General features: G+C 39.9%; 5 long non-coding RNA genes and 1 pseudogene across 5 annotated transcripts in view; 4 read left to right on the top strand and 2 right to left on the bottom strand.

Moving 5' to 3' along the window:
- Positions 1-27,490: 27,490 nt before the first annotated feature.
- Positions 27,491-28,718, top strand: LOC147376542 (uncharacterized). Its single transcript, XR_015161038.1, has 2 exons — positions 27,491-27,528; positions 28,212-28,718. It is a non-coding gene; the product is annotated as an uncharacterized LOC147376542 (long non-coding RNA).
- A 3,753-nt stretch (positions 28,719-32,471) lies between these two features.
- Positions 32,472-33,684, bottom strand: LOC147376541 (uncharacterized). Its single transcript, XR_015161030.1, has 2 exons — positions 33,472-33,684; positions 32,472-32,921 (listed from the first exon to the last, which is right to left on the bottom strand). It is a non-coding gene; the product is annotated as an uncharacterized LOC147376541 (long non-coding RNA).
- A 2,991-nt stretch (positions 33,685-36,675) lies between these two features.
- Positions 36,676-40,749, top strand: LOC147376540 (ATP synthase F(0) complex subunit C2, mitochondrial pseudogene; annotated as a pseudogene).
- Positions 40,750-52,707: 11,958 nt separating this feature from the next.
- Positions 52,708-56,496, top strand: LOC147376539 (uncharacterized). The gene is made up of 2 exons (XR_015161034.1): positions 52,708-52,921; positions 55,976-56,496. It is a non-coding gene; the product is annotated as an uncharacterized LOC147376539 (long non-coding RNA).
- A 10,023-nt stretch (positions 56,497-66,519) lies between these two features.
- On the bottom strand, positions 66,520-67,817 carry LOC147376538 (uncharacterized). Its single transcript, XR_015161032.1, has 2 exons — positions 67,606-67,817; positions 66,520-67,044 (listed from the first exon to the last, which is right to left on the bottom strand). It is a non-coding gene; the product is annotated as an uncharacterized LOC147376538 (long non-coding RNA).
- Positions 67,818-71,502: 3,685 nt separating this feature from the next.
- The window catches only part of LOC147376537 (uncharacterized), a 1,557-nt gene continuing 970 nt past the window's right edge, over positions 71,503-72,089 (top strand). The window contains exon 1 of the long non-coding RNA XR_015161033.1: positions 71,503-71,879. This is a non-coding gene — a long non-coding RNA (uncharacterized LOC147376537). The remainder of the gene's footprint in view (positions 71,880-72,089) is intronic.

The following is a 72,089-nucleotide window of genomic DNA, read 5'->3' as shown; positions in this document are numbered from 1 at the left end:
ACAAGAGACTGACCCAGACTTGCCTGTGATTTTCCAGAAGTCTCCAGCAGAGGCATGGGTCAGCAGTGGCCTGCTGCAGGGCTGGAGGCACTGAGTGTGGCAGTGTGTACATGGGACCTTTAAAGGAGGTCGTCATTATCTTCATTACCTCCACCATAGTTTGGCCTCAGGTCCAACAATAGGGAGGGAACACAGCCCTGTGCATCAACAGAAAATTAGATTAAAGATTTATTGATCATGGTCCCACCCATCAGAACAAGACCCAGTTTCCCCCTCAGTCAGTCTCTCCCACCAGGAAGCTTCCATATGCCTCTTACCCTTATCCATTAGAGGGTAGACAGAATGAAAACCACAATCACAGAAAACTAACCAAACAGATCACATGGACCACAGTCTTGTCTAACTTCAGCCATACAACACCAGAATTGGAAATTTTACAGATTACACTAGTAATAGAAATTTTATAAGCTACACTCTATACTAAGTTATTATAAAATATTGATTATATTCCCTGTGGCTAGTATTTATTGGAGATCTAGTGAAAGTCACTCAGTCATGTCTGATTCTTTGTAATCCCATGGACTATATGGTCCATTGAATTATCCATGCCAGAATACTGGAATGGGTAGCCTTTCCCTTCTCCAGGAGATCTTCCCAACCCAAGGATCGAATCCAGGTCTCCTGCATTGCAGGTGGATTTTTTCCCAGCTGAGCCACCAGGGAAGCCCAAGAATACTTGCGTGGGTAGCCTATCCCTTCTCTAGATCTTCCTAACCCAGGAATTGAACCGGGATCTCCTTCATTGTAGGCAGATCCTTTACCAGCTGAGCTACAAGGGAAGCCCTATATTCCTTGTGTTGTCCACGTACAAATGTAAAGAGCAAATTCTGTATATCTTCACTTGTGAGTGGAATCTAACAAATAAAACATTATTAAGAGGTATAAACTACTAGTTATAAAATTGTAACTTATTCAGTAGTTTGTATCTCTTAATCCTCTTCACATATTTTGCCCCTCCATCCACACCCCACTCCTCTCTGATAACCACAAGTTTGTTCTCTATATTTCTGTTTCTATTCTATTTGTTTGTTTGTGTTGTTTGTTAGATTCCAAGTACAAATAAAGACATACAGTATTTGTTCTTCTCTAAGTCACTTTGGAGAAGGCAATGGCACTCCACTCCAGTAATCCCATGGACGGAGGAGCCTGGTGGGCTGCAGTCCATGGGGTCGCTGGGAGTCGGACTCGACTGAGCGACTTCACTTTGACTTTTCACTTTCATGCATTGGAGAAGGAAATGGCAACCCACTCCGGTGTTCTTGCCTGGAGAACCCCAGGGACGGGGGAGCCTGGTGGGCTGCCATCTATGGGGTTGCAGGAGTCCGACACGACTGAAGCGACTTAGCAGCAGCAGCAAGTCACTTTAAAATAACAGAGACTCAGTCTTTAATTCCCTCCCCTCTTCAGATTGCTCTCAGAGTTTCTGTCCATCCAGCAGCAATAGATCAGGACTTCCAGACTCACTGATTGCCCTCAGGGATGTAGTCACTGGTTGGGCAAAATTTCCAGGTGTACTCACCTTTGGCCACCTCTTTTCCTCTCCTCATGATACAGTGATTCATTGCTGAGGTCAACCTGTCAGACAGGGGCTTCTGCTTCTTCATTCCTGAGGATGCTTAAATAATCTTTATCACTGTCCTTTGGACTGTGAATGATTTTGTTTATCAAATAGTATTTTACATGATTTTTAAATGTTACTTGAAATGTTACAAGTAATTGCTACTTAAAAACTGCAGTTGATAACTAAAATATTTCATAACCAAGAGTGTTGGATAAACAAAGAGGGGTTGAATTAACTCTCTTAGTGAGGTTAGAAAATTTCCTCAAAAAACTAAAAATGAGATACCGTATGATCCAACAATCCCACTCCTGGACATATCTCCTATCTCCAGATAGGAAAAAACGATAATGAGAAAAGATACATATACCCCTTTCTAATAGCTTTGATATTATCGGTACTATTTGACATTAGTATGAAATGCTATATACAGATACAATCTGGTGAGGACAGGGAACTATGGAAGTATTTCAGTGACTCCACATTTTGGACCCTGAGAGACAGAATAGATGATGTTGACATAGAATTTTGGTCTCTCAGAAAAGTACAGGTTATGAAGGAAGAAAATGGGTTTCATTTTGGGTACACTGTGTTAAAGCACATGAGAATTCCAGGTGGAGATGTTAACTGAGTATTTAGAAATGCTACATGGTTCTCTGGCCCCTCCTCAGGGCTGAGACACAAATACAGTGAGATGGGGTGAAAACTTAAGAAAGGAGAACAGCAAAGGGTTAAGGTGAGTAGAAAATTCTGAGGACAGAATGGCAACGTTCGAGGGATTTGAGGGCTTCATTTTAGGTTCTAAAAGAAGGTGGGTCACTCCTTTCCATTTTTTTGTTTTGGAATTGATATACACTGTTACCCAATTATGATTTTGGACATCTATTGCTCTTTTCCTGTGTGGCCCTTCTAGTATGAACATTTTAGAGAGTCTTCTCACTTATGTTTTGTGTATACAAGACATGAACCAAAGAAATCCTGCTCTGTCAGTGCCTTTAAAACTTCAGACTGTGTTTCTTTATCCATTGGCAAGATACATCGAATTAACAAAATTATTCAGCAATCACATATATGGGGAAATTTTTCCATGGAGAATTAAATACATGAGCCTCAGACATAGTCAAGGCTCTGTCCCTTGTAATTCCAGTTGCTATAGGTCGGTGTATTTTTGAGGAAGGCTAAGGTAGTGGAAAAGACCCTGATGCTGGGAGGGATTGGGGGCAGGAGGAGAAGTGGACGACAAAGATGAGATGGCTGGATAGCATCATCGACTCGATGCACATGAGTTTGGGTAAACTCCGGGAGTTGGTGATGGACAAGGAGGCCTGGTGTGCTGTGATTCATGGGGTCGCCAAGAGTCAGACACGACTGAGCGACTGAACTGAACTGAAGGTATTGGAAAGACTATTTGCCTTAGAAATCACATGCCTTTGGCACAGATAGTCTCCTTTTTGGAGTGTATAGCCAATTACATTCTCATTTCTGAATATAACCTCATCCATGAGAAAGACAGTTTGTCCACTAGTCCTTCAGTTACTTTTTCTTCAAATCACATGTGAGCAAAGCTGCACTCAACTCTGTGCATTGTTCTTTCCGTGCTTCCATGCCCCTATGTTCTGATTTTGCAGGCAAGTCTGTTCCCCCACTAGATAACATTCTCAAGATCAGGGGTATGATTTTTTTTTCATCTTTGCATCCTGAACATTATACAGTATTTATTACAGTAATTGTTGATTATAATAATCAATAATTATTGATTGAATGGATAATTAAAATCCAGTTCTGACTCCCACCAATGTTTATTTACTTTTTAAAAATATTTCTTTGATCCTTATTATGTTCCAAGCTCTGTGGTAGATATTGGCAGTACAAGGTTGAAATAAGACACAATCCTTGCACTAAAGAGTTCATAGTTTTTAAGGAATCTCCACACTGTTCTCCATAGTGGCTGTACTAGTTTGCATTCCCACCAACAGTGTAGGAGGGTTCCCTTTTCTCCACACCCTCTCCAGCATTTATTATTTGTAGACTTTTGGATCGCAGCCATTCTGACTGGTGTGAAATGGTACCTCATAGTGGTTTTGATTTGCATTTCTCTGATAATGAGTGATGTTGAGCATCTTTTCATGTGTTTGTTAGCCATCTGTATGTCTTTTTTGGAGAAATGTCTATTTAGTTCTTTGGCCCATTTTTTGATTGGGTCGTTTATTTTTCTGGAGTTGAGCTGTAGGAGTTGCTTGTATATTTTTGAGATTAGTTGTTTGTCAGTTGCTTCATTTGCTATTATTTTCTCCCATTCTGAAGGCTGTCTTTTCACCTTGCTAATAGTTTCCTTTGATGTGCAGAAGCTTTTAAGGTTAATTAGGTCCCATTTGTTTATTTTTGCTTTTATTTCCAATATTCTGGGAGGTGGGTCATAGAGGATCCTGCTGTGATGTATGTCGGAGAGTGTTTTGCCTATGTTCTCCTCTAGGAGTTTTATAGTTTCTGGTCTTACATTTAGATCTTTAATCCATTTTGAGTTTATTTTTGTGTATGGTGTTAGAAAGTGGTCCAGTTTCATTCTTTTACAAGTGGTTGACCAGATTTCCCAGCACCACTTGTTAAAGAGATTGTCTTTAATCCATTGTATACTCTTGCCTCCTTTGTCGAAGATAAGGTGTCTATATGTGTGTGGATTTATCTCTGGGCTTTCTATTTTATTCCATTGATCAATATTTCTGTCTTTGTGCCAGTACCATACTGTCTTGATAACTGTGGCTTTGTAGTAGAGCCTGAAGTCAGGTAGGTTGATTCCTCCAGTTCCATTCTTCTTTCTCAAGATCGCTTTGGCTATTCGAGGTTTTTTGTATTTCCATACAAATTGTGAAATTATTTGTTCTAGCTCTGTGAAGAATACTGTTGGTAGCTTGATAGGGATTGCGTTGAATCTATAAATTGCTTTGGGTAGTATACTCATTTTCACTATATTGATTCTTCCAATCCATGAACATGGTATATTTCTCCATCTATTAGTGTCCTCTTTGATTTCTTTCACCAGTGTTTTATAGTTTTCTATATATAGGTCTTTAGTTTCTTTAGGTAGATATATTCCTAAGTATTTTATTCTTTCCGTTGCAATGGTGAATGGAATTGTTTCCTTAATTTCTCTTTCTGTTTTCTCATTATTAGTGTATAGGAATGCAAGGGATTTCTGTGTGACCCAGAGGGATGGTATGGGGAGGGAGGAGGGAGGAGGGTTCAGGATGGGGAACACATGTATAATTTTTTTTTAATTAAAATTGAAAAAAAAATGTATTAACATCAGAAAAAAAAAAGTTCATAGTATTTTATGTCAAAGACACATAGAAAATTAACATGTAAGGTTGGTAAGTACAAGGATACAGTCATCAGGACAGTATGGTGCTGGCACAAAGACAGAAATACAGTTCAATGGAACAAAATAGAAAGGCCAGAGATAAATCCATGCATCTATAGACACCTTATCTTTGGCAGAGGAGGCAAAAATTTACAATGGAAAAAAGACAATCTCTTTAACAACTTGTGCTGGGAAAACTGGTCAACCATTTGTAAGAAATGAAAGTGGAACATTTTTCTGCCACCATACACAAAAATAAACTCAAAATGGATTAAAGATCTAAATGTAAGACCAGGAACTATAAGTCTCTTAGAAGAAAATATAGGCAGAACACTCTCTGAAGTAAATCACAGCAAGATCCTTTATGACTGCACCTCCCAGATATATAGAAATAAAAACAAAAATAAACAAATGGGACCTAATTGAACTTAGAAGCTTTTGCACAATGAAAGATACTATAAGCAGGTAAAAAGGCAGCTTTCAGAATAGGAGAAAATAATAGCAAATAAAACAACTGACAAAGAATTAATCTCCAAAATATACAAACAGCTCATGCAGCTCAATACCAGAAAAACAAAAAAAAACCCATTCAAAAAGTGGGGAAAAAGACTAAACAGACATTTCCTCAAGGAAGACATGCAGATGGCTAACAAACACATGAAGATACTCAGCATCACTCATTACTCAGATCAGATCAGATCAGTCGCTCAGTCGTGTCCATCTCTTTGTGACCCCATGAATCGCAGCACGCCAGGCCTCCCTGTCCAACACCAACTCCCGGAGTTCACTCAAACTCATGTCCATCGAGTCAGTGATGCCATCCAGCCATCTCATCCTCTGTCGTCCCCTTCTCCTCCTGCCCCCAATCCCTCCCAGCATCAGTCTTTTCCAATGAGTCAACTCTTCGCATGAGGTGGCCAAAGTACTGGAGTTTCAGCTTTAGCATCATTCCTTCCAAAGAAATCCCAGGGCTGATCTCCTTTAGAATGGACTGGTTGGATCTCCTTGCAGTCCAAGGGACTCTCAAGAGTCTTCTCCAACACCACATGTTCAAAAGCATCAATTCTTCGGTGCTCAGCCTTCTTCACAGTCCAACTCTCACATCCATACATGACCACAGGAAAAACCATAGCCTTGACTGGACGAACCTTTGTTGGCAATGTAATGTCTCTGCTTTTGAATATGCTATCTAGGTTGGTCATAACTTTCCTTCCAAGGAGTAAGCGTCTTTTAATTTCATGGCTGCAGTCACCATCTGTAGTGATTTTGGAGCCCAGAAAAGTAAAGCCTGACACTGTTTCCACTGTTTCCCCATCTATTTCCCATTAAGTGGTGGGACTGGATGCCATGATCTTCGTTTTCTGAATGTTGAGTTTTAAGCCAACTTTCTTACTCTCCTCTTTCACTTTCATCAAGAGGCTTTTTAGTTCCTCTTCACTTTCTGCCATAAGGGTGGTGTCATCTGCATATCTGAGGTTATTGATATTTCCCCTGGGACTCGATTCCAGCTTGTGTTTCTTCCAGTCCAGCGTTTCTCATGATGTACTCTACATAGAAGTTAAATAAACAGGGTGACAATATACAGCCTTGACAAACTCCTTTTCCTATTTGGAACCAGTCTGTTGTTCCATGTCCAGTTCTAACTGTTGCTTCCTGACCTGCATACAAATTTCTCAAGAGGCAGGTCAGGTGCTCTGGTATTCCCATCTCTTTCAGAATTTCCCACAGTTTATTGTGATCCACACAGTCAAAGGCTTTGGCATAGTCAATAAAGCAGAAATAGATGTGTTTCTGGAACTCTCTTGCTTTTTCTATGATCCAGCAGATGTTGGCAATTTGATCTCTGGTTCCTGTGCCTTTTCTAAAACCAGCTTGAACATCAGGAAGTTCACGGTTCACATATTGCTGAAGCCTGGCTTGGAGAATTTTGAGCATTACTTTACTAGTGTGTGAGGTGAGTGCAATTGTGCGGTAGTTTGAGCATTCTTTGGCATTGCCTTTCTTTGGGATTGGAATGAAAACTGACCTATTCAAACTTACTGTGGCCACTGCTGAGTTTTCCAAATGTGCTGACATATTGAGTGCAGCACTTTCACCGCATCATCTTTCAGGATTTGAAATAGCTCAACTGGAATTCCATCACCTCCACTAGCTTTGTTCGTAGTGATGCTTTCTAAGGCCCACTTGACTTCACATTCCAGGATGTCTGGCTCTAGGTCAGTGATCACACCATCGTGATTATCTGGGTCATGAAGATCTTTTTTGTACAGTTCTTCTGTGTATTCTTGCCATCTCTTCTTAATATCTTCTGCTTCTGTTAGGTCCATACCATTTCTGTCCTTTATCGAGCTCATCTTTGCATGAAATGTTCCTTTGGTATCTCTGATTTTCTTGAAGAGATCCCTAGTCTTTCCCATTCTGTTGTTTTCCTCTATTTCTTTGCGTTGATCACTGAAGAAGACTTTCTTATCTCTTCTTGCTATTCTTTGGAACTCTGCATTCAGATGTTTATATCTTTCCTTTTCTCCTTTGCTTTTCACTTCTCTTCTTTTCACAGCTATTTGTAAGCCCTCCCCAGACAACCATTTTGATTTTTTGCATTTCTTTTCTATGGGAATGGTCTTGATCCCTGTCTCCTGTCCAATGTCACGAACCTCATTCCATAGTTCATCAGGCACTCTATCTATCAGATCTAGGCCCTTAAATCTATTTCTCACTTCCATTGTATAATCATAAGGGATTGATTTAGGTCATACCTGAATGGTCTAGTGGTTTTGCCTACTTAGGTCATACATACCTGAATGGTCTAGTGGTTTTCCCTACTTTCTTCAATTTAAGTCTGAAGAGAAACACAAATCAAAACCACAATGAGGTATCATCTCATGTGAGTCAGAATGGCCATCATCATAAAGTCTATAAACAATAAATGCTGAAGAGGGTGTGGAGAAAAGGGAACCCTCTTACACTATTGATGGGAATGCAAACTGGTACTGCTACTATGAAGAACAATGTGGAGATGCCTTCAAAAACTGGAAATAGAACTGCCCTATGACCGAGCAATCCCACTGTTGGGCATACACACTGAGGAAACTAGAATCAAAAGAGACACGTGTACCCCAATGTTCATGGCAGCACTGTTTACAATAGGTAGGTATGAAGCAACCTAGATGTCTATCAGCAGACAAATGGATAATGAAGTTGTGTTACACATATACAATGGAATATTACTCAGCTTTAAAAAAGAACACATTTGAGTCAGTTCTAATGAGGTGGATGAAACTGGAGTCTATTATGCAGAATGAAATAAGTCAGAAAAACACCAATACAGTATATTCACACATGTATATGGAATTTAGAAAGACAATAATGATGATCCCATATGCAAGGCAGCAAAAGAAACACAGATTTAAAGAATAGATTTTGGACTATGTGGGAGAAGGCAAGGGTGGGAGGTTTTGAGAGGATAGCATTGAAACATGTATACTACCATATGTAAAATAGATGACCAGAGCAAGTTCAATGCATGAAGCAGGGCACTCAAGGCCGTTGCTTTGGGACAACCCAGCAGGATGGGGTAGGGAGGGAGGTGGAAGGAGAGTTGAGGATAGGTGGGCACATGTGCATGCTGGCTGATTCATGCCAACTCAGTGTACGGCAAAAATCACCACAATGTTGTAAAGTTACATCCAATTAAAATAAAGAAATTAATTTAAAAAAAGAAATGAAAAGGCAGAGGAACCAGAGATCAAATTACCATCTGTTGGATCATATAAAGGCCAAGAGAATTCCAAAAATATCTACTTTTGCTTCATTGACTATGCTAAAGCTTTTGACTGTGTAAATCAGAACAAACTGTGGAATATTCTTAAAGAGATGGGAATACCAGACCACCTTACCTGCTTCCTGAGAAACCTGTGTGCAGGAAAAGAAGCAACAGTTAGAACCAGACATAGAACAATGGACTGGTTCAAGATTGGGAAAGCAGTGCATCAAGCCTGTATATTGTCACACTGATTATTTAACGTATATGCAGAGTACATCATGAGAAATGCTGGGCTGGATGAAGCACAAGCTGGACTCAGGATTCCCAGAAGAAATATCAATAACTTCAGATATGCAGATGACACCACCCTTACAGCAGAAAGTGAAGAAGAACTAAAGAGCCTCTTGATGAAAGTGAAAGAGGAGAGTGAAAAAGTTGGCTTAAAACTCAGCATTCAGAAAACTAAGATCATGGCATCTGGTCCAATCACTTCATGGCAAAAAGATGGAGAAACAATGGAAAAAGTAAGAGACTTTATTTTCTTGGTCTCCAAATCACTGCAGATGGTGACTACAGCCATGAAATTAAAAGACACTTGCTCCTCGGAAGAAAAGCTATGACCAACCTAGACAGCATATTAAAAAGACTTTACTTTGCAGACAATGGTCCATCTAGTCGAAGCTATGGTTTTTCCAGTAGTCATTCATGTATGGGTGTGAGAGTTGGACCATAAAGAAATCTGAGTGCCAGATAATTGATGCTTTTGAACTGTGGTGTTGGAGAAGACTCTTGAGAGTCCCTTGGATTGCAAGGAGATCCAACCAGTCAATAGTAAAGATAATCAGTCTTGAATATTCATTGGAAGGACTGATGCTGAAGGTGAAGCGATAATAATTTGGCTACTTAATGTGAAGAACTGACTCATTGGAAAAGATCTTGATGCTGGGAAAGATTGAAGCAGGAGGAAAGGGAATGATAGAAGATGAGATGTTTGGATGGCATCACCAACTCGATGGACATGAGTTTGAGCAAGTTCTTGGAGGTGGTGATGGACAGGGAAGTCTGGAGTACTGCAGTTTCATGGGGTCGCAAAGAGTCAGACATGACTGAGTGACTGGACGGAACTAACTGAACTGATAGCCAAGGTACTCAAGTTTCCCCCTGAAAGGCATAGTAAATATTATTAGCTGAAGTGTTACTGTCGGTCACCAAATTACACTAATAAATTAGAATGGGTTCTATGTCACCCTTCTTTTATTCATTTAAGGAAAAATAACCATGGATTGAATGGCTGAATCAATGATTCATGGAGGTTCATCCCCTGAGTGTATTAAGAATGTTTGAAAACACACTGTGTCATTTAAAATAAAGGACCTGATCGAGTCAATTGAATTAACTATTGTAGGGGAAAGAAGTGCAAGATATTTAGGGAGTATTAGTGGGAAAGCTTCTAAATGCATATAGCCCAGACACTGAGTTCATCTTGAAGATAATGAGAGGAGAGGAATTTGGGTTTCTAGTAGACCACAAATGACTCAGATCATGGGTCTACAGAGTTCAGATCTGTGTATAACCTGCAAAAGTAGAGCTTCAGGAAGGGACCAGCGCTTGTGATTTATTGCCTAAAAAAGTGAGGGATCATGTTGTCCTGTTCAAGTCTGTGTATGTAGCCATGTGAAAGCACATCTGACTCAAGACTGCTTGCACTAAAAATTCAAGGTAGACTTTGTGGCCAGGTTTAAGTCACTTAATGTCAAGAAGTAGTATATGGTACAAGGTGAGCAAAGAAGACATACAGATGGCTAACAAACACATGAAAAGATGCCCAACATCACTCATTATCAGAGAAATGCAAATCAAAACCACAGTGAGGTACCATTTCATGCCAGTCAGAATGGCTGCGATCCAAAAGTCTACAAGCAGTAAATGCTGGAGAGGATGTGTAAAAAAGGGAACCCTCTTACACTGTTGGTGGGAATGCAAACTAATACAGCCACTATGGAGAACAGTGTGGAGATTCCTTTAAAAAGCTGGAAATAGAACTGCCATACGACCCAGCAATCCCACTGTTGGGCATACACACTGAGGAAACCAGAATTGAAAGAGACATGTGTACCCCAATGTTCATCACAGCACTGTTTATAATAGCCAGGTCATGGAAGCAACCTAGATGTCCATCAGCAAAAGAATGGATAAGAAAGCGGCGGTACATGTACACAATGGAGTATTACTCAGCCATTAAAAAGAATACATTTGAATCAGTTCTAATCAGGTGGATGAAACTGGAGCCAATTATACACAGTGAAGTAAGCCAGAAAGAAAAACACCAATACAGTATACTAACGCATATATATGGAATTTAGAAAGATGGTAACGATAACCCTGTATGTGAGACAGCAAAAGAGACACAGATGTAAAGAACAGTCTTTTGGACTCTGTGAGGGGGGGATGATTTGGGAGAATGGCATTGAAACATGTATAATATCATATAAGAAATGAATTGCCAGTCCAGGTTTGATGCAGGATACAGCATGCTTGGGGCTGGTGCACTGGGGTGACCCAGAGGGATGGTATGGGGAGGGAGGTGGGAGGGGGTTCAGGATTGGGAACACATGTACAATTGTGGCAGATTCATGTTGATGTATGGCAAACCAATACAATATTTTAAAGTAATTAGCCTCTAATTAAAATAAATAAATTTAAATTAAAATAAAAAAGAAAAACTGCAGGTAGGAGTTAAAATATGTGCAGTTAGGAAAACTCTAGTCTCTGTCATTAATGGAAAAAAAGCCGGGTAATGACAGATGAAATGGAATGGGGTAGTAAGTTTTATGTACCAGATGCTTGGGGAGCTGGCAAGAGGGGAAAGCAACATCTCTAACTATGGAAGAATAGCACCATTCTCAGGCATTCCTCATATTTCCTATGGTGCATGACACTGGTAGAGGAAGTATGAGACAAAGTCTCAAATGAATCACTCTGTAATTCCTCACTTAAGGATGAGCAAATCCAAGGACAAGGAAAGTGTGTGATATCAGTATAACTGGGGCATTGATTTTTGAGATTGCAAGCACGTGGAATTTGGGGTGGGAAACAAGTGCATCGTGCCAGTCCTGGGATGTTCCCCCTGGGTGGAGCTGCCTGGTCCTTATCAAAGGAGTCTCCATCACTAAAAAAGTGAGGGATCATGTTGTCCTTTTCAAGTCCGTGTATGTAGCCATGTGAAAGCACATCTGACATGAGACTGCTTGCACTAAAAATTCAAGGTAGACTTTGTGGCAAGGTTTAAGTCACTTAAATGTCAAGAAGTAGTATATGGTACAAGGTGAGCAAAGAAGACATACAGATGGCTAACAACACATGAAAAGATGCCCAACATCACTCATTATCAGAGAAATGCAAATCAAAACCACAGTGAGGTACCATTTCATGCCAGTCAGAATGGCTGCGATCCAAAAGTCTACAAGCAGTAGTCTACAAGCTGTCATTGTTGTGACGGTCATAGTTGTTCTTGGAGCCTCTGGTGAGCACAACTCTTAGAGATCTTTTTGGAACTTGGGTGTTGGGTTTAATATGGGGGTAGAAATGGCTTTAGTTGAAGCAATTAGTGCTCTTAATGGGAAAAAGAAGATAATGAGGATTTAGGGGAAAATTTTTGGTATTTGGTCATGTATGTGATCTTAAAAGTGAGGAGAAAATGGAGTCAGAGGCACAGTCTTAACCTGAGAGAAAGTAAGGGGGATGAGATACTGTGTCACAGCACAGCACACATTAGTTCCAATTACACCCTTCTCAGGATTCAATGCCATTGAGTGCCTAGTTTGAGCCATTGCATTTCTCCTCAGAAGCCCACAGTCAGGTCAGCTTGGCCAGCAACCAAGACCTCATGGGAGAAATAAATAGAGATTTGTTTGGGGACTGGCTACAAGTTTTTTATCCAGATTCTTATTCAGGGTATGTTTGTATTTGTACAACACCTGTGTAGATAATTTTGTTTTAGAAAGTTGTGAAGGAGAGACTAACCAAAAAGACTGAAGATCTGAGGGCAAGAGATACTTAAAAAGAAGGGCAAGGAAGCTCTAGAAAAACGTAAAGTCTGTATTAGGAATCAAGAAGAGTCTTTAGTGATGGGAGGGTTGTTGTCACAGCTAAATGTTCTACCAATCGGACTCTCCATTATGAAGAATACTGTTTGTATTTCAGATTCCTTGAGATTCAGAAGGGATGTCTCACCATCAGCATCCACATCTGCATCAGCATCAACATCACCATCAGTGCAAGGAGCCCTGCCATCCACCTCCAATAGTGTGCCCACCCAAGTGCCATGAGCCTTGCCCACCTCATTCATGCCCACCTTCACTGAGCCAGCAGAAATGCCCTCCTGGGCCACCATACCCACCATGCAAGCAGAAGTGTCCACCCAAGTCTAAGTAATGCACTAGATTTCATCTGGACGAAGAAACAAGATCCGGGCTCTTCCATCGTCCTCCCTTTGGCCAGGATGATGGACTGCATCTTCCTTAATCTCCCTCCTCAAAAACAGCTGACAGAGAAAAGGCTTGCTTCCTGAAGCTGACACCATGTTGTTGGAAGAAGAGCAGCAGGATCATCGCTTGATCTCTTTGCCATTTGCCCGTCTGTAATCCGCATTGTGATCTCTACCCCGTGTGCAATTAGTGTGTCTATTCTTTTGATTCTCCAATAAAGCATATTCATAGCCCATTATATAGTTCTTTCTTTCGTTTTTCTGTGTTTTTTTTTTTTTTTGTTTGTTTGTTTTGCATTTAGTGCAAAAAAAAAGTTTTTTTTCATCTCTTCTGTTAACTGCAAGATTTCTTCTGAGTGTTCCTTTTCATTCCCATTGGATTATCAGAATTAGACTTTTCCATCATTGAGTTCAGCTTTGTCTGAAATATGCCTTTTGGACTGGATCCACTAAAGAATTCCTTCATTAGTTTCAGACTTGTTTCTTTGTCTACCTTGAAGACCCTGAAAAGAATTGAAACCTCTCAGTCTCAGGTTCATTATTTGTAAAATCAGTAGGCAGACTCTATTCAACTCAGTGTACTCATAGAAACTAATTTATTCAAAAATGTTTCCCAATTATTAACACATACCAGGCAGTCTCTTATGTGCCTGGGACATGAGGATGGTGACTAAAGTCCTTTTTCCATTTAAACTCTTGAAGGGATTTTGCACAAACATACACACACACACGTGCACATACAAGGCAAATAATAGTGATGCAGGGGGAATGTTAGAGACACTGTGTAGAAAAGCTCTTCCAAAGTGACTTTTAGGGCAAAGACTTGAGTGAAGAGAAGAATGAGCCTTGAGTATCTGGGGTACACTGTACCAGTGAGAGGGGATGGTGAGTGCTGAGGCAGGGCAGAGTAACTGCAGGGAGAACAGTCATCAAAGAGACAATGTCTCCAAATGTGGCTGAAGACACTGGATCTGAAAGATGTATCAAAGATTTTGATAATTTATTCACAGTTTTCCATCCGTACTATGCTGTTCAGAGTCTCAACTTTCCATGTAATTCTCTACTATCACATCTATTTTCTTTAAACTGAAAGTACATATGATCTTTTAAAGACATTTTTTTTGGTAAATGTTTAAAAGGGCCGAGGAATAAATTAATTCTTTTGCAAAACAAAAATTTATTTATGAGAGTGACTATATGAAAAGTAGGTCTATTATTAACAATGCTCCCATATTATAGGGAAGTTGACTCCATTAATTTCCATCACCATATAGGTAACAAAATGCACAGAGAATTTTACTCTTGTTGTGCTTCCAACACTAAGAAGAAGTGATTTTATTTTTAGGAGGGTTGACTTTGTACTCTTGGACAGGGTTCTGGCCTAATATTATTGACACGATTCCTATCCAATTTTGTCTTGAAGAGAAACAAGAAAAAGGAAAACAAAAAATAAAATTTTGTTTGATTTTAGGAGAACATGATCAAGACATTCAGGAAGTTCATAAAACTTAGCTTTATGAAGTGGACAATTATAGATTGATATCTTTTTTGTCAAGAAACATTAAGATAAGAAAAACAACATTACCAACACTTTATTTTTTTATTTTATTTTTAAACTTTACATAATTGTATTAGTTTTGCCAAATATCAAAATGAATCCGCCACAGGTACACATGTCTTCCCCATCCTGAACCCTCCTCCCACCTCCCTCCCCATACCATCCCTCTGGGTCGTCCCAGTGCACTAGCCCCAAGCATCCAGTATCGTACATCGAACCTGGACTGGCATCTCGTTTCATACATGATATTTTACATGTACCAACACTTTAAAAGACCCAAGTTTCTGTGACCTTAATTGCTGCCATCGTTGTTACTTTTCTAGTATTCCAACGTAAAAGTCTGAAAGCAGCTCTGAAGTCAGGAATGTGTACCTGACACCTGGATAACTACAGGGCACCTAGGTAATAACAACTGTCAGATTCAGGGACGAACGTTTGAATTCCACAGTAAGATAGAATTCACGTGAAGCTCAGAATCATGTTTCAGACCATTTAAGTTACTGAATTAAAATACAAATAGCTGAAGACATGATGTAAAAGATTAAGTACTCGGTTCTGTTAACATATTTACCAATTAAAGTCACAAAATATTCCTCATCATTATTCATGCAGATAACTGAGAAAAAAGATAGTGCAGAAATTAACTTTAAATAAAAAGTTATTCCTTCCCCGCCTCCCACTCCCTATACTCTACAAAATGTTTTCCCTGGGACTAGGCCTTGAAAAGGCCACTACATATTAGTTTAACATGCATTACTGTCTGCAATTAAAAAAGCTAATTTTTGTGGTGGTTGTAATTACGTTATAAAAATGTCCACATGCATAAATCTAAAAAAGGTTGAAAACCTACAGTAAATCTACAATATATTGTTTTACATTTGACCACTGGTTTGTGTTATGTAGGAGTCATAGATTTGGTAAAGCATTGTAACAATTTAGGAAGGCATCTAAATCTTTAAATTCTGGATGAATTTTATGTTTGAATCTACAAAATTGCATGAAGGCTAAACTCGAGAGACCTCCTATCATTCTAAAATTCCTCTCTGGACAAATCATTTTTAGGACACTTTCTTATAAATGTCACCTTTTGAAAGCACATACAATTACATTTGTTCCACATTTTATGATCTTAACCTACACAGGGCTGATCTCAATTATCCATGGAATATCAAATATGATAGGAAGGGAAAAACGACGAGGGGTCCTGCATAATTTTCTTTTAATAAATAGAGAGTTAGGTGGTAGGAAGAAGGAACTAGATGCCCTACTTACCATCATGTACGTGTGCGTGTTTGTGTGGGCACTCACGTGTGTGTGTGTGTGTGTGTGTGTGTGTGTGCAATGCACTCCCTTTTCTTTGAAACTTCTGAGATTAAAATAGGGGAGCAATCCTGTATGTTACAATGATAGCATTTTTTGAAAATCTAGGAAATCAAAAATTCTCCAGGCTCTCCATCTTGGTTTATGCTTGAGTTGTTATGTGCCATATTTGCTTTGAAATCTTTGATTATCTGTAGTTTTACTAAAATTTTGAAGAAATAATCCACTGTTGTCTGCTTTCTGGATTTCTTAATCTTCCTTCATAAGACAGAGCTTGTTGATAGCGTAGTTTTCTAAATGCAGGTTTGCGGCCATCACCACTTCAAAGAGGTTTGAATGAGGAAATTTTTTTTTTCCCGTATTAAAACAGTTCTTGTTTCTGTAGAAACTTCATTTTTAGATTAATCTGTGATGGATGAGCTATCATAATTCTAATATGCGGTTCTTTTTCTATCAGATATTGTCATCCACCAGTAAAGACATTAAAGATGCAGCAAGCTTATAAAGTACTACTTTCTTAAAGAAATAGGAGGCATTCCCATCTTTATTACCGTACTTTTGGTTATGCAAACACTTTGGAGATATAAATGTTTATGTCCCCCATAAATCTGGTCAGAAATCATTTTTGATTTTGTTGATTAAGTTAAACAGTAGGATAGAGTACTGGGTATAAGTGGTCCAAAGTAAGATAAAAGACTACGCTAAAAATGCTAGATCTTGAAGAAGAAACTGGTTTATGCACTAAACGTTTTGTGCCTTGGTCTAAATATTAACATGTCTATGTAAAATGACAAAAAGAACCAGTGTTGAATCACATTTTATTTCCTGTCATTCTGCTTTATCCCAGACTGCTAAATGTGTTCTTTTCAAGAAGTTTGATTGAATTACTGTACACATTTACTGTCCTGTGTGACAGTTTTGTCATTGTTAGAGATTTCAGTAATTAAAACGGGAAACAGAAGCTTAGGTTATTTTCCTTATCAAAACTATGTTCCTTGGAGCCACGTTATTATGATGGTTTTCGTGCTCTTGTACATTGGATGTCTTAAGCTGAGTGCAGTTTAGGGGATCCTTTCTAATTACAGGAAGGTACTTCTTTCCTTTAACACTGTGATCTGACCTGTGACAAATCTGTACTACACACTATGTAAATGGCTAACAAGTCAACTGCAAACCAACTGAATGTACAACCTTAGTGCTGGTGCTGAAGTCTCTTCAGAATAGTCATCATGATCTCAAAGTTTGGTTCAGAATTTGCAAGCATCAAGTGTCAATCAGAAATGAAGATGAAACACTAATGAATGTTGAATCCTCATGCTCTAGGTGTACTTCCTTTGTAGAATTTTTGTTTCTCTGCTATTTTTACCATACTGTTCCATTTAAATTTCCTACACGCTAACTTCGTTTGTGTGATTGAAATAAAATTGCAGTATATAAAAAAAAAAAAAAAAAAAAGACCCAAGTTTCCTAAATAAATTGCATCTCATACCTTCTCCACTAGAGGTGACCACAGTCATGTTTCTGAGATCACAGATCCTATAGCCAGCCTTCCTGAGTTCACTCCATGGTTCGGCTGCTTAACAACTGTATGATCTTGGGTAATTTGCTTAAGGTCTCTGTGTCTCATTTTAAGGTCTCATTTTCTTCACTTTAAAAGTGGGAATAATAATAGTACTCATTTTATAGGTTAGTTGTGAGCCTTACATTTATATGTATATATAAAGCACTTAGAACTGTGTCAGCTCACAGAAAGCACAATGAGGATCAGATGTTACTGAGAGTGCATCAGAACTGCTCAGCCCATAAGCATACCTTGTCAATGTGGTTACTTTTTAATCTATGAATTTAATGCCTTGGCCCCTATGCCACTTAAAGAAGCAGTACTTTTTGCATTAAGGTTGTGATAATCTTATACTTTGTACCATATTTAGCCTATATTTCCTAATCCTTCCTGTATTAGATTTTTGCTTCGTTATCTTAAGTTGTCTCCTCTTCGCATTCCTCGTCTTCCCTTCTTCTGTTCTTGTATCTTCTTTTTCTCTTCTTCCTGTTCCTCTTCCTCATTCTTTTGGGAATTTAAAGTCTGCTGGAACTACAAGTTGTATGTTCTTTCAAGCTTATGAGGTACAATTGTTGGACAATGCTACAAATCAGGACTTGATTAATTGTTGGTGGATTGTCTGGACTTGAGAAAGTGATTAAAAATGTTAATAACTAAAATTAATTTCAAAAAAATAAAACTACAGGTCAATATCACTGATGAATATAAATGCAAAAATCCTTAACAAAATTCTAGCAATCAGAATCCAACAACGCATTAAAAAGATCATACATCATGACCAAGTGGGCTTTATCCCAGGGATGCAAGGATTCTTCACTATCCACAAATCAATCAATGTAATACACCATACTAACAAATTGAAAAATAAATGCCATATGATTATCTCAATAGACGCAGAGAAAGACTTTGACAAAATTCAACATCCATTTATGATAAAAACTCTCCAGAAAGCAGGAATAGAAGGAACATACTTCAACATAATAAAAGCTATATATGACAAACCCACAGAAAACATCATCCTCAATGGTGAAAATTTGAAAGCATTTCCCCTAAAGACAGGAGCAAGACAAGGGTGCCCACTTTCACCGCCACTATTTAACATAGTTCTGGAAGTTTTGGCCACAGAAATCAGAGCAGAAAAAAAAAATAATAAAAGGAATCCAAATTGGAAAAGAAGAGGTAAAACTCTGTTTGCAGATGACATGATCCTCCACATAGAAAACCCTAAAGACTCCACCAGAAAATTATTAGAGCTAATCAATGAATATAGTAAAGTTGCAGGATATAAAATCAACACACAGAAATCCCTTGCATTCTTATACACTAATAATGAGAAAATAGAAAGAGAAATTAAGGAAACAATTCCATTCACCATTGCAACAAAAAGAATAAAATACCTAGGAATATATCTACCTAAAGAAATTAAAAACCTATATATAGAAAACTATAAAACACTGGAGAAAGAAATCAAAGAAGACACTAATAGATGAAGAAATATACCATGTTCGTGGATCAGAAGAATCAATATAGTGAAAATGAGTATACTAACCAAAGCAATTTATAGATTCAATGCAATCCTTATCAAGCTACCAAAGGTATTCTTCACAGGGCTAGAACAAATAATTTCACAATTTGTATGGAAATACAAAAAACCTCGAAAAGCCAAAGCAATCTTGAGAAAGAAGAATGGAACTGGAGGAATCAACCTGCCTGACTTCAGGCTCTACTACAAAGCCACAGTCATCAAGACAGTATGGTACTGGCACAAAGACAGAAATATAGATTAATGGAACAAAATGGAAAGCCCAGAGATAAATCCACACACCTATGGGCACCTTATCTTTGACAAAGGAGGCAAGAATATACAATGGAGAAAAGACAATCTCTCTAACAAAGGATGCTAGGAAAGCTGGTCAACCACTTGTAAAAGAATGAAACTAGAACACTTTCTAACACCATATACAAAAATAAACTCAAAATGGATTAAAGATCTAAATATAAGACCAGAAACTATAAAAGTCCTAGAGGAGAACATAGGCAAAACACTCTCTGACATAAATCACAGCAGGATCTTCTATGACCCACCTCCCAGAAAATATTGGAAATAAAAGCAAAAATAAACAAATGGGACCTAATTAAAATTAAAAGCTTCTGCACAGCAAAGGAAACTATAAGCAAGGTGAGAAGACAGCCTTCAGAATGGGAGAAAATGATAGCAAATGAAGCAAATGACAAAGAATTAATCTCAAAAATATACACGCAACTCCTGCAGCTCAATTCCAGAAAATTAAACGACCCAATCAAAAAACGGGCCAAAGAATTAAACAATTTAGTTCAGTTCAGTTGAGTCCCTCAGTCATGTCAGAACTAAACAGACATTTCTCCAAAGAAAGCATATAGATGGCTAACAAACGCATGAAAATATGCTCAACATCACTCATTATCAGAGAAATGCAAATCAAAACCACAGTGAGGTACCATTTCACGCCAGTCAGAATGGCTGTGATCCAAAAGTCTACAAGCAATAAATGCTGGAGAGGGTGTGGAGAAAAGGGAACCCTCTTACACTATTGGTGGGAATGCAAAGTAATACAGCCACTATGGAGAACAGTGTGGAGATTCCTTAAAAAAACTGGAAATAGAACTGCCATACGACCCAGCAATCCCACTGTTGGGCATACACACGGAGGAAACCAGAATTGAAAGAGACACGTGTACCCCAATGTTCATCGCAGCACTGTTTATAATAGCCAGGCCATGGAAGCAACCTAGATGTCCATCAGCAGATGAATAGATAAGAAAGCTGTGGTACATATACACAATGGAGTATTACTCAGCTGTTAAAAAGAATACATTTGAATCAGATCTAATGAGGTGGATGAAACTGGAACCTGTTATACAGAGTAAAGTTAGCCAGAAAGAAAAACACCAATACAGTATACTAACACATATACATGGAATTTAGAAAGATGGTAACAATAACCCTGTATGTGAGACAGCAAAAGAGACGCAGATGTATAGAACAGTCTTTTGGACTCTGTGGGAGAGGGCAAGGGTGGGATGATTTCGGAGTATGGCATTGAAACATGTATAATATCATATGTGAAATGAATAGCCAGTCCAGGTTCAATGCATGATACAGGATGCTGGGGACTGGTATATTGGGATGACCCAGAGGGATAGTATGGGGAGGGAGGTGGAAGAGGGGTTCAGGATGGGGAACACGAAAACACTCGTGGTGGATTCATGTTGATGTATGGCAAAAACCATACAATATGGTAAAGTAATTAGCCTCCAATTACAATAAATAAATTTATATTAAAAAAAATGTGTAGTATCACAAAGCTACAGTCATCAAGCCAGTATGGTACTGGTACAAAACCAGAAATATAGACCAATGGAACAAGATAGAAAGCCCAGATAAACCCATGCACCTATGGACACCTCATGTTTGACCAAGGGGGCAAGATTATACAAAGGAGACAGGATAGTCTCTTCAATAAGTGGTGCTGGGAAAACTAGCCAGCTATATGTAAAAGAATGAAATTAGAAAACTCCCTAACACCATACAAAGTGAAGTCGCTCACTCGTGTCCGACTCTGTGAGACCACACAGACGGCAGCCCACCAGGCTCCCCCATCCCTGGGATTCTCCAGGCAAGAAAACTGGAACGAGTTGCCATTTGTTTTCCAATGCATGAAAGTGAAAAGTGAAAGTCATGTTGCTCAGTCCTTTCTGACTCCTTGTGATCCCATGGACTGTAGCCTACGAGGCTTCTCCATCCATGGAATTTTCCAGGCAAGAGTACTGGAGTGTGTTGCCATTTCCTTCTCCAGGGGATCTACCCAACCCAGGGATTGAAATGGGTCTCCCACATTGCAGGCAGACACTTTACCTTATGATCTACCAGGGAAGGCTATACACAAAGTTAACACCATACACAAAGATAAACTCAAAATGGATTAAAGATCTAAATGTAAGACCACAAACCCTAAAACTCTTAGAGGAAAACACAGGAAGAACACTCTTTGACATTGTTGTGGTTTAGTCATTAAGTGATGTCCCACACTTTGCAACTCACTGGACTGCAGCAGGCCAGGCTTCTCAGTCCTTCACTATCGTCTGGAGTTTGCAGAAACTCATGTCCATTGAATTGGTGATGCTATCCAACCATCTCATCTTCTGTTGCCCTCTTCTCCTCCTGCCTTAAATCTTTCCTAGCATCAGGGTGTTTTCCATTGAGTTGGCTCTTTGCCTCAGGTAGCCAAAGTTTGGAGTTTCAGCTTCAGCATCAGTCCTTCCAGTGAATATTCAGGGTTGATTTCCTTTGGCATTGACTGGTTGGATCTCCTTGAGTCCACGGGACTCTCAAGAGTCTTCTCCAACACCACAGTTCAAAAGCATCAATTCTTCAGAGCTCAGCCTTCAAAGAGAAAAGGGAAAAGGGAGCCTTCTTGCACTATTGGTGGGAATGTAACCTGATACAGTCATTATGGAGAACAGTATCGAGATTCCTTAAGAAACTAGGGAATAAAACTACAAGATAACCCAGCAATCCCACTACTGGGCACATACTCTGAGGAAACCACAACTGAAAAGGACACATGTATCCCAATATTCATCGCAGCAATATTGACAATAGTCAGGACATGGAAGCAACCTAGATGGATGGGTAAAGAAGTTGAGGTACATGTATACAATGAAATATTACTCAACATTAAAAGGAACAAATTTAAGTCAATGCTGTGAGGTGGATGAAGTTAGAGCCTGTTACACAGAGTGAAGTCAGTCTGAACGAGAAAAACAAATATCGTACCTTGATGCATATATATGGAATCTAGAAAATGACATTGATGAACCTAGTTGCAAGGTAGCAAGAGAGATGCAGACATAGAGAACAGACTTGTCACAGTGGGGAAAGGAGAGGATGGGATGAATAGAGAGAGGAACATGGAAACATACATTGCCACACCGAAAATAGAGAGAAAGTGGGGATTTGCGGTATGACACAAGGAACTCAACCTGGTGCTCCGTGACAACCTAGAGAGATGGGACGGCGTGAGAGGGGGCAGGGAGGTCAAAGAGGGAGGAGACATATGGATACCTGCGGCTGATTGATGTTACTGTATGAAACCAGCACAACATTGTAAAGCAATTACCCTCCAACTAAAAATAAATAAATTTTTAAAAAGTTCAATGTAATGAATGTGTAGTATGTGTAGTTGCTATGCTGTGAATAGCAATCTCTACACATACATTTTTTTCCTTTCCAGAGAGTAGTTCAGTTCAGTTCAGTTCAGTCCAGTCCCTCAGTTGTGTCTGACTCTTTGCGACCCCATGAATCGCAGCATGCCAGGCCTCCCTGTCCATCACCAACTCCTGGAGTTCACTCAAACTCATGTCCATAGAGTCAGTGATGCCATCCAGCCATCTCAGCTGCTGGCGTGCTGCGATTCACGGGGTTGCAGAGAGTCGGACATGACTGAGCAACTGAACTGAAACTAAGAACATGTAATATTGTAGGTTCAAAAAATATTTTCTCTTGGAATTTTAGAGGCAGTGCTCTTTAACTCTTCAAGCGTGCATATTTGCTGATGATTCCTTTTCTGCCTCATGACTTACTTAGCCTCTCTTCTACTCATTCCCCAGACGGTCAGCTTCTCTCCTAGATAACCACTGTTACTAGTTTCTAAGTAAAATCTAGCAAACTTTCAGGTAGATATTACATGATTTTCAGAGAGATTCAGAGATTCGGTTTGCTACAAATGCTTCCATTTGTAAAAGGGAAAATATTCATTATAGGAAAATTATGCATTATTAAAAAAAAATGAGGACCATTTGTCCTTGAGTCACTTTCTCTGTTATCAAGAACTAATTATCCCTCTTTCTAAGTCAGCAACCTCATTAAGCACCTTTTTCTTAAGAAAGACTAATCCTTCAAATTACAAAACATAAGTGACAGCCCACAGAATTTATTGGTAAAAATATATTGGAATCCATTAGTAATTCATGGAGAATGAAAAGCAAGTATAAAATTATGTTGGCAGAACTGTTCTAAGTCATATATTCCTTAGATAATTCTCTTACTCCAGCAGGTACCACCTAGTTCCTAAGACTTCATCATGAAAAGAATGTTGTGAAAGCATCTAATCCATCCCAAGACATTGCTGTTCCTCCCAGGATTCCTGAAGGGTGTCTGTTTCCTAATGGCGATCTTGGTTACTCCATTGTGCAATCTCAGAGGACTAGGCAGGAACTGCGGTCCTCATCTTGGTCCTCTGAGAGACTGAGAAAGCGATCAGGAGCAGGACTCCGTCCAAAGAAGTTCCTACCTCTTCAAACACTCAGGTTATGCCACTGATCTTTTTCTCAACTACATCATCCCAGTCAAGATAGAAACAGAACAGATGCTACACAGTCTTCTTTCAGGAAAGGGCACAACCTGTGAAATCTTCCCTCAGGCAGTGGAGAAGGAAGACCTCTGTTACTAGTAAAAAGATGTGGATTCTTCAAGTGCCTTCAAACTGACTCCTTCTAATTAGCAGTGATAACAGCTAGAAAGAAAGATAACAGCTAAGACCCAGGGCAGGGGTCTTAGCGAGAGAGGCCTTAGTCTACACAATGTTATTCTTTATAAGAAATGGAGCATTTTTGACATTAGTGATCAGTTATTTTGAGTAGTTATTCATAATTATTAGTTTTTCTACCCTTTATAGCTGATATAAATAATTTTTAAATTTATTTTTAATTGGAAGATAATTGCTTTACTATGTTCTGTGGGTTTCTACCATGCAACAATGTGGATCAGCTCTAAGTACACATATATCCCCCCCACCTTGAACCTCACTTCCACCCCAGTGCCCCCCATTCACCCCACTAGGCTGTCACAGAACACGAGGCTGAACTCCCTGAGCTATAAAACAACTGTCCATCATCATCTATTCTGCACAGGGCAATGCCTGTATTTCAGTGCCACTCTCTCAATTTGTACCACCCTCTCCTTCCCTCGGTGTGTTCACAAGTTCGTTTTCTACATCTGCATTTCTATTCCTGCCCTTGAAAGAGGTTCATCAGGGCTATTTTTGTAGATTCCATACATATGTGTTAATATACAATATTTGTTTTTCTCTTTCTGACTTACCTCACTCTGTGTAAAAGGCTCTAGATTTGTCTATCTCAGTTCAACTGACTCAGTTTGTTCTTTTTATTGGCTGAGTAATATTTCATTGTATACATGTGCCACAACATCTTTATCCACTCATCTGTTGATTGACATCTAGGTTGCTTCCGTGTCCTGGCTATTGTAAATAGTGCTGCAATGAACACTAGGGTACACATGACTTTTTTGAATCACAGTTTTCTCAGGGCATATGCTGGGCCATTTGGTAGCTTTACTCCTAGTTTTTTAGTGAATCTCCATACTGTTCTCCATAGTGGCTTAACAATTTACTTTTTAAAAAAAGTTTTACTGTGTTCAGTTCAGTTGAGTTCAGTCACTCAGTAGTGTCCGACTCTTTGCGACTCCACAAATTGCAGCACGCCAGACCACCCTGTCCATCACCAACTCCTGGAGTTCACTCAAACTCATGTCTATCAAGTCAGTGATGCCATCCAGCCATCTCATCCTCTGTCATCCCCTTCTCCTTCTGCCCCGAGTCCCTCCCAGCATTAGAGTCTTTTCCAATGAGTCAACTCTTCACATGAGGTGGCCAAAGTACTGGATTTTCAGAAGTGATATATCATTGTGGTTTTGATTTGCATTTCCCTGGTGATTAGTAGTAATATTAAACTCCTTTTCATGTCCCTGTGGTTATATATATATATATATACACGTCTTCTTTAAAGAAAGCTCTATCCAAGTCCCTTACCTATTTAAAATTAAGATTGTTAAATTTTTTTCTATTATGTTGTAGGAGCTTCTTACATACTTTGGAAATTAACCCCTTATCATATAAGGGGCTTATATTTCCTTAAGCTTTGTAACCAGGAAGAGTTAATTTTGAATTTATGCTAGATCAGCTTCTGTGTTTTTAACCCTCATCTTGCCACCCTTGTTATTGTAAGCATACATAATGGACTGCTTTTGAGAGATAACCTGAGCTGCCCACCTGTGAGGGACTGTAAGGAAGCGAATCTAACATATTCCCCCACCTGAGGCTTGCCATACTAGGGGAAATTTGCAAGGATTGAGTAGTCTTTTACTTTATTTCCTTACCTCCACCCCATTTCTGACCCATAAAAGAACCTGGCAACCAGGCCCCAGCAAGATGATTACTTTGAGGCACTAGCTTGTCATTGTCTCAGCCAGCGGGTTCCCTAACAAAGTCCCTTTCTAGTCTAGATGGGCTTCCCTCATAGCTCAGTTGGTAAAGTATCTGCGTGCAATGCAGGAGACTCAGGTTTGATTCCTGGGTGAAAAATGAAATTTTTCATTTCATTTTTTTCCTTTTCCTGTCTAGACGCCTCATCTCAGATTCACTGCAGTGAGTGGAACAAGCTTGGACTTGGTAACAGGCTATGTCACATGCCTTATATTAGACATTTTGTGTTTTCCATAGCAAAATTTTGAGGCAAGTATAGCTTTTGTCTCTAATTTATAACAGTGTTAGTAAGCTGATCTTCAGAGTGGTTGGGAAACATTTAATGTCACAAAGTACTGGTGCCTATAGATGTCTCCATACCCAGGGCACTCAAGGTCCCCCATGGAAGGCTTAGTGCTTAGTATTAGCTGAAGGGTTGCTGTGTTTCAACAAATTATACTAATAAATTCCTGATGGGTTCTATGTCACCTTTAGTTTATTTGTTTAGAGAAAAATATCCATGGATTGAATGGGGGGGTCAATGACTCATGGAGCTTCATTCCCTGAGTATACTAAGAATTCTGAAAACACACTAAATGTCATTTAAAAAAAAATGGCCGGATAGAGTCAATTGAATTAACTGCTGTAGGGTAAAGTGGCAAAGAATATTTGGGGAGCATTAGTGGAAAAGCTTCTTAATGGATACAGCCTAGACATTGAGTCAATTTTGAAGATAATGAGGAGAGAGGAATTCGGGTTTCTAGTAGACTACAAGTTGCTCATGGTCATATGGCTGCAGAGACGAGATCAGTGTATACATCTGCAAAAGTAGAGCTTCAGTAAAGCATCTCAACTTGTGACCTTATGGCCTGGAAAACTGAAGGATCAAGTTTTCCTGTCGAAATCCATGAATGGAGCCGTGTGAAAACACACCTGGCATGAGACCGCCAACACAAGAAACTAGAAAATTAGGAAAACAAGATTGAGCTTTGTGGCCCCAAGTCATTTAATTGTCAATAAAAGGCTAGAGACCAGTGGGGCATGGTGTAAGGAAGGTGAGTTTAAAAAAACTGTGGGTAGTGCTTAAGATATGTGAGATTAGTAAATCCCAGTCTCGACCATCAAGGGAAACAAAGCTGGGTGTTGGCAGGTGAAATGGAATAGGGAGGAAGTTTTACATAGCAGATTCTTGGGGGCTGGGGAGAGGAAGAATCACCAAGTCTGACAATGGAGGAGCAACACTATTGTCAAAGAATTCCTCATATTTCCTAACTGGTGCATAACAATGGCACAGGGAGTATGTGACCAGGTCTCCATTGAATCACTCTGCACTTCCTTATGAAGGATAAAGAAGTCCATGGACAAGGGAGATTTGTGATATCAGCATGAGTGTGGCAATTTATTTTTGAGATTGCAAGCATGTGGTATTTGGGGTGGGAAACAAGTGCATCATGCCAGTCCTGGGATGTTCCCCCTGGGTGGAGCTGCCTGGTCCTTATAAAAGGAGTCTCCATCACAGTGCTGTCATTGTCCTGACGGTCATAGGTCTTCTTTGGAGCTTCTGGTGAGCACAACTCTTAGAGATCTTTATGGAACTTGGGTGGTAGGGTTTAATTTGGGGGTAGAAGTGGCTTTAGTTGAAGCAATTAGTGCTCTTAATGGGAAAAAGAAGATAATGAGGGTTTAGGGGTAAATTTTTGGTATTTGGTCATGAATGCGATCTTAAATGTGAGGAGAAAATGGAGTCAGAGGCACAGTCTTAATCTGAGAGAGAGTAGGGGGGATGAGATACTGTGCTACAGCACAGCACACATTAGTTCCAGATGCACCCTTCTCAGCATTTAGTCCCATTGAGTGCCTAGGTTGGGTCTCTGCATTTCTCTCAGAAGCCCACAGTCAGGTCAGTTTGGCCAGCAACCAAGACCTGATGGGAGAAATAAGTAGAGATTTGTTTGGGGATTGGCTACAAGTTTATTATCCAGATTCTTCTTCAGAGTATGTTTGTATTCATACAACACCTGTGTAGGTAATTTTGTTTTAGAAAGAGGTAAAGGAGAGACTAACCAGAAAAGACTGAAGATGTGAGGGCAAGAGATACTAAAAACAAAGGGTGAAGAAGCTATAAAAAACCATAAAGACTTTTTAGGAATCAAGAGGAGCCTTAGGGATGGGCGGGTTGTTGGCGCAGCTAAATGTTCTACCAATCAGACTCTCTGCTATGAATACTGTTGTCTGTTTGTATTTCAGATTCCTTGAGACCCAGGAAGGATGTCTCACCAGCAGCATCCGCATCCACATCAGCATCAGCATCAGCATCACCATCAGTGCAAGGAGCCCTGCCATCCACCTCCAAAAGTGTGCCCACCCAAGTGCCATGAGCCTTGCCCACCTCATCCATGCCCACCTCCACTGGGCCAGAAGAAATGCCCTCCTGGGCCACCATGCCCACCATGCGAGCAGAAGTGTCCACCCAAGTGGAAGTAACAGACTCATGATCCAGGCTCTTCCATTGTCCTCCCTTTGACCATGGTGATGGACTGCATCTTCCTTAATCTTCCTCCTCAACCGACAGCTGACAGAGACAAGGCTTGCTTCCTGAAGCCAACACCACGTTGTTGGAAGAAGAGCAGCAGGATCATCGCTTGATCTCTCTTTGCCATGTGCCGGTCTGTAATCCGCGTTGTGATCTCTACCCCATGAGCAATTAGTGTGTCTATTCTTTTGCTTCTCCAATAAAGCATATTCATAGCCCAATATGTATTTCTTTCTTTGTTTTTTTTCTTTTTCTTTTTTTTTTGCATATAGTGTTTTTCATCTCTTATGTCAGCTACAAGTATTCTTCTGAGTGTTCCTTTTAATTCCCATTGGGTTATCAGAATTAGATTTTTCCATCATTGAGTTCAGCTTTGCCTGAAATATGTCTTTTGGACTGGATTCGTCAACGAATTCCTTCATTGGCTTCAGACTTGTTTCTATCTCTATCTTGAAGACCCTGAAAAGAGTTGAATTCTCTCAGTCTCAGATTCTTTATTTGTAAAACCAGTAGGCAAGAATCTATTCAACTCCTCGTACTCATAGAGATTAATATATTCACAAATGTTTCCTAATTATTAACACATGCCAGGAAATGTCTTATGTGCTAGGGACATGAGGATGGTGACTAAAGTCCTTTCTCCATCTAAACTCTTCAAAAGATTTTGCACACGCACACAGACACACACATGTGCACATACAAGGCAAATAATAGAGATGCAGGGGGAATGTTAGAGACAACTGTGTAGAAAAGCTCTTCCAAAGTGGCTTTTAGGGCAAAGACTTGAGTGAAGAAAAGAGTGAGCCTTGAGTATCTGGGGTACACTGTACCAGTGAGAGGAGATGGCGAGTGCTGAGGCAGGGCAGAGTAACTGCAGGGAGAACAGTCATCAGAGAGACAATGTCTCCAAATGGGGTTGAAGACAGTGGATCTGAAAGATGTATCAAAGATTTTGATAATTCATTCACAGTTTTCCAGCCATACTATGCTGAAGTTCAAAGTCCCAACTTTGTATGTAATTCTCTACCATCACATTTATTTTCTTTTACCTGAAAGTACATATGATCCTGTAAAGATAGTTTTTAAAAATGGTTAAAAGCACTAAGGAATATATGTATACACATAGCTGAGCACCAAAGAATTGATGCTTTTGAACTGTGGTGCTGGAGAAGACTCTTGCAACCCCTTGGACTGCAAGGACATCCAAGCAGTCCATCCTAAATGAGACCAGTCCTGGGTGTTCATTGGAAGGACTGATGCTGAGGCTGAAACTCCAATACTTTGGCCACCTCATGCGAAGAGTTGACTCACTGGAAAAGACTCTGATGCTGGGAGGGATTGGGGCAGGAGGAGAAGGGGATGACAGAGGATGATATGGCTGCATGGCATCACCGACACGATGGACATGAATTTGGGTGAACTTGGGGAGTTGGTGATAAACAGGGAGGCCTGGCGTGCTGCGATTCATGGGGTCTCAAAGAGTCAGACACGACTGAGTGACTGAACTGAACTAAACTGATGGCTGATTCACGTTGAGGTTTGACAGAAAACAGCAAAATCCTGTAAAGCAAGTCTTCTTCAATAAAAATTAAATTAATTTAAAAAATTAATCCTTTTGCAAAGCAAAACTGCATTTTGTGAGAGTGATGATATGAAAGGTAGGCCTATTATTAACAGTGTTCCCATCTTATAGGGAAGTTGACTCCATTAAATTCTATCATCTTATAGTAACAAAATACATAAAGAATTTTATTGTTGTGCTTCCAACACTATAAAGCACTGATTTTATTTTTAAGGGGGTGACTTTGTACTCTTGGATAGGGCTCTGGCCTAATATTATTGACATGATATACTCCTCAATTTTGTCTTGAAGAAAAACAAGAAAAAGGAAAAGAAAAAATAAAATTTTGTTTGATTTCGGGAGAACACGGCCAACATATTCAGAAAGTCCATAAAGCTTTGCTGTATGAAGTGGGTAATCATAGACTGATCTCTTTATTGTCAAGAATCATGAAGTTAAGAAAAAGAATACTACCAACTCTTCAAAAGATGCAAGTTTCCTTATTATTTGCGTCCCATACCTTCTCCACTAGAAGTGACCACAATCATGACTCCTAATAATCACTTTCTTGCTTTTTGTTTATTGTTTTTAAGCATCAGCATAGGAATATCTCTAAAAATTATAGTTAAGTTACTAGCTTTTTCACTACATAAATGGAATTATACTGTATACCGTATCTTTGTCTCTCATCCTTCAGTTGACACTATGTGGCTTTGGCCTATCCACTAGTGAAGTTTAGTATGTCATTGTGTGACTATACAGCACTTCATTTCTCTCCTTGTTGTACTGTTGGTTGACCTCAAAGTTGTTTCCTTTGTGGAGCTGTTAGGAACACTAGGACGTTTTCCTCATGTCTGTTAGTGCACATGTTCACACATTTCTGTAGCAAATGATCCCAGAAGTATCCCACTTCTGCTTTTACAGATAATGCCAAACTGTTTTCCCAAGTACTGGCAACAATTCCAGACTCCTCCCAGAGGTGTTGTGTATTTGCTGCTTGTCCTGTGTCTTAATTAAATTAGTTTGTCATTTCCAGACTTTTGAAGGCTGTACCCATCAGGTTTGCATTTTGAATACTCTTTATTTAATGTTAGTGACTTTCAGAAGTTCTAAAAATAACTTTGTTGGCCATGTGAAGGCATTTTCTTTGTAAAGTGACTGTTGTCCAGTTTTCTATTCAGTGTCTGTTTATGACTGACTTTGTGAGTTATTTACATATTTTGGATACTGATTTTTAATAACAGTTAGGCTAACACATGGCAGCTAAGATTTTCTCCTGTTTTCCTCCAGAAATTGTAGAATCTTAGATCTTATGTTGTAGTCTATGGTACAATTTGAGTTAATATTTATATGGTGTTAGCTAAAGGCCAAGCTTCAATTATTTCTGTATCAGTATCCAACAGTTTGAGTATCATTTATTGACAAGGTTATTTTTCATCTGTTGAATTACCGAGACACCCTTGTTGAAAATCAGTTGACCATGTATGGTATGGATCTATGTCTGGATGTTCTATTATTGCATTGATCTCTGTGTCTTTTCTTATGGGATAGCATCCTCTCTTAATTAGTGCAGCTCTATCGTGCAGTCCTACAATTCATTCAGCAATTTTGATTTATCTTTAATTTATAGTTGAGAATTGCATAGATATAAAATTTGAGACCGTTAGGCCATCAGCATAGTATGACTGTCAAACTATGAATAAATAATGAAAATCATTATTAAATCTTTGGATCCCAACCTCTCTGACCCCATTTGGAGGCAGTGTCTCCTTGATCACTGTCCTTTCTGTGGTTAATTTCCTCTGCCTTAGCACTTGCCATCACCTCTCATGGTACAATGTAAACCAGATACACTCAAAGCTCACTCATTTCATCACTCAGGTCATTGCCCAAAAAGCCACTTTGGAAGACCTCTTCTCCAAATTTTCTCTAACATATACACACACAGGACTATTATTTGTCTTCTTCATATGTGTGTGTGTGTGTGTGTAAAATGCCCTCAAGAATTTAGATGGACAAGGACGTTGGTCACCATTATCATGTCCTTAACATATGGGTCTGGCATGTATCAATAATTAAGAAACATTTGTGAATATATTAATTTCTATGAGTACACTGAGTCAAATACATTCTCTCCTCATTTTCTCAGGTTAGGAAACTGAGGCTGAGAGAATTCAGTTCTTTTCAGGGTCCTATAAGGAAGAGAGATAGACACGTTTGAAACCAGTGAAAGAATTCCTTGATGGATCCAATCCAAAAGACATATTTCAGGCAAAGCTGAACTCAAATCAAGGAAAAGTCTAACTCCGAAAATCCAATGGGAGTAAAAGGAACACAGAGAAGAATACTTGTTGTTGACAGGAGACATTAAAAACACAAAGTGCAAAAGAAAAATGTAAGAAGAAATGTGCACTCACTAGGACACAGGCTTTATTGGAGAATCAAAGAATAGACACACTAAGTTCTCACAGGGTAGAGATCACAATGCGGATTACAGACGGGCACATGGGAGGTTAAGGAAGACGAAATCCGTCACCATGGCCGAAGGGTGGACAACGGGAGAGCCTGGATCTTGTTGTTTCTTGGTCCAGATGAAATCTGGTGCTGTTACTTCCACTTGGGTGGACACTTCTGCTCACAGGGTGGGCATGGTGGCCTAGGAGGGCATTTCTGCTGGCTCACTGGAGGTGGGCATGGATGAGGTGGGCAAGGCTCATGGCACTTGGGTGGGCACACTTTTGGAGGTGGATGGCAGGGCTCCTTGCACTGATGGTGATGCTGATGGTGATGCTTTTGCGGATGCGGATGCGGATGTGGATGCGGATGCGGATGGTGAGACATGCTTCCCTGGGTCTCAAGGAATCTGAAATACAAACAGCATTGTTCATAACAGAAAGCCCTATTCTTCCACTAATAGGGAGCCCTCTTCTACCACTTTTGAAGAAAAAATTACTTACACAAATGCTGTGTGAATACAAGCACACTCTGAAGAAAAATAATCAGGATGTGAAACTTCTAGCCAATCTCAAAAACATCTCTACTAATTTCTCCCTTGAGGTTTTGGTTGCTGGTCTAACTGACTTGACTGTTGGCTTCCAAGGAGAAATGCAAAGGCCCACATGCAGCACTCAGTGGAACTGCAGGCTGAGAAGACTTCATTTGCAATGAATGCACTGAGACACGGCATCTCCTCTCCCTGACTCTCCCTAGGTTAAGATTGTGCCGCTGATTCCATTCCTCTCGTCTCCTTTAAGAGCACATTTAAGATGTCAAGAACAAGACTAAAACTACCCCTAAATTCTTATTACCTTCTTATTCCCATAGAGAGCACTAATTTGTTAAAATACAGCCACTTCTACCCTAAGATTATACCCTACCACACAAGTGCTAAAAACATCTAAAACTGTACGCACCAGAGGCTCCAAAGAAGACCTATGACTGAGTAGCACAAAGATAGCAGTATGGTGGTAGAGACTCCTTTTATAAGGACCAGGCAGCTCCACCCAGAGGGAATATCCCAGATCTGGCATGATGCACTTGTTTCCCACCCCAAATACCATGTGCTTGCAATCTCAAAAATAAATTGTCACACTCATGCTGATATCACAAAGCTCCATTGCCATGGACTTCCTCACCCTTCACTGAGGCAGTGCAGAGTGAGTCACTCAATACATTGTCTCAAAGCCCCAGTGCCAATATCATGCACCAGTTAGGAAATATGAGGAATTTTTTGACAATGGTACTGCTCCTCCATGGTTAAGATTGTGCTTGCCACATTCCCCAGCTCCCTATGCATCTGGTATGGAAAACTTACTACCCCATTCCATTTCAGCTTCAGCACCCAGGTTTGTCTCCCTCAATGGTCATGACTAGGGTTTACTAAACACACATATCTTAACCCCCATCCACAGTTTTTCTACATTCCCCTTATACCACATTCTACTGATCTCTGGGCTTTTCTTGACAATTAAAACACTTAACCATGGCCACAAAGTCTATCATGATTTTCCAGTACTAACAGTCTCATTTCAGCTGTGTTTTTACATGGCTCCAAAATGGACTTGAACAGGACAACATGATCCCTCAGGTTTCTTAGCCATAAGCTCATGGAATAGGATCCCTTCGTGAAATTCTACTTTTTCTGCCACACGACCATGAGTCATTGTGGTCTAGGGTTGTATGATGCTGTTCAGTTGCTCATTCGTGTCCAACTCTTTGCGACCCCATGGAGCAGCATGCCAGACTTCCTTGTCCTTCACTATCTCCCAGAGTTTGCTCAAACTCATGTCCATTGACACCATCCGACCATCTCATCTTCTGTCGTCCCTTCTTCTCCTGCCTTCAATCTTTCCCAGCATCCCAACAAGGTTTTTTCCAATGAGTTGGCTCTTCACATCAGGAGGCCAAGATATTGGAGTTTGAGCTTCAATATCAGTCCGTCCAAAGAATATTCAGAGTTGATTTCCTTTAGGATTGACTGGTTTGCTCTCCTTGGTGTCCAAGGGGCTCTCATGTGTCTTGTCCAGCACCACAGTTCAAAAGCCTCAGTTCTTCAGTGCTCAGCCTTCTTTATGGTCCAACTCTGACATCCATACATGACCACTGGAAAAACCAGAACTTTGAGTATAAGGACCTTTGTCAGCAAAGTGATGTCTCTGCTTTTTGATACACTGTCTAGGTTTGGTATAGTTTTCTTCCCATGAGCAAGCATCTTTTATTTCATGACTGCAGTCTCAGTCCTCAGTGATTTTAGAGCCCAAGAAAATAAAGTCTATCACGGTTTTAATTTTTTCCCCCATCTGTTTCCCTGAAGTGATGGGATCGAATGCTATGATCTTAGTTTTTTGAATTTGAAGTTTGAAGCCAACTTTTTCACTCTCCTCATTCACTTTCATCAAGAGGATCTTTAGTTCATCTTTGCTTTCTGCCCTAAGGGTGGCATCATCTTCATACTTGAGGTTATTGATGTTTCTCCGGCAATCTTGATTCCAGCTTGTGCTTCATCCAGCCCAGCATTTTGCATGATGTACTCTGCATATAATTTAAGTATGCGGGGTGAAAATATACTGCCTTTACTTACTCCTTTCCCTGTTTTGAGCCAGTTCATTTTTCCATGTCCAGTTCTTAGTGTTGCTTGTTGTTCTGCTGTTTTCGGTCTACTAGAAACCAAATTCGTCTCATCTCATTATCTTCAAAATTGTCTCAATATCTGGACTGTATCCATTTAGAAGCTTTTCCACTAGTACCCCCCAAATATCTTGTGCTAATTTACACTACAGCCGTTAATTCAGTTAACTCTATCAGGCCCTTTTTTGAAATGACATTTGGTGTGTTTTCAGACTTTCTTAGTACACCCAGGGAATGAAGCTCCATCAATCATTCATTCCAGCATTCAATCATTGGCTATTTTTCCCTAAATAAATAAATGATGGATGACATAGAATCCATTCATAATTTATTAGTATAATTTGTTGAACCACAGTATAATAATAATAAATAAACCATACCTTTACTTGATATATTAATAATAATAAGTAAGTAAGCATAATAATCATAAGTAAATAACACTTCAGCTAATAATTTGCACTCTGCTTTCCAGGGAAGACTTGAGTCCTGGGCTATGCAGACATCCATGCACACCAGTACTGTGTGACATTAAATATTTCCCAACCTCCCTGAAGACCAGTTTATTTACATAGTTGTAATTAGAGATAAAAACTATACCTGCCTCAAAATTTTGCTATCAAAACAACAAAATGCCTAATATAGGCACATTACATGATCAATCCTATGGAAATATGAGGCTTCCCTGGTGGCTCAGATGGTAAAGCATCTGTCTACAATGCGGGAGACCAGGGTTCGATCCCTGGGTTGGGAAGATCCCCTGGAGAAGGAAATGGCAATCCACTCCAGGACTATTGCCTGGAAAATCCCATGGACATAGGAGCCTGGTAGGCTACAGCCCATGGGGTCGCAAAGAGTCAGACACGACTGAGTGACTTTAAAAAAAAAACAAAAACAAAAACCTGATAAGGGCTTAATTTCCAAAATATATAAGAAACTTATACAACATAATAGCAAAAAGTTTAGGAGCCTTTATTTCAAATATGGAAGGGACTTGAATAGAGCTCTGTTTACAGAAGACATATTGAAAAGGAATCTAATATCACTACTGATCATCCAGGATATGAAAATCAAACACACAATGATATATCACTTCACACCTGTTAGAATGATTGTGATCAGAAAAACAAGAAATCCTAGTCAAAGTTGGTGAGTTTGTGTAGAAAATAAGGAGACTTTTACCTGTTAGTGCAATGGTAAATGGTTCAACCATTATGAAAAATATGAAGGTTACTCAAAAGTTAAAAAATAGAAACCAGAACTACCATATGTATTACCCATTCACATTAGTGTATTTAACCAAGGTAATTTAAATCAGGGTCGCCAAGACATATTAGCACTTTCAAGTTCACTGCAGCGGTACCCACAATAGCCAAGATGTGTTAACATCCTAAATGTCCATCAACAGATGAATGGATAAATAAACTGTAGTATATACATACAGTGGATTATTATTCGTCCTTAAAAAGAAGGAAATCCTGTCATGAGACAACATGGATCAACCTGGAAGACATTATACCAAGAGAAGTAAGCCAGACCCAGGAGGACAAATGCTGCATGAATCCCCTTATATGAGGTATTGAAACAGTCAAACTCGTGGAAGTAAAAGGGCACATGGGCACATGCCCTGAGTAAACTGTGCTTCAAAAGACAAATGCACCCCAGTGTTCATTGCATACAGCCGCTATGGAGAACGGCATGGAGATCCTTAAAAAATTAGGAATAAAACTACCATATGGCCCAGCAATCCCTGTGGATACTTCTCTGGGCATATACCTTGAGAAAATTGTAATTCAAAAAGGCACATGTACTCCAGTGTTCATTGCATCACTGTTTCCAATAGCCTGGATGTAGAAGCAACCTAGATATCCATCAACAAATGAATAGGTAAAGAAGTTGTTGTACATAAATACAATGGAATGTCACTCAGCCATAGAAAGGAGCAGATAGGAGTTCAGTTTAACTGAGGTGGACAAATCTAAAGCCCGTTATACAGAGTGAATCGGTCAGGAAGAGAAAAACAAATATCACATTTTAACACATATATATGAAATCTAGAAAAATGGTGCTAATGAAACTATTTGCAGAGCAGGAATAGAAATGCAGATGTAGAGTACAGGGCTTCCAAACACAGAAAGAAAAAGAGAGGGTGGGATGAATTGCGAGCGTAGCATTGAAATATATGCATTGCCATGTGTAAAAGAGATGGCTAAAGGAACTTTGCTGAATAGCACAGGGAGCTCAGCCTTGTGCTTTGTGATGATCTAGAGGGATGGGATGGGGGGCCATGGGGTGAAAGTGAGGCTCAAGGTGGAGGGGCTATATGTGTACTTAAAGCTGATCCACATCATTGTAGGCAGAAAGCAACACAACATTGTGGAGCAGTTATCCTCCAATTAAAAATGAATTTCAAAAGAAGGAATGTGAGCTCTATAAGGCAGCAGAACTAACACGAATTATGAATAACTGCTCACAATAACTAAATAATGTGAACCGTGCCCCCAAATGTGATTAAAATAGGATTATTATTTAGTGTGAGGGCCCCCTCCCTAAGACCCTTGCCCAGCTCTCCTCTGTCTTCAAGCTGACATCACTACTAATTCAAAGGCTTCAGTCTGAAGGCAATTTCAGAATCCACACCTTCTTACTAGTAAGAAAGGTCCTCCCACTGCCTGAGGGAATATTTCATGCCTTGTGCTCTCTCCTGAAAGAAGGCAGTGTGGTGTCTGCAATATTTCTTGATTAGGTTGGTGTGCTACAGGAAAAAAAAAAAAAATCAGTGACATAACCTGGGCATTTGAAAAGGAAGGAACTTCTTTAGATTGAGCCCTGGTCCTGATTGCTTTCTCAGTATCTCAGAGAACCAAAATGAGGACAGATGTTCCTCTGAGATTCCACAGTGGAGTAACCAAGATCACTGTTAGGAAATAGACATCCTTCAGGGATCTCAGAAGGAACAGGGATGTCTTGGGATGGGTCAGGTTTTTCCACAACATTCTTTTTTCATGTTGAAGTGTTAGGAACTAGGTGGGGCCTGCTGGAGCAAGAGAATGCTCTAAGGAACATGTGACTTAGAACAATTCTACCAACATAATTTTAAACTTGCTCTTCTTGCCGGATGAATTAATAACGGATTCCAAAGCTACTTTTTACCAATACCTTTTATGGGTTCTCACTTAGGTTTGATAAATGAAGGAGGATCAGGCTCTCTTTAAAAACAAAAAAGAGTGCTTAATGAGGTTACTGATGTGGAAAAAGGAATAATTAATTCCTGATACACAGAGAAAATGACTAAAAGACAGGTGACTCTCACTTTTTTCAAATAATGAATCATTGAAGCATCTGTAGCAAATTAAATCTCTGAAAACCATGTAACAGCTACATGAGGGCTTGCTAGATTTTACTTAGAAACCAGTAATAGTGGTTATCTAGGAGAGAAGTTGACTGTCTGGGGGATGAGTAGAAGAGAGACCAAATAAGACATGAGGCAAAGAGGAAATCATCCGCACATACACATGCTTGGAGGGGAAGGAGCGATGCCAAGGGAAAATATTTTTTGAACCTACAGTTTTACATGGAGCCTAACTATTCATCAAATATGAATAAAGTAAAATCCATTTGTTCCTTTTCCAGGAAATCTTCCCAACCCAGAGATCAAGCCAAGGTCGAACCTCTTTCTACATTGTAGCTTCCTGAAAATAATTGAATTCTCTCAGCCTCAGTTTCCCTATTTGTAAAAAAGTGGAAAAGAATGTATTCAACTCAGTGTACTCATAAAAATTAACTTATTCACAAATGTTTCCTAATTATTAACGCATGCTCTTCAGTATCTTACATGCTGTTAACTGTTAACATGAGTATGGTGACCAAAGTTCTTGTCTGTGTAAATTCTTGAGTGAATTTCACACATACACACACACAATCCAGCTTGTTATTCTTCCAACCTGCTGTTTCCCATGATGTACTCTGCATTTACATTAAATATTTAGGATAACAATAATACTCCCTCATCATACTCCTTTCCCAATTTTGAACCAGTCAGCTGTTTCATGTCCAGTTCTGACTGTTGCTCTTGACCTGCGTGCAGTGTGTCAGGAGACAGGTAAGGTGGTCTGGTACTCCTGCCTCATTAAGAAGTTTCTGTAGTTTGTTGTGATCCACACAATCAAAGGTTTTGGCATAGTGAGGGAAGCAGAAGTACATATTTTTCTGGAATTCCCTTGATTTCTTCACGATCCAGTGATGGTTGGCAGTTTGATCTCTGGTTCCTCTGCCTTTTTAAAACACAGATTGTACATCTGGAAGTTCTGGGTTCACATATCGCTGAAGCCTAGGTTGAAGGATTTTAAACCTAACCTGCTCGCACGTGAAATGAGAGTAATTGTAACATAGTATAAACATGATTCGGCATCACCCTTCTTTGTGGTTGGAATGAATGATGACCTTTCCCTGTGCTGTGGCCACTGCTGATGTTTCCAAATTTACTGACATATTAGGGCAGTGTTTAAACAGCACTATCTTTTAGGATTGGGTCACCACCACTATCTCGTTTGTAATAATGCTTCCTAGGGCCCACTTGACTTCACACCCCAGAAGGTCCAACTCTGAGTGAGTGATCACACCACTGTGGTTATTTGCATCATTAAGACTCCTTTTTTTTTTTGTATAGTTTTTATGTATATTCTTGTCACATTTTCTTAATCTCTTCTGCTTCTGTTAGGACCTTATTGTTTCTGCCCTTTATCCTGCCCATCCTTGCATGAATAGTCCCCTGGATATCTCCAATTATCTTGAAGACATCTCTATTCTTTCCCATTCTATTGTTTTCCTCTATTACTTTGCACTCTTCATTTTAAAAGGCTTTCTTATCTCCCCTTGCTCTTCCCTGGAACTCTGCTTTCCCTTTCTCCCTTGCCTTACTCTTCTCATATTTCCTCACCTATTTGTAAAGCCTCCTCAGACAACCACTTTGCTTCTTGCATTTCTTTTTCTTTGGAATGGTCTTGGTCACTACCTCCTATATAGTGTTACAAACTTCTGTCCATAGTTACTCAGGCACTCTGTCTATCATATCTCATCCCTTGAATCTATTCATCCTCTCCAGTGTATAATCATAAGGGATCCACTTGCGCCAAGTTCGTCTCAACCCCCTCCTTGATCAGGAGAACCTCTACACTACTGAGCCGACCACTGTCTGCAGTGGTGCTAAGACGACAGGAGACTCTGAGAGATGAGAGCCACAGCAGCTTGGCAGCCCCTCGTCCCCTGACCACCTCACTTACTTCTAGCCACAGCTTCCACACCAGTGCCATTTCAAGGGACATAGACCCAGCAGCCAAATTCTTTGGAGCTGGGGCTCCCACAGTAGGGGTGGCTGGCTTCGGAGCTGGAATGGGGACTGTGTTCGGGAGACTCATCATTGGCTATGACAGGAGCCCTTCTCTGAAGCAGCTGCTCTTCTCCTAGGCCATCTTGGGCTTTGCCCTCCCGGAGGCCATGGGGCTCTTTTGCCTGCTGGCAGCCTTTCTCCTCCTCTTCGCCATGTGAGGGAGCCGTATCCACCTCCCATAGTTCTTTTTCCCGTGTCTCCTCTGCCCTGGGTGTTCCTTTTCCTGTACCTCCCCAGGCAGTCTGGGGAAAGTGGTTGGCTCAGGGCTTGACAGAAAGAAGACAAATAAATACTGTATGAATAAGAAAAAAAAAAAAAAGATAAAAACTGTGCACCAAATTCCTCTATAAGAAGTATGGAGAGGGTTCCACTAACCACTGAACAATTCTTGACCACTAGGTGGATATTCTACAATTCAACTTAATTCTGATACTCTTTATTTGAAGATAGTATCAGATTCCATGGGTTAACAGTTCAGTCCTTATAACCACGATGGTGTGATCACTCACTCAGAGTTGCACCTTCTGGGGTGTGAAGTCAAGTGGGCCCTAGGAAGCATTATTACAAATGAAGATAGTGGTGGTGACCCAATCCTAAAAGATAGTGCTGTTTAAACACTGCCCTAATATGTCAGTAAATTTGGAAACATCAGCAGTGGCCACAGCACAGGGAAAGGTCATCATTCATTCCAACCACAAAGAAGGGTGATGCCGAATCATGTTTATACTATGTTACAATTACTCTCATTTCACGTGCGAGCAGGTTAGGTTTAAAATCCTTCAACCTAGGCTTCAGCAATATGTGAACCCAGAACTTCCAGATGTACAATCTGTGTTTTAAAAAGGCAGAGGAACCAGAGATCAAACTGCCAACCATCACTGGATCATGGAGAAATCAAGGGAATTCCAGAAAAATATGTACTTCTGCTTCCCTCACTATGCCAAAACCTTTGATTGTGTGGATCACAACAAACTACAGAAACTTCTTAATGAGGCAGGAGTACCAGACCACCTTACCTGTCTCCTGACACACTGCACGCAGGTCAAGAGCAACAGTCAGAACTGGACATGAAACAGCTGACTGGTTCAAAATTGGGAAAGGAGTATGACGAGGGAGTATTATTGTCATCTTATATATTTAATGTATATGCAGAGTACATCATGGGAAACCACAGGTGGGAAGAATAACAAGCTGGATTGTGTGTGTGTGTGTGTGTGAAAATCACTCAAGAATTTACACAGACAAGAACTTTGGTTACCATACTCATGTTAACAGTTAACAGCATGTAAGATACTGAAGGGCATGCGTTAATAATTAGGAAACATTTGTGAATAAGTTAATTTTTATGAGTACACTGAGTTGAATACATTCTTTTCCACTTTTTTACAAATAGGGAAACTGAGGCTGAGAGAAATCAATTGTTTTCAGGGGGCTAATATGTAGAAAGAGGTTCGACCTTGGCTTGATCTCTGGGTTGGGAAGATTTCCTGGAAAAGGAACAAATGGATTTTACTTTATTCATATTTGATGAATAGTTAGGCTCCATGTAAAACTGTAGGTTCAAAAAATATTTTCCCTTGGCATCGCTCCTTCCCCTCCAAGCATGTGTATGTGCAGATGATGTCTTCTTTGCCTCATGTCTTATTTGGTCTCTCTTCTACTCATCCCCCAGACAGTCAACTTCTCTCCTAGATAACCACTATTACTGGTTTCTAAGTAAAATCTAGCAAGCCCTCATGTAGCTGTTACATGGTTTTCAGAGATTTAATTTGCTACAGATTCTTCAATGATCCATTATTTGAAAAAAGTGAGTCACCTGTCTTTTAGTCATTTTCTCTGTGTATCAGGAATTAATTATCCCTCTTTCCACATCAGTAACCTCATTAAGCACTCTTTTTTTTTTTTTTTAAAGAGAGCCTGATCCTCCTTCATTTATCAAATCTAAGTGACAACCCATAAAATGTATTGGTAAAAAGTAGCTTTGGAATCCATTAGTAATTCATGAGGCAAGAAGAGCAAGTTTAAAATTATGTTGGTAGAATTGTTCTAAGTCACATGTTCCTTAGATCATTCTCTTGCTCCAGCAGGCCCCACCTAGTTCCTAACACTTCAACATGAAAAAAAAAAATGTCGTGGAAAATAACTGACCCATCCCAAGACATCCCTGTTCCTTCTGAGATCCCTGAAGGATGTCTGTTTCCTAACAGTGATCTTGGTTACTCCACTGTGGAATCTCAGAGGAACATCTGTCCTCATTTTGGTTCTCTGAGATACTGAGAAAGCGATCAGGACCAGGGCTCAATCTAAAGAAGTTCCTACCTTTTCAAATGCCCAGGTTATGTCACTGATTTTTTTTTTTTTCCTGTAGCACACCAACCCAATCAAGAAATATTGCCGACACCACACTGCCTTCTTTCAGGAGAGAGCACAAGGCATGAAATATTCCCTCAGGCAGTGGGAGGACCTTTCTTACTAGTAAGAAGGTGTGGATTCTGAAATTGCCTTCAGACTGATGCCTTTGAATTAGTAGTGATGTCAGCTTGAAGACAGAGGAGAGCTGGGCAAGGGTCTTAGGGAGGGGGCCCTCACACTAAATAATCTATTTTAATCACATTTGGGGGCACGGTTCACATTAATTAGTTATTGTGAGCAGTTATTCATAATTCGTATTAGTTTTGCTGTCTTTTAGAGCTCACATTCCTTCTTTTGAAATTTATTTTTAATTGAAGGATAACTGCTCCACAATGTTGTGTTGCTTTCTGCCTACAATGATGTGGATCAGCTTTAAGTACACATATATCCCCTCCACCTTGAGCCTCACTTTTACCCCATGGCCCCCCATCCCATCCCTCTAGATGATCACAGAGCACAAGGCTGAGCTCCCTGTGCTATTCAGCAACCTTCCTTTAGCCATGTCTTTTACACATGGCAATGCATATATTTCAATGCTACGCTTGCAATTCATCCCACCCTCTCTTTCTCTTTCTGTGTTTGGAAGCCCTGTACTCTACATCTGCATTTCTATTCCTGCTCTGCAAATAATTTCATTAGCACCATTTTTCTAGATTTCATATATATGTGTTAAAATGTGATATTTGTTTTTCTGTCTGATTCACTCTTTATAACGGGCTTTAGATTTGTCCACCTCAGTTAAACTGAACTCCTATCTGCTCCTTTCTATGGCTGAGTGACATTCCATTGTATTTATGTACAACAATTTCTTTACCCATTCATTCGTTGACTGACATCTAGGTTGCTTGCATGTCCAGGCTATTGGAAACAGTGATGCAATGAACACTGGAGTACATGTGCCTTTTTGAATTACAATTTTCTCAGGGCATATGCCCAGAGAAGTATCCCCAGGGATTGCTGGGCCATATGGTAGTTTTATTCCTAATTTTTTAAGGATCTCCATGCCGTTCTCCATAGCGACTGTATGCAATGAACACTGGGGTGCATTTGTCTGTTGAAGCACAGTTTACTCAGGGCATGTGCCCATGTGCCCTTTTACTTCCACGAGTTTGACTGTTTCAATACCTCATATAAGGGGATTCATGCAGCATTTGTCCTCCTGGGTCTGGCTTACTTCTCTTGGTATAATGTCTTCCAGGTTGATCCATGTTGTCTCATGACAGGATTTCCTTCTTTTTAAGGACGAATAATAATCCACTGTATGTGTATACTACAGTTTATTTATCCATTCATGTGTTGATGGACATTTAGGATGTTAACACGTCTTGGCTATTGTGGGTACTGCTGCAGTGAACTTGAAAGTGCTAATATGTCTTGGCGACCCTGATTTAAATTACCTTGGTTAAATACACTAATGTGCATGGGTAATACATATGGTAGTTCTGGTTTCTATTTTTTAACATTTGAGTAACCTTCATATTTTTCATCATGGTTGAACCATTTACCATTGCACTAACAGGTAAAAGTCTCCTTATTTTCTACACAAACTCACCAACTTTGACTAGGATTTCTTGTTTTTCTGATCACAATCATTCTAACAGGTGTGAAGTGATATATCATTGTGTGTTTGATTTTCATATCCTGGATGATCAGTAGTGATATTAGACTCCTTTTCAATATGTCTTCTGTAAACAGAACTCTATTGAAGTCCCTTCCATATTTGAAATAAAGGCTCCTAAACTTTTTGCTATTATGTTGTATAAATTTTTATATATTTTGGAAATTAACCCTTTATCAGGTTTTTTTTTTTTTTTAAAGTCACTCAGTCATGTCCGACTCTTTGCGACCCCATGGGCTGTAGCCTACCAGGCTCCTCTGTCCATGGGATTTTCCAGGCAATAGTCCTGGAGTGGATTGCCATTTCCTTCTCCAGGGGATCTTCCCAACCCAGGGATCGAACCCTGGTCTCCCGCATTGTAGACAGACGCTTTACCATCTGAGCCACCAGGGAAGCCTCATATTTCCATAGGATCGATCATGTAATGTGCCTTATATTAGGCATTTTGTTGTTTTGATAGCAAAATTTTGAGGCAGGTATAGTTTTTATCTCTAATTACAACTATGTAAATAAACTGGTCTTCAGGGAGGTTGGGAAATATTTAATGTCACACAGTACTGGTGTGCATGGATGTCTGCATAGCCCAGGACTCAAGCTTTCCCTGGAAAGCAGAGTGCCAATTATTAGCTGAAGTGTTATTTACTTATGATTATTATGCTTACTTACTTATTATTATTCATATATCAAGTAAAGTTATGGTTTATTTATTATTATTATACTGTGGTTCAACAAATTATACTAATAAATTATGAATGGATTCTATGTCATCCATCATTTATTTATTTAGGGAAAAATAGCCAATGATTGAATGCTGGAATGAATGATTGATGGAGCTTCATTCCCTGGGTGTACTAAGAAAGTCTGAAAACACACCAAACGTCATTTCAAAAAAGGGCCTGATACAGTTAACTGAATTAATGCCAGTAGTGTAAACTAGCACAAGATATTTGGTGGGTACTAGTGGAAAAGCTTCTAAATGGATACAGTCCAGATATTGAGAGAATTTTGAAGATAATGAGATGAGAGTAATTTGGTTTCTAGTAGACCGAAAGCAGCAGAACAACAAGCAACACTAAGAACTGGACATGGAAAAATGAACTGGTTCAAAACAGGGAAAGGAGTAAGCAAAGGCAGTATATTGTCACCCCACATACTTAAATTATATGCAGAGTACATCATGCAAAATGCTGGGCTGGATGAAGCACAAGTTGGAATCAAGATTGCCGGGAGAAACATCAATAACCTCAAGTATGAAGATGATGCCACCCTTAGGGCAGAAAGCAAAGATGAACTAAAGATCCTCTTGAAGATGGCGAAGGAGTAGGATGGGGAGAACACTTTCTCCCCCAGAAATTCATCAAAAGAGCATTTAAACGTTGAGTAAATTCCACAAAACAACTTCTGAATGCCGGCAGAGGACATCAGGCACCCAGAAAAGCAACCCAACTCTTCGAAAGGAGAGAGAAGAAATACAGCTCCACCCACCAGAACACCGACACAAGCTTCCCTAACCAGGAAACCTTGACAAGTCACCTGTACAAACCCACACACAGTGAGGAAACGCCACAATAAAGAGAACTCCACAAACTGCCAGAATACAGAAAGGACACCCCAAACTCAGCAATTTAAACAAGATGAAGAGACAGAGGAATACTCAGCAGATAAAGGAACAGGATAAATGCCCACCAAACCAAACAAAAGAGGAAGAGATAGGGAATCTACCTGATAAAGAATTCCAAATAATGATAGTGAAATTGATCCAAAATCTTGAAACTAAAATGGAATCACAGATAAATAGCCTGGAGACAAGGATTGAGAAGATGCAAGAAAGGTTTAACAAGGACCTAGAAGAAATAAAAAAGAGTCAATATATAATGAATAATGCAATAAATGAAATTAAAAACACTCTGGAGGCAACAAATAGTAGATTAACAGAGGCAGAAGATAGGATTAGTGAATTAGAAGATAGAATGGTAGAAATAAATGAATCAGAGAGGATAAAAGAAAAACGAATTAAAAGAAATGAGGACAATCTCAGAGACCTCCAGGACAATATTAAACGCTACAACATTCGAATCATAGGGGTTTCAGAAGAAGAAGACAAAAAGAAAGACCATGAGAAAATACTTGAGGAGATAATAGTGGAAAACTTCCCTAAAATGGGGAAGGAAATAATCACCCAAGTCCAAGAAACCCAGAGAGTCCCAAACAGGATAAACCCAAGGAGAAACACCCCAAGACACATATTAATCAAATTAACAAAGATCAAACACAAAGAACAAATATTAAAAACAGTAAGGGGAAAACAACAGATAACAGACAAGGGAATTCCCATAAGGATAATAGCTGATCTTTCAATAGAAACTCTTCAAGCCAGGAGGGAATGGCAAGACATACTTAAAATGATGAAAGAAAATAACCTACAGCCCAGATTATTGTACCCAGCAAGGATCTCATTCAAGTATGAAGGAGAAATCAAAAGCTTTTCAGACAAGCAAAAGCTGAGAAAATTCTGCACCACCAAACCAGCTCTCCAACAAATACTAAAGGATATTCTCTAGACAGGAAACACAAAAACGGTGTATAAACTCGAACCCAAAACAATAAAGTAAATGGCAACGGGATCATACTTATCAGTAATTACCTTAAACGTAAATGGGTTGAATGCCCCAACCCAAAGACAAAGACTGGCTGAATGGATACAAAAACAAGATCCCTACATATGTTGTCTACAGGAGACCCACCTCAAAACAGGGGACACATACAGACTGAAAGTGAAGGGCTGGAAAAAGATTTTCCATGCAAATAGGGACCAAAAGAAAGCAGGAGTAGCAATACTCATATCAGATAAAATAGACTTTAAAACAAAGGCTGTGAAAAGAGACAAAGAGGGTCACTACATAATGATCAAAGGATCAATCCAAGAAGAAGATATAACAATTATAAATGTATATGCACCCAACACGGGAGCATCACAGTACGTAAGACAAATGCTAACAAGTATGAAAGGAGAAATTAACAATAACACAATAATAGTGGGAGACTTTAATACCCCATTTACACCTATGGATAGATCAACTAAACAGAAAATTAACAAGGAAACACAAACTTTAAACGATACAATAGACCAGTTAGACCTAATTGATATCTATAGGACATTTCATCCCCAAACAATGAATTTCACCTTTTTCTCAAGCGCACATGGAACCTTCTCCAGGATAGATCACATCCTGGGCCATAAAGCTAGCCTTGGTAAATTCAAAAAAATAGAAATCATTCCAAGCATTTTTTTCTGACCACAATGCAGTAAGATTAGATCTCAATTACAGGAGAAAAACTATTAAAAATTCCAACATATGGAGGCTGAACAACACGCTGCTGAATAACCAACAAATCACAGAAGAAATCAAAAAAGAAATCAAAATTTGCATAGAAACGAATGAAAATGAAAACACAACAACCCAAAACCTGTGGGACACGGTAAAAGCAGTTCTAAGGGGAAAGTTCATAGCAATACAGGCACACTTCAAGAAACAAGAAAAAAGTCAAATAAATAACCTAACTCTACACCTAAAGCAACTAGAAAAGGAAGAAATGAAGAACCCTAGGGTTAGTAGAAGGAAAGAAATCTTAAAAATTAGAGCAGAAATAAATGCAAAAGAAACAAAAGAGACCATAGCAAAAATCAACAAAACCAAAAGCTGGTTCTTTGAAAGGATAAATAAAATTGACAAACCATTAGCCAGACTCATCAAGAAACAAAGGGAGAAAAATCAAATCAACAAAATTAGAAACAAAAATGGAGAGATCACAACAGACAGCACAGAAATACAAAGGATCATAAGAGACTACTATCAACAATTATATGCCAATAAAATGGACAACGTGGAAGAAATGGACAAATTCTTAGAAAAGTACAACTTTCCAAAACTGGACCAGGAAGAAATAGAAAATCTTAACAGACCCATCACAAGCATGGAAATTGAAACTGTAATCAAAAATCTTCCAGCAAACAAAAGCCCCAGTCCAGACAGCTTCACAGCTGAATTCTACCAAAAATTTAGAGAAGAGCTAACACCTATCCTGCTCAAACTCTTCCAGAAAATTGCAGAGGAAGGTAAACTTCCAAAATCATTCTATGAGGCCACCATCACCCTAATACCAAAACCTGACAAAGATCCCACAAAAAAAGAAAACTACAGGCCAATATCACTGATGAACATAGATGCAAAAATCCTTAACAAAATTCTAGCAATCAGAATCCAGCAACACATTAAAAAGATCATACACCATGACCAAGTGGGCTTTATCCCAGGGATGCAAGGATTCTTCAATATCCACAAATCAATCAATGTAATACACCACATTAACAAACTGAAAAATAAAAACCATATGATTATCTCAATAGATGCAGAGAAAGCCTTTGACAAAATTCAACATCCATTTATGATAAAAACTCTCCAGAAAGCAGGAATAGAAGGAACATACCTCAACATAATAAAAGCTATATATGACAAACCCACAGCAAACATTATCCTCAATGGTGAAAAATTGAAAGCATTTCCTCTAAAGTCAGGAACAAGACAAGGGTGCCCACTTTCACCATTACTATTCAACATAGTTTTGGAAGTTTTGGCCACAGCAATCAGAGCAGAAAAAGAAATAAAAGGAATCCAAATTGGAAAAGAAGAAGTAAAACTCTCACTATTTGCAGATGACATGATCCTCTACATAGAAAACCCTAAAGATTCCACCAGAAAATTACTAGAAATAATCAATGACTATAGTAAAGTTGCAGGATATAAAATCAACACACAGAAATCCCTTGCATTCCTATACACTAATAATGAGAAACAGAAAGAGAAATTAAGGAAACAATTCCATTCACCATTGCAACAAAAAGAATAAAATACTTAGGAATATATCTACCTAAAGAAACTAAAGACCTATATATAGAAAACTATAAAACACTGGTGAAAGAAATCAAAGAGGACACTAATAGATGGAGAAATATACCATGTTCATGGATTGGAAGAATCAATATAGTGAAAATGAGTATACTACCCAAAGCAATTTATAGATTCAATGCAATCCCTATCAAGCTACCAACAGTTTTCTTCACAGAGCTAGAACAAATAATTTCACAATTTGTATGGAAATACAGAAAACCTCGAATAGCCAAAGCGATCTTGAGAAAGAAGAATGGAACTGGAGGAATCAATCTACCTGACTTCAGGCTCTACTACAAAGCCACAGTTATCAAGACAGTATGGTACTGGCACAAAGACAGAAATATAGATCAATGGAATAAAATAGAAAGCCCAGAGATAAATCCACGCACATATGGACACCTTATCTTTGACAAAGGAGGCAAGAATATACAATGGATTAAAGACAATCTCTTTAACAAGTGGTGCTGGGAAATCTGGTCAACCACATGTAAAAGAATGAAACCAGACCACTTTAACACCATACACAAAAATAAACTCAAAATGGATTAAAGATCTAAACGTAAGATCAGAAACTATAAAAGTCCTAGAGGAGAACATAGGCAAAACACTCTCTGACATTCATCACAGCAGGATCCTCTATGACCCACCTCCCAGAATATTGGAAATAAAAGCAAAAATAAACCAATGGGACCTAATTAAACTTAAAAGCTTCTGCACATCAAAGGAAACTATTAGCAAGGTGAAAAGACAGCCTTCAGAATGGGAGAAAATAATAGCAAATGAAGCAACTGACAAACAACTAATCTCAAAAATATACAAGCAACTCCTACAGCTGAACTCCAGAAAAATAAACGACCCAATCAAAAATGGGCCAAAGAACTAAATAGACATTTCTCCAAAGAAGACATACAGATGGCTAACAAACACATGAAAAGATGCTCAACATCACTCATTATCAGAGAAATGCAAATCAAAACCACTATGAGGTACCATTTCACACCAGTCAGAATGGCTGCGATCCAAAAGCCTACAAATAATAAATGTTGGAGAGGGTGTGGAGAAAAGGGAACCCTCTTACACTGTTGGTGGGAATGCAAACTAGTACAGCCACTATGGAGAACAGTGTGGAGATTCCTTAAAAAACTGGAAATAGAACTGCCTTATGACCCAGCAATCCCACTGCTGGGCATACACACTGAGGAATCCAGAAGGGAAAGAGACACGTGTACCCCCATGTTCATCACAGCACTGTTTATAATAGCCAGGACATGGAAGCAACCTAGATGTCCATCAGCAGATGAATGGATAAGAAAGCTATGGTACATATACACAATGGAGTATTACTCAGCCATTAAAAAGAATACATTTGAATCAGTTCTAATGAGGTGGATGAAACTGGAGCCTATTATACAGAGTGAAGTAAGCCAGAAGGAAAAACATCAATACAGTATACTAATGCATATATATGGAATTTAGAAAGATGGTAACAATAACCCGGTGTACGAGACAGCAAAAGAGACACTGATGTATAGAACAGTCTTATGGACTCTGTGGGAGAGGGAGAGGGTGGGAAGATTTGGGAGAATGGCATTGAAACATGTAAAATATCATGTAAGAAATGAGTTGCCAGTCCAGGTTCGATGCACAATACTGGATGCTTGGGGCTAGTGCACTGGGACGACCCAGAGGGATGGTATGTGGAGGGAGGAGGGAGGAGGGTTCAGGATGGGGAACACATGTATACCTGTGGCGGATTCATTTTGATATTTGGCAAAATTAATACAATTATGTGAAGTTTAAAAATAAAATAAAATTAGAAAAAAAATTAAAGGCCTTGTTCAGAATGTCAAAAATAAATAAATAGATAAATAAAGATCCTCTTGATGAAAGTGAAAGAGGAGAGTGAAAACGTTGGCTTCAAACTCCACATTCAAAAAACGAAGATCATAGCATTTGATCCCATCACTTCAAGGAAACAGATGGGGGAAAAAATGAAAACCGTGACAGACTTTATTTTCTTGGGCTCTAAAATCACTGAGGACTGAGACTGCAGTCATGAAATAAAAGATGCTTGCTCATGGGAAGAAAACTATACCAAACCTAAACAGTGTATCAAAAAGCAGAGACATCACTTTGCTGACAAAGGTCCCTATACTCAAAGTTATGGTTTTTCCACTAGTTATGTATGGATGTCAGAGTTGGACCATAAAGAAGGCTGAGCACTGAAGAACTGAGGCTTTTGAACTGTGGTGCTGGAGAGGACACATGAGAGCCCCTTGGACACCAAGGAGAGCAAACCAGTCAATCCTAAAGGAAATCAACTCTGAATATTCATTGGAAGGACTGATATTGAAGCTCAAACTCCAATATTTTGGCCTACTGATGTGAAGAGCAAACTCATTGGAAAAGATCTTGTTGGGATGTTGGGAAAGATTGAAGGCAGGAGGAGAAGGGGACGACAGAAGAAGAGATGGTCAGATGGTGTCAATGGAAATGAGTTTGAGCAAACTCTGGGAGATAGTGAAGGACAAGGAAGTCTGGCATGCTGCAGTCCATGGGGTCGCAAAGAGTCGGACATGAATGAGCAACTGAACAGCATCAAACAACACTAGACCAGGGTGACTCATGGTCATGTGGCAGAAAAAGTAGAATTTCATGAAGGGACCCCATTCCATGAGCTTATGGCTGAGAAACCTGAGGGATCATGTTGTCCTGTTCAAGTCCACTATGGAGCCATGTGAAAACACAACTGAAATGAGACTGTTCATACTGGAAAATCATGATAGACTCTGTGGCCATGGTTAAGTCATTTAATTGTCAAGAAAAGCCCAGAGATCAGTAGAATGTGGTATAAGGGGAATGTAGAAAAACTGTGGGTGGGGGTTAAGATATGTGCATTCAGTAAACCCTAGTCATGACCATTGAGGGAGACAAAGCTGGGTGCTGAAGCTGAAATGGAATGGGGTAGTAAGTTTTCCATACCAGATGCGTAGGGAGCTGGGGAATGTGGCAAGCACAATCTTAACCATGGAGGAGCAGTACCATTGTCAAGGAATTCCTCATATTTCCTAACTGGTGCATGATATTGGCACTGGGGCTTTGAGACAATATATTGAGTGACTCACTCTGCACTGCCTCAGTGAAGGGTGAGGAAGTCCATGGCAATGGAGCTTTGTGATATCAGCATGAGTGTGACAATTTATTTTTGAGATTGCAAGCACATGGTATTTGGGGTGGGAAACAAGTGCATCATGCCAGATCTGGGATATTCCCTCTGGGTGGAGCTGCCTGGTCCTTATAAAAGGAGTCTCTACCACCGTGCTGCTATCTTCATGATACTCAGTCATAGGTCTTCTTTGGAGCCTCTGGTGAGTACAATTTTAGAGGTTTTTAGCACTCGTGTGGTAGGGTATAGTCTTAGGGTAGAAGTGGCTGTATTTGAACAAATTAGTGCTCTCTATGGGAATAAGAAGGTAATAAGAATTTAGGGGTAGTTTTTAGTCTTGTTCTTGACGTCTTAAATGTGCACTTAAATGAGACAAGAGGAATAGAGTCAGCGGCACAATCCTTTTTTTTTTTTAATTTTTCTTTTATTTTTAAACTTTACATAATTGTATTAGTTTTGCCAAATATCAAACTGAATCCGCCACAGGTATACATGTGTTCCCCATCCTGAACCCTCCTCCCTCCTCCCTCCCCATACCATCCCTCTGGGTTGTCCCAGTGCACTAGCCCCAAGCATCCAGTATTGTGCATCAAACCTGGACTGGGATCTCGTTTCATACATGATATTTTACATGTTTCAATGCCATTCTCCCAAATCTTCCCACCCTCTCCCTCTCCCACAGAGTCCATAAGACTGTTCTATACATCAGTGTCTCTTTTGCTGTCTCGTACACCGGGTTATTGTTACCATCTTTCTAAATTCCATATATATGCTTTAGTATACTGTATTGATGTTTTTCTTTCTGGCTTACTTCACTCTGTATAATAGGCTCCAGTTTCATCCACCTCATTAGAACTGATTCAAATGTATTCTTTTTAATGGCTGAGTAATACTCCATTGTGTACATGTAACCATAGCTTTCTTATCCATTCATCTGCTGATGGACATCTAGGTTGCTTCCATGTCCTGGCTATTATAAACAGTGCTGTGATGAACATGGGGGTACACGTGTCTCTTTCCCTTCTGGTTTCCTCAGTGTGTATGCCCAGCAGTGGGATTGCTGGATCATAAGGCAGTTCTATTTCCAGTTTTTTAAGGAATCTCCACACTGTTCTCCATAGTGGCTGTACTAGTTTGCATTCCCACCAACAGTGTAAGAGGGTTCCCTTTTCTCCACACCCTCTCCAGCTATTATTATTTGTAGACTTTGGGATTGCAGCCATTCTGACTGGTGTGAAATGGTACCTCATAGTGGTTTTGATTTGCATTTCTCTGATAATGAGTGATGTTGAGCATCTTTTCATGTGTTTGTTAGCCATCTGTATGTCTTCTTTGGAGAAATGCCTATTTAGATCTTTGGCCCATTTTTTGATTGGGTCGTTTATTTTTCTGGAGTTGAGCTGTAGGAGTTGCTTGTATATTTTTGAGATTAGTTGTTTGTCAGTTGCTTCATTTGCTATTATTTTCTCCCATTCTGAAGGCTGTCTTTTCACCTTGCTAATAGTTTCCTTTGATGTGCAGAAGCTTTTAAGTTTAATTAGGTCTCATTTGTTTATTTTTGCTTTTATTTCCAATATTCTGGGAGGTGGGTCAAAGAGGATCCTGCTGTGATGAATGTCAGAGAGTGTTTTGCCTATGTTCTCCTCTAGGAGTTTTATAGTTTCTGGTCTTATGTTTAGATCTTTAATCCATTTTGAGTTTATTTTTGTGTGTATGGTGTTAGAAAGTGTTCTAGTTTCATTCTTTTACAAGTGGTTGACCAGATTTCCCAGCACCACTTGTTAAAGAGATTGTCTTTAATCCATTGTATATTCTTGCCTCCTTTGTCAAAGATAAGGTGTCCATATGTGCGTGGATTTATCTCTGGGCTTTCTATTTTGTTCCATTGATCTATATTTCTGTCTTTGTGCCAGTACCATACTGTCTTGATAACTGTGGCTTTGTAGTAGAGCCTGAAGTCAGGTAGACTGATTCCTCCAGTTCCATTCTTCTTTCTCAAGATCGCTTTGGCTATTCGAGGTTTTTTGTATTTCCATACAAATTGTGAAATTATTTGTTCTAGCTCTGTGAAGAATACTGTTGGTAGCTTGATAGGGATTGCATTGAATCTATAAATTGCTTTGGGTAGTATACTCATTTTCACTATATTGATTCTTCCAATCCATGAACATGGTATATTTCTCCATCTATTAGTGTCCTCTTTGATTTCTTTCACCAGTGTTTTATAGTTTTCTATATATAGGTCTTTAAGTGCGCTTAATCCCAGGGATGCAAGGATTCTTCAATATCCGCAAATCAATCAATGTAATACACCACATTAACAAATTGAAAAATAAAAACCATATGATTATCTCAATAGATGCAGAGAAAGCCTTTGACAAAATTCAACATCCATTTATGATAAAAACTCTCCAGAAAGCAGGAATAGAAGGAACATACCTCAACATAATAAAAGCTATATATGACACACCCACAGCAAACATTATCCTCAATGGTGAAAAATTGAAAGCATTTCCTCTAAAGTCAGGAACAAGACAAGGGTGCCCACTTTCACCATTACTATTCAACATAGTTTTGGAAGTTTTGGCCACAGCAATCAGAGCAGAAAAAGAAATAAAAGGAATCCAAATTGGAAAAGAAGAAGTAAAACTCTCACTATTTGCAGATGACATGATCCTCTACATAGAAAACCCTAAAGATTCCACCAGAAAATTACTAGAAATAATCAATGACTATAGTAAAGTTGCAGGATATAAAATCAACACACAGAAATCCCTTGCATTCCTATACACTAATAATGAGAAACAGAAAGAGAAATTAAGGAAACAATTCCATTCACCATTGCAACGGAAAGAATAAAATACTTAGGAATATATCTACCAGCTGCACAATCTTAACCTAGGGAGAGTCAGGGAGATGAGATGCCGTGTTTCAGTGCACCCTGCATTCATTGCAAATGAAGTCTTCTCAGCCTGCAGTCCCACTGAGTGCTGAGTGTGGGCCTTTGTGTTTCTCCTCGGAAGCCAACAGTCAAGTCAATTAGACCAGCAACCAGGACCTCAAGGGAGAAATTAGTAGAGATGTGTTTTGAGATAAGCTACAAATTTCACATCCTGATTATTCTTCTTCAGAGTGTGCTTGTATTCACAGCATTTGTGTAAGTAATTTTTTCTTCAGAAAGTGGTAGAAAAGGGCTCCCTAATAATGGAAGAATAGGACTTTCTGTTAAGAACAATGCTGTCTGTTTGTATTTCAGATTCCTTGAGACCCAGGAAGGATGTCTCACCGTCCGCATCCGCATCAGCATCAGCATCACCATCAGTCCAAGGAGCCCTGCCATCCACCTCCAAAAGTATGCCCACCCAAGTGCCATGAGCCTTGCCCACCTCATCCATGCCCATCTCCACCGAGCCAGAAGAAATGCCCTCCTGGGCCACCATGCCCACCATGCAAGCAGAAGTGTCCACCCAAGTGGAAGTAACAGCACCAGATTTCATCTGGACCAAGAAACAAGATCAGGCTCTCTCGTTGTCCATCCTTCGGCCATGGTGATGGATTTCATCTTTTTAAACCTCTCTCCTCAACCTACAGCTGACAGAGAAAAGGCTTGCTTCCTGAGACTGACACCACCTTGTTGGATAAAGAGCAGCAGGATCATCACCTGATCGCCTTTTGCCATGTGCCCATCTGCAATCCACGATGTGATCTCTACCCTGTGAGCACTCAGTGTGTCTATTCTTTGATTCTCCAATAAAGCCTGTGTCCTAGTTGAGTGCACATTTCTTATGTTTTTCTTTTGCACTTTGTGTTTTTAATGTCTCCTGTCAACTACAAGTGTTCTTCTGTGTGTTCCTTTTACTCCCATTGGATTTTCGGAGTTAGACTTTTCCTTCATTGAGTTCAGCTTTGCCTGAAATATGTCTTTTGGATTGGATCCATCAAGGAATTCTTTCACTGGTTTCAAACGTGTCTATCTCTCTACCTTGTAGGACCCTGAAAAGAACTGAATTCTCTCAGCCTCAGTTTCCTTACTTGAGAAAATGAGGAGAGAATGTATTCAACTCAGTGTACTCATAGAAGTTAATATAGACACAATGTTTCCTAATTATTGATACATGCCAGGCCATCTCTTATATGCCAGGTGCATGATAATGGTGACCAACATTCTTGTCCATCTAAATTCTTGAGGGAATTTTACACACACACCCACACACACACACATATGCAGAAGACAAATAATAGTCCTGCATGTGTATGTTAGAGAAAATTTGGAGAAAAGCTCTTCCAAAGTGGCTTTTTGGGCAATAACCTGAGTGAAGAAATGAGTGAGCTTTGAGTGTATCTGGGATACATTGTACCATGAGAGGTGTGGGCAAGTGCTAAGGCAGAGGAAATTAACCACAGAAAGGACAGTGATCAAGGAGACACTGCCTCCCAACTCCAATACTTTGGCCACCTCATGCGAAGAGTTGACTCATTGGAAAAGACCCTGATACTCTGAGGGATTGGGGGTAGGAGGAGAAGGGGATGACAGAGGGTGAGATGACTGGGTGGCATCACCAACTTGATGGACATGAGTTTGTGTGAACTCCGGGAATTGGTGATGGACAGGGAGGCCTGGCGTGCTGTGATTCATGGGTTTGCAAAGTGTAGGACACGACTGAGTGACTGAACTGAACTGAACTGAAGTGAAGCCTTCTGTGGGGGACCTTGACTGCCCTGGGTATGCAGACATCTATAGGCACTGGTACTTTGTGACATTAAATGTTTCCCAACCGCTCTGAAGATCAGCTTCCTAACACTGCTGTAAATTAAAGACAAAAGCTATATTGGCCTCAAAATTTTGCTATGAGAACAACAAAATGTCTAATATAATGCACATATCATAGTCTGTTACCAAGCCCAAGCTTGCTTCGCTCACTGCAGTGAATCTGAGATGAGGTGTCTAGACTAGGAAAAGGAAAAAAATGAAATGAAAAATTTCATTTTTCACCCAGGAATCAAACCCGAGTCTCCTGCATTGCAGGCCAATTCTTTACCAACTGAGCTATGAGGGAAGCCCACCTAGACCAGAAAGGGACTTTGTTTGGGAACCCGCTGGCTGAGACAATGAGAACCTAATACCTCAAAATAATCATCTTGCTGGGGCCTGGTTGCCAGGTTCTTTTATGAGTCAGAAATGGAGTGCAAATAAGGAAACAAAGTAAAAAACTACTCAATCCTTTCAAATTTCCCCTAGTATGGCAAGCCTCATGCGGAGGAATGTGTTACATTTGCTTTCTTACAGTCCCTCACAGGTGGGCAGCTCAGGTTATCTCCCAAAGGCAGTCCATTATGCACACTTACAATAGCAAAAGTGGCAAGATGAGGGTTAAAATCACAGAAGCTGATCCAGCACAGATTCAAAATTAACTCTTCCTGGTTACAAGGCTTAAGGTAATATGAGCCCCATATATATGATAAGGGGTTAATTTCCAAAGTATGTAAGAAGCTCCTACAACATAATAGAAAAAAATTTAACAACCTTAATTTTAAATAGGTAAGGGACTTGAATAGGGCTTTCTTTAAAGAAGACATATATATGTATATCCACAGGGACATGAAAAGGAGTTTAATATCACTACTAATCACCAGGGAAATGCAAATCAAAACCACAATGATGTATCACTTCACACCTGAAGAATGACTAAAGAAGAAACTCATAGGGCCTGGATTCCATCTTAGGCCTATTTGTGCTGATCATGCTCAGTCACCTTTCCAATGGATTTTGAACTCTGTGTTTAGTGCCTATGAAAACAACAACAGAAGGATAAGACCCCCTCCACACAGGGGAACCTTGAAGATCGTATCTAGGTTACTCATCGCCTAAGAGCAAACATACACTAATCACCCCTTCCTCCTGACAGGCCATAAATTTTTCTGTATCTACCGGAGTGTAACCTCGGGTTTATTGATTATTGGCTAACTGTTTGAGCACATGAGCACATAGCATGTGAATGATGGGGTTATTGGGATTGTATTTTCCTTGGTTTACCTAAGTCTCAAGGAATTTGGAGTGGTGGGTTCAGACACGAACACACGGGGTATAAAAGATTTTCACAAATGCTGGTCGGGGTCCTTAACTAAGAGGAGACTCTGCCTTGGGCCCGCCGGTGCAATAAACTGCACTCCACTATCTGCATTGTCCTTCTGAGTGAGTTTGTTTCCCGGAACGTGTGGCTACAACATGACTATAATCAAAAAAGCAATATAGCAAATGTTGGTGAGATTATGGAGGGAAAAAGCACCCTTGTACCTGGTAGTGGGAAGGCAAAATGGTGTAACCATTATGAAGAATATGAAGGTCACTCAAAAAGTTAAAAATAGAAAAAACAGAACTATCATAGGTTTTACCCATTCTACACCTACATTATTTACCCAAAATATTTTAAGTCAAAGACTCAAGGACATATTAGCACTCCCAAGTTCACTGCAGCAGTACTCACAGTAGCCAAAATTTAGGTTGTTGTGGTAACAACCTAAATGTCCATCAACAGATGAATGGATAAGTAAACTGTAGTATATACATACAAAGGATTATTATTCCTTCTTGAAAAGAAGGAAATCCTGTTCTATGACACAAAATGAACTCACCTGGAAGACATTATGCCAAGAGAAATAAGCCAGAAACAGACGGACAAGTACCACATGCATCCCCTTATATGAGGTATCGAAAAGAGTCAAGCTCATGGGATAAAAAATAGAATAGTAGTTGCCAGGAACTGGGGGAGGGAGGGCATGGACTAAAACAGGGTGTTGCTAATTAATAGGTATTGTGAAATGAAAAGCTCTACTGCCAAATCAATAAACAAGAAATGTCACAGCCATCAGCGATTTCTGGCCTCCAAATGTGAATGCGGGCTCCCAAAGCTCAATCCAGCAGATGCTGCCACCCGCCATGGTGATTGCTGAGGGGCTGGGGGAACACAAGGAGCAGCCATCTGCCACAGTTGCCATTGTTTAAGGTGAACAAGGAAACAGGATTTGGCCCAGATAGGTGAGGTACATATGAAAACAATGAATTCAGTGAGCCCAGAGGCTTAAATCTTCCCATACAGACAATGCTAAATTGCTTAATTTGATATCTGATCTTTGATGTTCAGACTGCCTGCTCCCTTTGCTGTAAATTGTATGCAGCCTGACTCCCACTCCATGTTCCAAGGGGAACACTTTTCTCAGAGCTACTGAGATGCTGTCTCCTGGGCTTGGAGTCCTAAACTTTCCCACCAAATAAAATAAAAGTCTCCTTTCAGGTTGTGACTATATTTTTTAGTTGACAGTATAAAATTTCAGTCCTGAAAGGTATCTCAGTTCTCGAGATCAGCTCACACCATCAAGCCTGTGTATAACAACACTGTATTATATACTTAAAATACTGTTCAGAGAATACACCTCATGTTAGGTGTTCCTAACACAATAAAACTTAAAAAAAAAAAAAAGTAAATTGATGCAGCTACTATGGAGAACAGTACAGAGATTCATGTAAAAACTAGGAGCAAAACTACCAAATGGCCCAGCATATGCCCTGAGAAAACCGTGATTCAAAAGGTCATGTGTACCTAGTGTTCATTGCAGCACTATTTACAATAGCCAGGACATGGAAGCAACCTAGATGTCAATCAACAGAGGAGTGGATGAAGGTATTGTGGCATATACATATAATGAAAAATAACTCAACCAATAAAAAGGAACAAATCTGTCAGTTGAATGGAGGTGGACAAATCTAGAGCCTTTTACACACAGTGAGGTAAGTCAGGAAGAGAAAAACAAATATTGTATATTAACAGATATGTATGGAATCTAGAAAAATAGCTCTGATGGACCTCTTTCAAGGGCAGGAATAGAAATGTCGATGTAGAAAACAAACTTGTGTGCACATGAGGGAAGGAGAGGGTGGAACGAATTGAGAGAGTAGCACTGAAATACAGGCATTGCCGTGTGCAAAATAGATGACGATGGAAAGCTGTTTTATAGCTCAGGGAGTTCAGCCTCATGTTCTGTGACAACCTAGAGGGGAAGGATAGGGGGCAGTGGGGTGGACATAAGGCTCACGGTGGAGGAGATATATGTGTACTAGGAGCTGATCCACATTGTTGCATGGTAGAAACCAACAGAATACAATAAAGCAATTATCTTCCAATTAAAAAAAAATTTAAAAATTATATATGTCAGCTCTAAAGGTAGAAAAACTAATAATTATGAATAACTACTCAAAATAACTGATCAATAATGTCAAAGATGCTCCAGATCTCATAAAGAATAGCATCATGTAGACTAAGGTCTCCAAAGCTAAGACCCCTGCCCTGCTCCTCTCTTTCTTCTAGCTGTTATGACTCCTAGCTAGAAGGTCAGTTGGAAGGCACTTGAAGAATCCACATCTTTTTACTAATAACAGAGGTCTTCCTTCTCCACTGCCTGAGGGAAGATTTCAAGCATGTGCTCTTGCCTGAAAGAAGACCGTGTAGCATCTGCTCTGTTTCTATCTTGACTGGGCTGATGTAGTTCAGAAAAAGATCAGTGGCATAACCTGAGTGTTTGAAGAGGTAGGAACTTCTTTAGACTGAGTCGTGCTCCTGGTCTCTTTCTCAGTCTCTCAGAGAACCAAGATGAGGACCGCTGTTCCTGCCCAGTCCTCTGAGATTGCACAATGCAGTAACCAGGATCACCATTAGGAAACAGACGCCCTTCAGGAATCCTGGAAGGAACAGCAATGTCTTGGGATGGATTAGGTGCTTTCACAACATTCTTTTCATGATGAAGTCTTAGGAACTAGGTGGTACCTGCTGGAATTATCTAGGGAATATGTGACTTAGTTTTACCAACAAAATTTTATACTTGCTTATCTTTCTCCATGAATTACTAATGGATTCCAATATATTTTTACCAATAAATTCTGTGGGTTGTCACTTATGCTTGGTAAGTTGAAGGAGGATTAGTCTTTCTTAAGAAAAAGGTGCTTAATGAGGTTGCGGACTTAGAAAGAGGGATAATTAATTCTTGATAACAGAGAATGTGACTCAAGGACAAATGGTCCTCATTCTTTCCAACTAATGGATATTTTTTTCATATAATGGATATTTTCCATTTTACAAACGGACATTTGTACTAAACCGAATCTCTGAATCTCTCTGAAAATCATGTAATATCTACATGAGAGTTTGCTAGATTTTACTTAGAAATTAGTAACAGTGGTTATCTAGGAGAGAAGCTGACTGTCTGGGGAATGAGTGGAAGAGAGGCTAAGTAAGCCATGAGGTAGAAAAGAAATCATCAGCAAATATGCATGCTTGAAGACTTAAAGAGCAGTGCCTCTAAAATTCCAAAGGAAAATATTTTTGAACCTACAATGTTACATGTAGCCAAACTATTAGTCAATTATGAATAAAATAACATAATTTCCACAAATATATTTTCTAATAGCTTCTTGAGGTTTTGCTCCAACTAAGCAAAGGTAAAAACTCAAATTGAAAAAGACTCAAAATGCAAAAGAAAAAAAAAAAAAAGCTATGGACATAATTGAGAGTAACAAGAGAATGAAAGCCCTAGGGTGACAAGTGTTGGGGAAACCTACAGATCAACAAGATTCTACTGAGACACTTTGTCAAGGATACTAGAAATTATATTTCCATTTGGAAACTCTATTTAATATAAGGACGGAAAGAATTATGGGCCAGTTAATTTAAAGCTATACAGTAGTCAATACTGTGGTGGTAATTGATTATCTATCTACTCTCTGGAAAGGAAAAAAAATGTATGTGTAGACATAGCTATTCACAGCATAAAACTACACATACTACATATTCATTACATTGAACTTTTTAAAAATTTATTTATTTTTAGTTGGAGGGTCATTGCTTTACAGTGTTGTGCTGGCTTCATACAGTAACATCAATCAGCCCCAGGTATCCATATGTCTCCCCCCTCTTTGACCTCCCCACCCCCTCCCACGCCATCCCATGGTTGTCATGGAGCACCAGGTTGCCTTCCTTGTGTCATACAGCAAATTCCTGCTTTCTTTCTATTTTCGGTGTGGCAATGTATGTTTCCATGTTCCTCTCTCTATTCATCCCATCCTCTCCTTTCCCCACTGTGACAAGTCTGTTCTCTATGTCTGCATCTCTCTTGCTACCTTGCAACTAGGTTCATCCATGTCATTTTTCTAGATTCCATATATATGCATCAAGGTACGATATTTGTTTTTCTCTTTCAGACTTGCTTCATTCTGTATAACAGGCTCTAGGTTGATCCACCTCACAGCATTGACTTAAATTTGTTCCTTTTAATGCTGAGTAATATTTCATTGTATACATGTACCTCAACTTCCTTATCCATTCATCTAGTTTGCTTCCATGTCCTGACTATTGTCAATATTGCTGCAATGAATATTGGGATACATGTGTCCCTTTCAGTTATGGTTTCCTCAGAGTATGTGCCCAGTAGTGGGATTGCTGGGTCATTTGGTAGTTTTATTCCCTAGTTTCTTAAGGAATCTCGATACTGTTCTCCATAATGACTGCATCAGGTTACTTTCCCACCAACAGTGCAAGAAGGTTCCCATTTCCCTTTTCTCTTTTAAGGCTGAGCTCTGAAGAATTGATGCTTTTGAACTGTGGTGTTGGAGAAGACTCTTGAGAGTCCTGTGGACTGCAAGGAGATCCAACCAGTCAATGCCAAAGGAAATCTACCCTGAATATTCACTGGAAGGACTGATGCTGAAGCTGAAACTCCAATACTTTGGCCACCTGAGGCAAAGAGCCAACTCAATGGAAAACACCCTGATGCTAGGAAAAATTGAAGGCAGGAGGAGAAGGGGTCAACAGAAGATGAGATGGTTGGATAGAACCACCAATTCAACGGACATGAGTTTCTGCAAACTGCAGACAATAGTGAAGGACTGAGAAGCCTGGCCTGCGGCAGTCCACTGAGTTGCAAAGTGTGGGACATCGCTTAATGACTGAACCACAACAATGTCAAAGAGTCTTCTTTCTATGTTTTCCTCTAAGAGTTTTAGGGTTTATGGTCTTACATTTAGATCTTTAATCCATTTTGAGTTTCTCTTTGTGTATGGTGTTATCTTTGTGTATAGGCTTCCCTGGTAGCTCAGATGGTAAAGTGTCTGCCTGCAATGTGGGAGACCCAGGTTCAATCCTTGGGGTGGGAAGATCCCCTGGAGAAGGAAATGGCAGCCCACTCCGGTACTCTGGCCTGGAAAATTCCTTGGATGGAGGAGCCTGGAAGGCTACAGTCCATGGGGTAGCAAAGAGACAGACATGATTGAGCGACTTCACTTTCACTTTTCACTTTCATGCATTGGAAAACAAATGGCAACCCACTCAGTTTTCTTGCCTGGAGAATCCCAGTGATGGGGGAGCCTGGTGGGCGGCCGTCTATGGGGTCGCACAGAGTCAAACACGACGCGACTTCATTTTGCATGATATTAGGGAGTTTTCTAATTTCAATCTTTTACATATAGCTGGCTAGCTTTCCCAGCACCACTTATTGAAGAGATTATCTTTTCTCCTATGTATATTCTTGCCTCCTTGGTCAAACATAAGGTGTCCATAGGTGTATGGATTTATCTGGGCTTCTATCTTGTTCCTTTGGTCTATATTTCCAGCTTTGTACCAGTACCATACTGGCTTGATGACTGTAGATTTGCAATACTACACATTTTTAAATTAATCTCAGTTATTAACATTTTAAATCACTTTCTCAAATCCAGACAATCCACCAACAATTAATCAAGTCCTGATTTGTAGCGTTGTCCAACAATTGTCCCTCATAAGCTTGAAAGAACACACAACTTGCAGTGCCAGCAGACTGTAAATTCCCAAAAGAATGAGGAAAAGAGGAACAGGAAGAAGAGACAAAGAAGATAGAGGAACAGAAGAAGGGGAGGGCAAGGAGTGGGAAGAGGAGACAACTTAAGATGACAAAGCAAAAATCTAATACAGGAAAGACATAGGCTAAATATGCTGCAAACTATAAGATTATCACAACTGTAAGGAGAAAAGTACTGCTTCTTTAAGTGGCATAGGGGCCAAGGCATTAAATTCATAGATTAAAAAGTAACCACACTGACAAGGTATGCTCATGGGCTGAGCAGTTCTGATGCACTCACAGTAACATCTGATCCTCATTGTACTTTCTGTGTGCTGACACAGTTCTAAGTGCTTTATATATACGTATAAATGTAAGGCTCCCAAGCTAACCTATAAAATGAGTACTATTATTATTCCCACTTTTAAAGTGAAGAAAATGAGACCTTAAAATGAGACACAGAGACCTTAAGCAAATTACCCAAGATCATACAGTTGTTAAGCAGCAGAACCATGGGGTGAACTCAGAAAGGCTGGCTATAGGATCTGTGATCTCAGAAACATGACTGTGGTCATTTCTAGTAGAGAAGGTATGGGATGCAAATTAATTAGGAAACATGTGTCTTTTGAAGGGTTGGTATTGTTCTTTTTCTTATCTTCATGTTTCTTGACAATAAAGAGATCAGTCTCTAATTATCCACTTCATAGAGGAAAGGTTTATGAACTTTCTGATTATGTTGATCATGTTCTCCTAAAATCAAACAAAAGTTTATTTTTTGTTTTCTTTTTTCTTGTTTTTCTTCAAGACAAAATTGGGGAGGGAATCATGTCAATAATATTAGGCCAGAGCCCTGTTCAAGAGTACAAAGTCAACCCTCCTAAAAATAAAATCACTTCTTCTTAGTGTTGGAAGCACAACAACAGTAAAATTCTCTATGCATTTTTTACCTATAAGGTGATGGAAATTAATGGAGTCAACTTCCCTCTAATATAAGAACATTGTTACTAACAGACCTGCTTTTCATACAGTCACTCTCATGAAATACATTATTTTTTTGTCAAAGAATTAATATATTCCTCAGCCCTTTTAACCATTTTCAAAAAAATGTCTTCAAAGATCATATGTACTTTCAGTTAAAAAACCCAGACGTGATAGTAGAGAATTACATAGGAATTTGAGACTCTGAACTTCAGCATAGTATGGCTAGAAAACTGTGAATATATTATCAAAATGTTTGATACATCTTTCAGATCCAATGTCTTCAACCCTATTTGGAGACATTGTCTCTCTGATGACTGTTCTCCCTGCAGTTACTCTGCCCTGCCTCAGCACTCGCCATGTGCTCTCACTGGTACAGTGTACCCCAGATACTCAAGGCTTACTCATCTCTTCACTCAAGTCTTTGCCCTAAAAGCCACTTTGGAAGAGCTTTTCTACATAGTTGTCTCTAACATTCCCCCTGCATCACTATTATTTGCCTTGTATGTGCACGTGTGTGAGTGTGTGTGCTTGTACAAAATCCCTTCAAGAGTTTTGATGGAAAAAGGACTTTTGGCAGCATCCTCATGTCCCTAGCACATAAGAGACTGCCTGGCATGTGTTAATAATTGGGAAACACTTGTGAATAAATTAATTTGTATGAGTACACAGAGTTGAATAGATTCTTGCTTACTGGTTTTACAATTAAGGAACCTGAGACTGAGAGGATTCAATTCTTTTCAGGGTCTTCAAGGTAGAAAAAGATAGAAACAAATCAGAAGCCAATGAAGGAATTCTTTGATGGATCCAGTCCAAAAGATATATTTCAGAAAAAGCTGAACTCAATGATGGAAAGTCTAATTCTGATAAACCAAAGGGACTGAAGAGGAACACTCAGAACAATACTTGTAGTTGACAGAAGAGATGAAATACACTATATGCAAAAAGAAAGAAAGAAATACATAATGGGCTATGAATATGCTTTATTGGAGAAGCAAAAGAATAGACCCACCAATTGCTCATGGGGTAGAGATCACAATGAGGATACAGACAGGCACATGGCACAGAGAGTACAAGCGATAACCCTGCTGCTCTTCTTCCAACAATGTGGTGTCAACTTCAGGAAGCAAGCCTTTTCTCTGTCTGCTGTCAGTTGAGGAGGGAGATTAAGGAAGATGGAATCTGTCACCGTGGCGGATGGGAGGACAGTGGAAGAGCCTGGACCTTGTTTCTTGGTCCAGATGAAATCTGGTGCTGTTACTTCCACTTGGGTGGACACTTGTGCTCACATGGTGGGCATGGTGGCACAGGAGGGCATTTCTTCTGGCCCAGTGGAGGTGGGCATGGATGGGGTGGGCAAGGCTCTTGGCACTTGGGTGGGCACACTATTGGAGGTGGATGGCAGGGCTCCTTGCACTGATGGTGATGCTGATGCGGATGCGGATGCGGATGCGGATGGTGAGACATCCTTCCTGGGTCTCAAGGAATCTGAAATACAAACAGACAGCATTGTTCTTAACAGAAAGTCCTATTCTTCATTAATAGGGAGCCCTCTTCTACCGCTTTCCAAAGAAAAAATTACTTACACAAGTGCTGTGTGAATACAAGCACACTCTGAAGAATAATAATCAGGATGTGAAACTTGTAGCCTCTTTCAAAACACATCTCTACTAATTTCTCCCTTGAGGTTCTGGTTGATGGTCTAACTGACTTGACTGTTGGCTTCCAAGGAGAAACGCAAAGGCCCACATGCAGCACTCAGTGGAACTGCAGGCTGAGAAGACTTCATTTGCAATGAATGCAGGGTGCACTGAGACACGGCATCTCATCTCCCTGACTCTCCCTAGGTTAAGATTGTGCCGCTGACTCCATTTTTCTCGACACATTTAAGAGCATAAAGATGTCAAGAAGAAGTACTGAAAACTACCCCTAAATTCTCATTATCTTCTTATTCCCATAGAGAGCACTAATTTGTTCAAATGCAAACACTTCTACCCTAAGATTATACCCTACCACATGAGTGCTAAAAACATCTAAAATTGTACTCACCAGAGGCTCCAAAGAAGACCTATGAGTGAGTTACACGAAGATAGCAGTATGGTGGTAGAGACTCCTTTTATAAGGACCAGGCAGCTCCACCCAGAGGGAATATCCCAGATCTGGCATGATGCACTTGTTTCCCACCCAAATACCATGTGCTTGCAATCTCAAAAACAAATTGTCGCACTCACGCTGATATCACAAACCTCCATTGCCATGGACTTCCTCACGCTTCACTGAGGCAGTGCAGAGTGAGTCACTCAATACATTGTCTCAAAGCCCCAGCCAGTATCATGCACCAGTTAGGAAATGCATCAGTTAGAAAATATGAGGAATTTTTTGACAATGGTACTGCTCCTCCATGGTTAAGATTGTGCTTACCACATTCCCCAGCTCCCTACACATCTGGTATGGAAAACTTACTACCCCATTCCATTTCAGCTTCAGCACCCAGCTTTGTCTCCCTCAATGGTCATGACTAGGGTTTACTAAATGCACATATCTTAACCCCCACCCACAGTTTTTCTAAATTCCCCTTATACCACATTCTACTGATCTCTGGGCTTTTCTTGACAATTAAAAGACTTAACCATGGCCACAAAGTCTATCATGATTTTCCAGTACTAACAGTCTCATTTCAGCTGTGTTTTCACATGGCTCCATAATGGACTTGAACAGGACAACATGATCCCTCAGGTTTCTCAGCCATAAACTCATAGACTGGGGCCACTCCATGAAACTCTACTTTTGCTGCCCCTTGACCATGAGTCATTTGTAGTCTCATATTGTTTGATGCTGTGCAGTTGCTCATTCGGGTCCATCTCTTTGCGACCCCATGGACCGCAGCACGCCAGACTTCCTTGTCCTTCAGTATCTCCCAGAGTTTGCTCAAACTCATGTCCATTGACTCAGTGATGGTTGGACGTTTTCATCCAACCACTTCATCCTCTGTCGTCCCCTTCTCCTCCTGCCTTCAATATTTCCCAACATCAACGTCTTTTCCAAGGAGTTGGCTCTTCACATCAGGAGGCCAAAATATTGGAGCTTCAGCTTCAATATCAGTCCTTCCAATGAATATTCAGAATTGATTTTCTTTAGGATTGACTGGTTTGCTCTCCTTGGTGTCCAAGGGGCTCTCATGTGTCTTCTCCAGCACCACAGTTCAAAAGCCTCAGTTCTTCAGTGCTCAGCCTTCTTTTTGGTCCAACTCTGATATCCATACATGACCACTGGAAAAACCATAACTTTGAGTATAAGGACCTTTGTCAGCAAAGTGATGTCTCTGCTTTTTGATACACTGTCTAGGTTTGGTATAGTTTTCTTCCCATGAGCAAGCATCTTTTAATTTCATGAATGCAGTCTCAGTCCTCAGTGATTTTGGATCTCAACAAAATAAAGTCTTTCACTGTGTTCTTTTTTCCCCCATCTATTTCCCATGAAGTGATGGGATCGAATGCTATGATCTTAGGTTTTTGAATGTGGAGTTTGAAGCCAACTTTTTCACTCTCCTCTTTCACTTTCATCAAGCGGATCTTTAGTTCATCTTTGCTTTCTGTCCTAAGGGTGGCGTCATCTTCATACTTGAGGTTATTGATATTTCTCCAGCAATCTTGATTCCAATTTGTGCTTCATCCAGCCCAGAATTTTGCATCATGTACTCTGCATATAAGTTAAATAAGCGGGGCGACAATATACTGCCTTTACTTACTCCTTTCCCTATTTTGAACCAGTTCATTTTTCCATGTCCGGTTCTTACTGTTGCTTGTTGGTCTGCTGCTTCTCGGTCTGCTCGAAACCCTAATTCTTCTCATCTCTTTATCTTCAAAATTGTCTCAATATCTGGACTGTTCCACTTAGAAGTTTTTCCATTCAGTTCAGTTCAGTCACTCAGTCGTGTATGACTCTTTGCTACCCCATGAATTGCAGCACGCCAGGCCTCCCTGTCCATCACCAACACCCAGAGTTCACCCAAACTCATGTGCATTGAGTGGGTGATGCCATCCAGACATCTCATCCTCCGTTGTCCCCTTTGCCTCCTGCCGCCAATCCCTCCCAGCATCAGAGTCTTCTCCAATGAGTCAACTCTTCGCATGAGGTGGCCAAAGTACTGGAGTTTCAGCTTCAGCATCAGTCCTTCTAATGAACACCTAGGATTGATCTCCTTTAGGATGGACTGGTTGGATCTCCTTGCAGTCCAAGGGGCTCTCAAGAGTCTTCTCCAATGCCACAGTTCAAAAGCATCAATTCTTCAGCACTCAGCTTTCTTCACAGTCCAACTCTCACATCCATGCATGACTACTCGAAAAACCATAGCCTTGACTAGATGGACCTTTGTTGGCAAAGTAATGTCTCTGCTTTTGAATATGCTGTCTAGGTTGGTCATAACTTTCCTTCCAAGGAGTAAGTGTCTTTTAATTCCATGGCTGCAGTCACCATCTACAGTGATTTTGGAGCCCAAAAAAGTGAAGTCTGACACTGTTTCCACTGTTTCCCCATCTATTTCCCATGAAGTGATGGGACCAGATGCCATGATCTTAGTTTTCTAAATGTTGAGCTTTAAGCCAACTTTTTCACTCTCCTCTTTCATGTTCATCAAGGGGCTTTTTAGTTCCTCTTTACTTTCCGCCATAAGGGTAGTGTCATCTGCATAAATGAGGTTATTGATATTTCTCCTGACAATCTTGATTGCAGCTTGTGCTTCTTCCAGCCCAGCATTTCTCATGATGTATTCTGCATAAAAGTTCAATGAGCAGGGTGACAATATACAGCCTTGACGAACTCCTTTTCCTATTTGGAACCAGTCTGTTGTTCCATGTGCCGTTCTAACTTGCTTCCTGACCTGCATACAGGATTCTCAAGAGGCAGGACTGATGCTGAGGCTGAAGCGCCCATAATTTGGCCACTTAATGTGAAGAAGTGACTTATTGAAAAAGATCTGATGCCGGGAAAGATTGAAGCAGGAGGAAAGGGAATGATAGAAGATGAGATATTTGGATGGCATTACCAACTCGATGGACATGAGTATGAGCAAGTTCTGGGAGGTGGTGATGGACAGGGAAGTCTGGGGTACTGCAGTTTCATGGGGTTGCAAAGCGTCAGACATGACTGAGTGACTGGACTGAACTGAACTGAACTGATAGTCAAGGTACTCAAGTTTTCCCCTGCAAGGCATAGTAAATATTATGAGCTGAAGTGTTACTGTCGGTCAACAAATTACACTAATAAATTATCAGTGGGTTCTATGTCACCCCTATTTTATTCATTTAAGGAAAAATACCCATGGATTGAATGGCTGAATCGATTCATGGAGGTTCATCCCCTGAGTGTACTAAGAATGTCTGAAAACACACTAAGTGTCACTTAAAATAAAGGACCTGATCGAGTCAATTGAATTAACTGCTGTAGGGGAAAGAAGTCCAAGATATTTAGGGAGTATTAGTGGGAAAGCTTCTAAATGCATATAGCCCAGACACTGAGTTCATTTTGAAGATAATGAGAGGAGAGGAATTTGGGTTTCTAGTAGACCATAAATGACTCAGATCATGGGTCTGCAGAGTTCAGATCAGTGCATAAACCTGCAAAAGTAGAGCTTCAAGAAGGGATCAGAGCTTGTGATTTATGTTCTAAGAAACTGAGGGATCACGTTGTCCTGTTCAAGTCCGTGTATGGAGCCATGTGAAAGCACATCTGACATGAGACTGCTTGCACTTAAAAATCAAGGTACATTTTGTGGCCAGGTTTAAGTCACTTATATGTCAAGAGTAGTATATGGTACAAGGCGAGTTTAGAAAAGCTGGAGGTAGGAGTTAAAATACGTGCAGTTAGGAAACTCTGGTCTCTGTCATCAATGGAAAAAAAGCTGGGTGCTGACACAAGAAATGGAATGGGGTAGTAAGTTTTATGTACCAATGCTTGGGGAGCTGGCAAGAGGGGGAACAACATTTCTAACTATGGAAGAATAGCACCATTCTCAAGCATTCCTCATATTTCCTATGGCGCATGACACAGGGAGAGGAAGTATGAGACAAAGTCTAAATGAATCACTCTGTAATTCCTCACTGAAGGGTGAGCAAGTCCACGGACAAGGGAACTGTGTGATATCAGTATGACTGGGGCATTGATTTTTGAGATTGCAAGCACGTGGAATTTGGGGTGGGAAACAAGTGCATCATGCCAGTCCTGGGGTATCCCCCCTGGGTGGAGCTGCCTGGTCCTTATAAAAAGAATCTCCATCACAGTGCTGTCATTGTCGTGACGGTCATAGGTCTTCTTTGGAGCCTCTGGTGAGTACAACTCTTAAGAGATCTTTATGGAACTTGGGTGTTGGGATTAATCCAGGGGTAGAAGTGGCGTTAATTGAAGCAATTAGAGCTCTGTATGGGAAAAAGAAGATAATGAAGATTTAGGGGTAAATTTTTGATATTTGGTCATGATGCAATCTTAAATGTGAGGAGATAATGGAGTCAGAGGCACAGTCTTAACCTGAGAGACAG

The sequence above is a fragment of the Bos grunniens genome, chromosome 3 (genome assembly GCF_055505025.1).
Source record: "Bos grunniens cultivar Pamir isolate PY7600 chromosome 3, Bosgru_T2T1.0, whole genome shotgun sequence".
Lineage (NCBI taxonomy): Eukaryota > Metazoa > Chordata > Mammalia > Artiodactyla > Bovidae > Bos > Bos grunniens.
This window is presented reverse-complemented; position numbering and strand designations above follow the sequence as displayed.